Source organism: Rhea pennata, chromosome 6 (assembly GCF_028389875.1).
Source record: "Rhea pennata isolate bPtePen1 chromosome 6, bPtePen1.pri, whole genome shotgun sequence".
Classification (NCBI taxonomy): domain Eukaryota; kingdom Metazoa; phylum Chordata; class Aves; order Rheiformes; family Rheidae; genus Rhea; species Rhea pennata.
This window is the reverse complement of record NC_084668.1, coordinates 29,721,926-29,793,436: the sequence shown is the minus strand read 5'-3', so window position 1 is coordinate 29,793,436 and position 71,511 is coordinate 29,721,926. Positions and strand designations below refer to the sequence as shown.

The 71,511-nt window shown below is 41.0% G+C and overlaps 2 protein-coding genes across 3 annotated transcripts; one reads left to right on the top strand and one right to left on the bottom strand.

Annotated features, from left to right (window-relative positions):
- Positions 1 to 3,328: 3,328 nt before the first annotated feature.
- Positions 3,329 to 18,402, top strand: SLC40A1 (solute carrier family 40 member 1). The gene is made up of 8 exons (XM_062578638.1): positions 3,329 to 3,536; positions 3,629 to 3,696; positions 7,465 to 7,624; positions 8,456 to 8,571; positions 8,888 to 9,014; positions 12,177 to 12,419; positions 13,496 to 14,158; positions 15,206 to 18,402. The coding sequence occupies exons 1-8, from the start codon at positions 3,506 to 3,508 to the stop codon at positions 15,523 to 15,525; spliced, it is 1,728 nt and encodes a 575-aa protein (XP_062434622.1). The 5' UTR covers positions 3,329 to 3,505; the 3' UTR covers positions 15,526 to 18,402.
- A 23,808-nt stretch (positions 18,403 to 42,210) lies between these two features.
- On the bottom strand, positions 42,211 to 60,162 carry WDR75 (WD repeat domain 75). Of its 2 annotated transcripts, XM_062578403.1 has the most exons (21): positions 60,066 to 60,162; positions 59,851 to 59,980; positions 58,835 to 58,900; positions 58,043 to 58,136; positions 57,188 to 57,312; positions 56,169 to 56,239; positions 55,453 to 55,569; positions 54,757 to 54,845; positions 53,892 to 54,050; positions 53,423 to 53,482; positions 53,218 to 53,333; positions 52,570 to 52,742; positions 51,576 to 51,739; positions 50,209 to 50,392; positions 48,170 to 48,264; positions 47,648 to 47,743; positions 46,897 to 47,066; positions 46,363 to 46,422; positions 45,042 to 45,182; positions 44,872 to 44,963; positions 42,211 to 42,458 (listed from the first exon to the last, which is right to left on the bottom strand). In XM_062578403.1, the coding sequence occupies exons 1-21, from the start codon at positions 60,149 to 60,151 to the stop codon at positions 42,251 to 42,253; spliced, it is 2,496 nt and encodes an 831-aa protein (XP_062434387.1). In that variant the 5' UTR covers positions 60,152 to 60,162; the 3' UTR covers positions 42,211 to 42,250. The 2 variants fall into 2 exon arrangements, with proteins under 2 accessions (XP_062434387.1, XP_062434388.1); XM_062578404.1 differs by lacking the exon at positions 46,363 to 46,422.
- Between the last annotated feature and the right edge of the window lie 11,349 nt (positions 60,163 to 71,511).

Genomic DNA, 71,511 nt, shown 5'->3' with positions numbered 1-71,511 from the left:
TTTTTGTTGCTTACATCTTATAATTGAATTGTTGTCCTAGTTGCCAGACAGGTTAAATATATGGTAGCTTTTCAGTCACAGAAATCTGTCTTATTAGAAACGTTTTGAAGGAAATTTCTGTCTTTTGAATGAAATTAGTATCTTTTTAATCTATAGCTTATAAATTCTGAATTAGTCCAGTAACTATATTTGTCCACCGAAACAATGACTACAGAGAGAACTTTAACCATATATTTTTAATAAAGCATACGGAATTAGAGATTTATTTATCCAGTGAAAAAATTTGCCTAGGAAGACTATAACATAAATACAGGTCTTGTTAATTCCTGTGCATCTCCAGAGATAGGCTGTAAAGAATTGAGAGAACTCTATTCAAAATAAAAGGCTTTTGTGACAGCCCCAAAAGCAGTAAGGAGAATTTCTGAAAGGGCTTTCCTCACATGAGCAAACAAAACAAAGCTAAACTGTGGGATCTGTTTCATAATCTGGAACAGGTACTAATAGAAGAAATGATTAATCCTTCCCATAGGAAAAGTAGAGATTTAGGTAAGAACAGGAAACATCAAGTTGGTATGCAGGAGGCAAGGCCTGGAAGAGGCTCACAAACATCTATGTTGCAGTGGGTTGTGGAACACCAGTGTTATCTGCACGGCAATACTGTTATCTTATCCTTCTGGTCAACACTCATAAACACACCCCAGGCTTTCAGTACATACTGGTTGTCGTTGTTGAAAAGGAAGAGACAAATCCTATTGTTTTGAATCTTTGAAAACCCCAAAGCTATTGCTTGCAATCCGAAGTGGTCATGGAAACAGACTTTCTGAAGCTGAGGACATCTTGAAGCACTGGGGTTCAGAGGACAGAAAGGTGTGTGGGGGTCTCCCAAATTCCACTCTTGTGTCTCCCATTCCATGCTGCTAGTGACAATTAGTCAGGCCTGGGCCCAAATCCACGGCTGGCATGATATCCCATTACGCAAATTATTGCTGCAAGACTGCTGAGTCTGGGCTATACCCAGTAAAACAGGTAACACCTCTCATACAACTTACTGAACACCTCCCTATATGCATTTGAAATCTGCAAATACTGTAGTACAAAGACTCCAATGAGCTGGTTATCAAGATAAAAGATCTGCCTCTTTAAAAATATTCACAAGGGCTTCACAAAGCAATCTAGTAAATGCTGGATTTATTGGAGTATTAATATCTGAGACTTTTTAGCATCTTGTTACATCTAAAAATCAAAGTGCTTAAATCAATGCATTAGGTTTAATATCAATCTGATAAGGAATGTTATGTGGTTCCCTGTTTGACAGGGAAAGAAACCTAGGCATAGATGTATTTTAATAAACATCTGGCGAAAGATCATGTAGCAAATCACTGGCAAATTCTGGAGGACTGTGGATTTCCCATACCTGCCAACTTCACAGCTTTTGGAAGCAGACAGTGCTTCACAAATTGGCTGTGGCTGCCCTTTCAGCGGTATGTCTAGCACCTCTGGACAGTCGATGGGCAGAATGTTAGAGACAGGGCTCTCACTGGCCTCAGAAACGAAATGCCCCTCTGTATCACACGGGCAATGAATCCGGTATGTCTGGGACATACATGACCTACGGAACGTGAACTGCCCAGTTTATTGCACTATGCGAATCATATACCTCAGATGATTTGTGCATCCTGGACAGGCTGACTTTATTGTGTGTGGATCGACTCTGCACTGCATGCAATATTTCACTGACATCCAATAAATACAGTTTTTCATGGATACATCAGACTCAGTGTAAATGCATTGCAGAGAATATACATATTTCTGTCCAAGAATCTCAGGCAGAGATACAGGAACCACTGCTTGTTAAATCTCAGACAATGGTAGATATGTTTTCTTACCCTTATGTCTCACCCTAAATATCACAAAAGGGCCATTACCCTGTAGAAAAAATAAAGTGGATAATGTTTTCAGCTATATGAAAGTATCTTGAGCCTTCAGTCAGAAAAGATTATTTGAACATTAATATATACAGAGTGTTCTCTAAGTCTAAAAGGTCTAACCAGGAGTATTTTTTCTGATATGCTTTCCCAGTGTTACTGTATGAAGGGTAAATCTCTTTAGGGCCCAGTTCTGCTTCCCCTATTTTAAACATGGTACCTGACAAACTAAATCTGACCCCAGATCCGACTAGTACGGGAACCAAACTGTGACAATAGCCAGAAACCCCATGGGGGACAAGCCAAGTTCATTGACTGCATGGATCGCTACAGGCATCTCACACTGCTGTCAGAGATTCTCTACCACCCTATTCCACAAGGGCCGAGTAACTTAGACACCAAGCAGAGCTTAACTTCAGAGGAAGCCCAAGTTCATTCAGGGCATCAATTTGCACGGTACACCTAAATTGTGAGTAAAGGTGCAAGAACTGACAGTTAATAAATAGACTTAAATCCCAACTGAGTATCAGTGGATTTGGATTTATTGTAGACTATTTATTTAATGCAGATCAGTAATATTAAAGTCATTAAGTTTTAGAAAAAAAATATCTTTTTTATCTGTTAGTAAAGAAGAATACAGTTTAAGCAATTAGGCTTTATAACATCGGCCATGAGAAACTTCCTCTACTTTTGATGGTAGTCTGAGAAAAGATCAAATGGCAAACCAGAGCAGATTATTGGTCTACCATGTCTATCTTAAATATTTGCATAGTATCCTGGAAAAAAAACCCAGGCCACTGTACATCATGACTATTTTTTAAGTTCCATAGGAAAAGATGGGTCTCATGGAATGGAAAAAAAATAGTGAAATTTAGATTAGGAACTGGGAGGCAGTCAGCGTGAGCTGGCGTCCGACGCGTGGATTCTGCACCGCCGTCACCCGAAGAGGACGTTGTTTGGCTTGAACGGGCTCGTTTTGTCGGTAGCGCTGTGGCTTTGACAGCCGCGCCTCGGCGCGCCGTCCCCGAGAGGCGCCTGCCCAGCAGCCGCGCGGCGCCCCCGCGCTCGCCGCTCGGCTCCAGCCCCCGCCCCGCGCCCCCGCTCTCCGCCGTCCCCGCGCGGGGGAGGCGGCGGGAGGCCGGCGGCGCGGCAGAGCCGCCCCCAGCCCGCCGCCCGCGCCGCCCGCCGCCCCTTGCGGCCCGGCCCCGCCTCCGGCCCGGCCCCGGCCCCGGCCCCGGCCGCCGCCGCGGGGCCGCCACCAGCGGCGCCGGGGCGGGCCGGGCCGCGGCCGGGGCCGGGCCGGGCCGGGCCGGGCCGTACAAAGGGCGGCGCCGCGCGCCCCCCTCCGCAGTGCCTGCGCCGCGGCCGCGCCGAGCGCAGCGCAGCGCAGCGCAGCCGAGGAGCCGCGCCGGGCGCTGCGGCCGCCGCGCTCGGCCCTCCGCGGCGGAGCGGTCCCCGCCGGCAGCGGCGCATAAGGCCAGGGCCTCCCCACTTCAGCTACAGTGCTGGCTAAGTCGGGGAAGGCAAGCACGGAGCGGAGCCGCGGGCGCCGGGCCGGGGCGGCGGCGCAGCCGGCGGGCATGGCGCGGGCGGCGGAGCGGCGGCGCTGCGGTCAGTGCGCGGGGCGGCGCGGCGCGGCGGGCGGGCGGGCAGGGGGGCGGGCGCGGGCCGCCCTGAGCCCTCGCTTCTGGTTTCTCCTTTAGGGCCTTTGGTTGGTTATTTCACGTCCGCCAAGTTTCTGCTCTACCTTGGCCATGCGCTGTCCACCTGGGTGAGTAAAGCGGCGGCCGCGCTCCCCTGCGCGGCGTCGGTCCTTCTCGAGCAGTCGTTGCCCAACAGCAACCGCGCGGGATGCGTTTGCCTTGCAACACCTTGCCATTGAAAGCCCTCGTAATCTGTGCGTGCTGTGTTGCAGTATACCCAGTTCCGACTGGAAATAGAAGTGCAGTGCTCATAACTTCCCGAGGGCCTGATTCTGCTCTCTTATTCCTTAAATAACTGCAGAAGCCCTGAGACACCTCCCAGGGTGAGGTGAGGGAAGGAAATGGAGCAAGGCTTGAATCGAGTATCATGGGAAAGACTTGCATTGCATCGTGTATGTGCTGCCTTGCAAATAGGAAATAGTATTTGCAGTGGACCAATTCCTGCCACTCATTCTCAGACCTGTTGAGAGTGGCTCAGGTGTTTTTCCTCTGCAGAATGCTTGCCTTCTGGCATACTTGCATACTAAATAACTCTCTAGAGCACTTTTCACTCACTTGGGAGCATTATTCAGGACATAAAAAAAAAAAAAAAAAAAAAAAAAAAGCAAAGAATCTGGTTCTGTTCATTATAGTAAAGTGAAGAACAGGCCAATACTTAGCCAAGAGAGATACAATCATGTAATATAGTCCTGATTTACTACAAATGGCTAGGCTCAAAAAGGTGGAAAGTTTCTTTCCTGATAGCCCCTGTCTTGGATTTATTTAGTCCTGGGTTTGGACTGGTTCAATGTGTGCTTCATACAACACTGAGCATACTGCTGATATACAATTACAACAGTGCATGCCTAGCTCTGGCAATGCCTTGCTTTCACTAATTCAGAAGGTCATATTGATGCTTCTCTTAATGGAAGAAGGAAGGCTTAGAGGAGCATCAAACACTTGTTTAAACAAGTGTGATATTTTTAGCAATTATTAGTTTTATTCAGGCACTTGAATGTTTGGTTTGCTGCTCTTCAGAGTCCTGGGTTGTTAGCTGCAACCGGTTGCTCTGTCAATAAGGACAAACTGCTTACCTGGCTGTCCTGCCAGCCCAGCTCCCTGCTGTCAGGTGTTAAAGATCAGCAATAGGATAAGATATAAATGATTAAATGTTTCTCATCTATGCAAATGCTCAAATTCAAGCAGTCTAGACCATGTTGTAGACTCTTGTCTAATAAAAGCGCTTGTGTGTATTTGACCTCAGTGATCTGTAACAAGTAGGCTGAATTGCTCTGCAACAGCATGAGGTCTGAGGCTCTCTATGTGTATAACTTACTCCTGTCTCCCTCAACAACAGGGATGGAGCAGAGTGAAACTGTTCACCTAGTTGTTGTCTGGCCTAATACTTATAAGCATTGCAGCTTCCCAGTATTATCTATGGCACTTGGGACTCCCAGGAGGTCTTTCATCAAGTAGCAGCCTGGCTACGGCTACTGCTTGACTTGTTGGCTTCAGTTCTGAGCTGGAATTATATGCATTTAATTTGAGAGGCTGTAAAGATAGTTACAGTAACAGAGAAGGCAAGAACTGTTTTTTAAATGGATGGTTAAGCTAAATGGCTGTAGTTATTCATTAAAAGAGGCTTAAATATCCCTATTTGAGTCACCTTAAAGTATGATCAAGTATATATATAACCAAGGCTTTGCCCATTTGAGAGCTGTATTTACTGTTGATATCTCAGTGAACTTTAGTTTAAAATGTCATATCAGCTTCATAACCTATATTAATCTAATGTTGTTCTTCTGTGACACTAACTTATCTTTACTTGCTCTCTATGGCATTTAATTTCTGAAACTCATGCTTCCAGGCTGGAACAGCTTTGGTTATTCCAAAAGTTAGCGGTGTGGATTGGCCTGGTCAAAGTACTCTGGGTAAATAAATTGGATGAGGTTAAACAGAGTTCACGAGTTTCTTAAATGAATCCTGTAGCAAAATCGTAATCACACTGCAGTCAAGGGAATCTTCCCGTAAATTTCAAATGAGATTGGGTTTATGGCTCTAATGATGACTGTCACTGACTTTCACATGCTCAACTTCCTAAAATTATTTTATTTTTATCAGAATTTGATAAGTAAAACACTTCTGCATAAGGAAAAATTATTATGAAATTTACTAGTAAGAAATAAAATTTAGAACATTACTTTCAAACTTAAAAGGTTGCCCAAGCTAATCAAAGCTTAAATTAATTCACCTGCATACATTGTAAATTAAACTTAGTAAAGAAGTACCTCAAATCATATCAAGCTTAAGTGAATGCCAGGCTTGAGGAAATTCTCTGCTCTTTCATGGCTAGAATGCTTTCTGTGTACTCTTCTATTAACTGTGGAATGCAAGTGAAACATTTTAAAGGTGGTATGACGTGCTTTGGGAGATTTGCCATCTCATATAAATCAATCATGTTTGTGTTTGCATTCTTTTATTAGTTTTAGTTAAAATCATATGAGCTGTTTTTCTGAACTAGAAAAGTGAAGTTTTATTCATAAATGAGGCACAATCATTTCTGTGCCGGTGGTTAAGGAGACCAGTGTGGATATTTACACTTTGCAATGTTTGAAGAAACATCCTTCAGAGGACTTCAATACATGTTAAAAGTAAAGTTCTTTAAGCATGTATATTATTGCTACATTAAAAATTTTCATCAAACTTTGCAATTGCTTTAACTCTTAAAATAGAAATCAAAAGATACATAAAAATAATGCTGTTTTATTCAGTGTGTTGGATTTGATGGTCTTCACTCTCAAGTGCTTTTATGTTGACTGCTCCAGCCCTTCAGATACAGCATATTTCGAAGGTCTTTAAAGGTCCTTCTAGTCCTTAAATATTTGTTGTTGCTATATCACCCAGCAATTACTTAAGGTGACAGAAGAGAACAGTTTCCCGTTTGGTTTGGGGAAGACTAACATCAGGGACCCTTATTAAACATACTCTCTGCCCTAGAACAGTCTGAATGTGTTCTCTATCTGCTTTGTTATTGATTAAATAAAGCCTTTTTTCAGTAGTGCACTTCTTGCAACATGTTTAAAAATACAGTGAGATAATGACTCCAATCATGTGACAACATAAACTGGCATATTCATTAGCAAATCATAGCTCTCTTAACAAAGGAATGTCTTCAACAGTATGAAAGTTATTTCAATTAGGCGTTTTACATTTTGGACTTCTTCTGGCTGCTGTAGCTAGTATCAGAATATGAGAAACTACAGTCTAAGGTCCAGTACTGCTAAGTATAAACTAGCTCAGATATTCTGTTTTAGTAATACACCAGTGTTTACCATGGCTAAAAAGACTAAGTCCATTGACTTCAGAAGCTTAACCTAAAAAGGTGTAGGACAGCATCTTCCTTGATTGTCAGTTCTGACTTTTGACTGACTTCTGTATTTTAAAATTGCTGTAAGGTTTGCTTATCCAAGGACCAACCACTGTCTTAAAGTTTTTAATAGCGTTGATCAAAATCCTGTGGTAATATTTGGTGACCTGTCCTGGAGAATCTAAGTCCTCTCTGGATCTTGTTGGAAGTGGCTGGCAACAGACATTGTCCTGTATTATTATAAAAGAGAATATTTGGGATTTTGAGATGTAGTGTTAAACTGTAACATAGCACTTGATTGGAACAGATGATTGTAGTGATGCTTGGATAAACCTGATGGCACAATGTAGTTTATAGTTTAAAAAACTGCACATGCAACAAGCATACTTGGTTTTTAGATGTTTTTCATGGCATTAGTAAAATAGGAGAGGCAACCAGCATACTTGCAAAGTGCAAATAGTAATGCTATGTATGTACTCTATTTTTAAAGGGAGATCGTATGTGGCATTTTGCTGTGTCTGTGTTCCTGGTTGAGCTTTATGGAAACAGCCTACTCCTGACTGCAGTCTATGGACTGGTTGTGGCAGGATCAGTCCTTCTCCTGGGAGCCATTATTGGAGACTGGGTGGACAAGAACTCCAGGCTCAAAGGTTAGCATGTCTAGAGCAGGCTATTTACTTAAGGATGGATCAAATTAATGTCAGAAGACAAAGCTATTGGAGTTACTGCCTCAAGTCAAATAAGAGAACTGGGCTTGGTCAGGCTCTTAAGAATAATATTGTTTCAGAATGGTGATAATTGTGCAAGGACAGTATCAAAGAGGGAAAACAATTTACATCATGTGTTCATTACGCAGGCTAAACCCATATAATAAGTAGACACAAATGCATCAGGTAAAAAGCACAACTTTGAGAACTACAGGCTGTTCTTTACAAGCTAATTGTACAAATCTTAGTGTCATCTGCTATGTTCTGTCTGGCTACAGATATTTTTTGCTGAAGATGCACAAGCAAATACAGTGGTTGCATTATACCTATTTTTAATATATATACTCGTCTGTTATATTAAATCACATGGCATCAAGTTCTTCATATGCTTTTTTGCTGAGAGTTTACACAATAGCATCACTCAATGGTACCTTGAAAGTGAATTTCAGAGACTCAAGACAAGTTGTTTTTTTACCATTTAAAAAGTAATAATTGAAATGGATTGTCTTGATGACTAAGAAAATGCTTACTTGGGCATAAAACTTAAAAGCCACAAAGTTGCATTATACATTAATTTGACTCTTTGAGAAAGTAGATGATTCAAAACCAAATATAAAATAGCACTTTTTTTTGTGGCAGGGTGGGGGGAAGGAAACATTTAGGAAGCTAAAAATATTTATTGAATCTGTGCATTTTCTTTAACTGCACTTTCCTTAAGCTTATAGTTTGCTCATTCTTGCATTCATCACTGTTGTTCTCTTTGATTTAACACAGTGGCCCAGACATCCTTGGTTGTGCAGAATGCATCTGTCATCCTGTGTGGTGTTATCCTGATGATTGTCTTCTTGTTTAAGACACAGCTCTTGACCTTATACCATGGATGGCTTCTTGTGAGTGCTCAAACTTTATTTGTAATTAATTTATAAGGAAACTTTTGGGAATAAGGAGAAAGATGGAATTTTTGCTCTTCTCTAGTCTTTTTAGACATTTCTATGAGCTGAAACTGACAAAACTAAGCTAATTGGAAAAAGAGGAGTGATTGCTTTCTGCCAGGAGTGGCAAGGTAGACTTCTTGTCATGTCTGAAGAGTAGCACTTAAGTGAATGGGTTCAAATGTAATCTGTAGTTTCTGGTTGCACAAATAGCAGTGGAGGCTTCCCATCATCACTTTTCTCACTCCATAATTTTTTCCCCCCATTTCTCTAGACGATGTGCTATATCCTGGTTATCACGATAGCAAATATTGCCAATTTGGCCAGCACTGCCACAGCGATCACAATTCAGAGGGACTGGATTGTGGTGGTTGCAGGGGAAGACAGAAGCAAACTGGCAGGTGAAATATGTTGCCTTTTTAATTCCTTTAAATGTCTTACTTTTCAAGCTTGACTCTATATTAGAACTGTAGAGATCTGCACATTTCTGAGTTCTAGATACTGTTTAAATAAAGAGTTGCCTTTATTTTCTCCCCTTCTCTGTTCTTGACTATGCTTACTGAGATCAGGAATTACTATTGTGAATTTGTGATTACAATGCAGTTAGGTAACCCTGAACTTTCGTTCTTCACTTAATCCTACTGCAGCTTTGTTAACATGAAAAGCTACTTTGTTTTTGTCAACCAAATAAATGTATATGCTCTTAATAACCAGTTTAACTTTCAGGCACTTGAAGCCAAGTGTTGCAATACTTTATTTTTAGGTTACTGGGATGCAACCGAACTGTTGCCTAACTAGGCTCCATATATGGAGATCAAAGAAAGAAGTTGAATGAAGTCCAGAGCAGTAAAGTACACAGATCAGGAAGCTGCTAATATAAAATGCTTTGCATTTGAGGTTTTGCACTTCTCTAGCATTAGGTGCCTAACTCAAAGCTGTAAATGCTTTTCTTCACTTGGAACTGAAAACTTGAAATTCTCATCTGCCATCTGATACCTTTGGTATTAGACCACAGATGTAATATTCTCTTTGGCTTACTAAATCCCTTTCCTTCTCTCTCTTTTTTTTTTTTTTTTTTTTTTTTTTTTTCTTGCACAGTGGCATGGTGCCATTAGAATGAGTGAGTTTCCATTCAAATTCTGTAGCTTGGTGGTCATCACACTACTAGGTTCTAAAAGATGGTTTGAGATCTTCTACAGGCCAAGGACATGTTGAACCTGAGCCCTTCTTGCTGGGAGAGTACTCAAGGCTGTTCACACTGAGATGTAGGATTGATTTCTGGTTATGTTGCTGCTATGATTACAACACAAGAGTGTGGGAAACTTTCCCTTGGGATTAACTCGGACAGGGCTCTGAATAAGCCTGGAAGGGGACCGAAACCTTCTCAGAGGAACTGATACTGAAGTACAGACAAGGCACAGAGGAGCTTTATATTGCCAAGACATACCTAGCTCACTGAGGTAACTGTGGGTCTAAGAGTTTTAAGTCTAAAACACTTGTGGAGTTTAGGTGTCTCCAGGCTTAGACAACATTTCAGTTCCATGAAGTAATGTTGCATGAAACTGCCTAAATTGTCTATAAAGTTCAATATACATGCCTAAGCCCTCCTAGGATTTGGACCTGCATATTGTTCTTCTTGAGGGTTTATCTCCAGTAAATGGTCTGTATTCCTGTTGCTCAAGAGAACCCTTAACTAGATACAGAAGACAGTGTCTCAGATCTTTTTTTCCCAGGGTACAGATTTTCTCTGGTAGTCTTTTATTTTACCTTGTAATGCCTTTCAGACCATGTCTTTTGTAGAGCAGCAGTAGAGCTCAACTTCCTTTATGAATCACGAGTGGAAATACTTCTATCCCTACAAGCCTTAATGTCCTAATGGCTCTCATTAACCTTTCTTCTTGTGCTTAGATATTATTCAGCAAATAGTCCCCCAACCCCTGTACTTCTACACATGAGATAAGGTACAGACCACACCTGCAGAGATCTGCATGGCAGGCAATCCTATCTCTGCCACAATTTCAGACAGTATTACTTGGCCATTCTGTACTGAAAACCAGGCAAGAGGTTTCTGTAGACTCTGAGGCAACTTTACGTGAAAAAGCAAAACAGAACCTTTAATTCAGCAAATCTGAAAGCTCTGCTGGGCAGATTTTTTATGGTTAAGTGTTTAATCATAATGTAATTTTGGTACTTTTTAAATTAAGGTATCCTAAAAGCTACCATTGACTTTGCAGCAAGTAACTAGTTTCTATCTCTGTATTCTTATGCTTCCTCAAAGAAGGCTCTTTAGCTTGGTGGACTAAGCAGATAAAAGTTGCTGTGGCTTCTCCTTTCTAATCACTGATTATACTTTCCATTCACTGATTAATGTGTAGCTCAAATTTGGAAAAGTTAGCTTTACCCAAATGACTCAATGAACCCTAGTTGTTGGAACTTCTAAAGCAAAATATTAAGTCTAACTTATCTTAGTTATCAGTGAAATGGTTAGTAGTTGAGTTAAGTGTTTAGGTTATTCTGATTAGAATTCAATTTTATTTGAATGATGGGGGCAATTAGATTCTCTACAGATTCAGGAAGAGCAGATTCACGCTGGCTTAGTTTCACTCATCCTTTAAAAGCTATGTTTGCATAATAGGACTCATTAAAATGAGTATGAGAGGTACTTCTAAGCAGTGTGAGGCCCTGACGTATGAAAGTTTTGAGTGTCCGACAACTTTTACTGGCAGAAGAATAGTAGCATTAATCGGAAACCTACATCAACATAGAGGATGAAATGACTCTGAAGCTGATTACATGAGGGAATGGAAAAATTCTACGACTGGCAAAGAGAAGACCTGTCCACAGTAAGAAGGGGCTCCTTGCTTTGACCACAGATGTGTAAGTGTGGAACAGAAGGGAGTGAGGACTTTGCTCAGGGAGTTCTGAGAATGGCTAATGGTGCTTGTAGGCAATGTGACTCATAAGGAAACTTAAATCCATTTCAAAGGTCTGCCGCTATCGCTGTGAGTATTGTGTGGTCACCAGTTATTAGAAGTGAATGGAAGAGATTAAGAAATACATGGTCCAGTATTGGAGAGAGAACAGTTACTAATAGGAATCTTGTACAGCAGAACACATTTCTGTAAAGATAATTTTAGTATCTGGAGCTGTGCGTGCTGAGTTGGAGTGTTCCTGAAAGGTTTAGGAATCCATAAAGTCACTTGGATGCAAGAGTAGTGTGTGACTGCAGGTTAATAGTTTCACTTACTGGGTTTACAGTGGAAGTCTGTTCCTGCATGCTCAACCTGGAAGCTTTCATGAAGGCAAGACTTGGGAGGAGTGGGAATTCAACTTACAAACACTTAAATTGGTCCCAATAAACTTAGACTTTGGAGCGCATAAAAGCACTTCTAGTTAGCAGTCAGTAGTTGCTGCTCCAAGTGAAATCGCTTGTCAGGAGTCTTTCCTTGACTTCATATGTTCTGAAGCCTGGAGTGTGCATATATGCAGTTCTCAATTATGCTAATGAATATGTCCCTGTAAGTGTTAGGAAGCACTTCATATTATCAAATCATCTCTAACAGATATGAATGCCACAATACGAAGAATCGACCAGTTGACCAATATCCTGGCCCCAATGGCAGTTGGGCAGATAATGACGTTTGGCTCCCCAGTGATTGGCTGTGGATTCATTTCGGGTTGGAACCTGATGTCTATGTGCGTGGAGTATCTGCTGCTCTGGAAGGTCTATCAGAAAACCCCTACTCTTGCTCTCAAGTCTACAAAAGTTGAAGAATCAGAATTGAAACAGTTGAATGTAAAGAAAGGTATTGAAAACACTGAAGTAGCCATTCAAAACCACAGTATATTCACTGCACCAGTCAAAGCAAAACTTAACTGTTCACTTTTCTATATTGTATAGATGCTGTTGTGAGGCTATAGACTTCTACTTGCGACTTGAGGCTTTCTGTTTCTGGCTGTAGACACCAGAGACTAACAGTACTTGCTCTAGCTATTAGAGGTATCCCATAAAATACAGCCAAAGAATGAATCCTCTCCTCATAATTGATCCTTTAGAGTAAGTTGCTCACAGCTGGCTGATCTTGATGAATGCCTGTCTATCTATACCTGTATCTAACAGGCTGACAAAGCCCATTGTGTAGTGTCTATGAGCAAAACAATTTGTGTAGGACTCTTTCTTCCTAGCTGTTCTCTGCTTACACGCCAGCTTTTAGGAAGTTGTGGAATAGGTGGTTGTGTTTCTAGTCTAGCTAGAAAAGAGCAGATAGTTTTCTATTTTTTTTAATAGTTTCTATCTGTGCTACAAATCCAAGTACCACCCTGGTGTATGGATTTGCTTGTGAACAGTGGAAGTGTGGTGCTGTTCTCCTGTATTAAAGGAGTGAAAGTAGAATTTAGAAAAGTATTGTCTGATTCTTTTTTTTTTTTTTTTTTTTTTTGGGGGGGGGGGACTTTGGAAGGCCTCAGCGAGCTTCTCTGCTATAATGAGATAGTTCCAGTCCCTACTTCCAGTGGTTAGTGCATTCAAACATAAAAAGCTCTTTTAGAATACAAAGTAACATTAGTTAATTAATTCATTAATAGATAATTTATTTATGGAATTATTTAGAGCACTCAGTCTATCAAGATGAAAAGGCTTTTCTTCTCCCATCACAGTTTAAACTGCAGTTTGAACTGATATGGATAAGCTTTACTTGATCTTACTGTATAGAAGAGAACTAAGGGCACTTAAACATTCAACTGACTAGAGGAAAGCTGGTTGCAGAATCTAACTGATACAGTTCTGCAGCAGTGGACTACTAACTGCAAACACTTGTCGTGCAGTTTATAATCTGCCCTTTCCTGGCAGGAGAGTATCTAACAGTTACATTTCTGTTTGCAGAGAGTGACACACAACCTGCTGAAGGAGTGCAGTTAATTGTTGAGAAAGATGTAACTGGCTCTGAGCCTCAACAGGAGAAGAAAGTCAGCTGTGCTGCCCGGATTGCTGAACCTTTCATCACGTTTCGTGATGGATGGGTTGCATACTACAACCAGCCAGTGTTTCTTGCAGGCATGGGTCTTGCATTTCTTTATATGACTGTTCTGGGCTTTGATTGTATTACTACGGGCTACGCGTACACTCAGGGTTTGAGTGGCTCTGTGCTAAGCCTTCTGATGGGTGCCTCTGCAGTTACTGGCATCATGGGAACAGTAGCTTTCACCTGGCTTCGTCGCAAGTGTGGCTTGATTCGCACAGGCCTTATTTCTGGAGTAGCCCAGTTTGCTTGTCTGATCTTATGTGCCATTTCTGTTTTCATGCCTGGAAGTCCTCTGGATTTGACTGTTTCCCCATTTGCTGACATCGGTGCCAGGCTGTTTGAAAGTGAACCATTACCTACTATTGCATCTCCAGGAGATAAGTCTGAAATGGCTTTTGCAACTGGAATGCCCAACTTGTTAAACGGGTCTACTCCTGCTAATGGTGACCCAGAGATGAGTCCTGAGCCTGTGCCTTTAATCTCTGTTAGTCTCCTGTTTGCAGGAGTCATTGCTGCTAGAGTTGGTAAGTAGTATATGGCTATTAAAATCTAACTTTCTGACCGCGTTTAATTCTAGAATTTACAGAGTTTGTCAGCTAAATATAAATTCGAATTTAGAATTACTGGCTACATTTGAAGTGTTGCATCATGTTTCTAAGATTAATTCATTACACAATGTGGAAATGAAATGATCTTACAATACTACTTAAAATTAGAGTGCAACTCTAATTTCTTGAGTACCATACTGCTCAAATCGTGAAAACAGTTATCGCATTTGGAGATAAATGCAACTTGGTTTTTGGGAATGCTCATCTCTTAAATTTTCCTTTCTTTCCAACCAAATAAAACCAATCATTAATGAAAAACAAACTGAAACATTTGTGCTGCTATAACTTTCGCATTTAACATTTTAATGCATTCATTAAATTGTCTGATTTATTAATCTTTAAACTTGTGAGCAGCAGGGAAGTTCAGAAGTAGACTCCTTAATTTGGATGATGGCTTAATGTTTTGAGGAATTTCCAGACAGTCTAATATTAGACTATCTTCACCAAAAACAGTTGAATATGTAATGAAGTAATTCTTATAAAATGCAGAACCTTTGCCTAATGATTTCCTGCAGCTTTAGCTGAATTTTTGAGGAAGAAAATACTTAATGAGCAAACTTAATCATAGGAGTTAAGAATATTTGCAGAAAAAGAAGTCATGTACATCTTAAACTCGTAAGCAAAACAGCAATAGTAATTAGCATGAATACACTTTAAGGTGTAAAACAGATATTTAAATAAGGAACAGATAGTTGAGCAAAACACTTAACTTGATAGACATGTTGAAGCAAGAAATGACAGGTGAGTTAACATGTCAAGCAGTATGTATTAATTAAGGAAATAATAGTAAAGGGATAACATAGCTCTTGATAGTGCTAGTGTGAAATCCATTCTGGTCTGACAAGTAGTTAGTTTGTCCCTCATGTTTTAGGCAAATCTGAATGTTCACAGAAACTTGATTGCACCAATAATGAGAGCTGAGAAGTCCAGTTGTATGGATAACTATTTCTTTTCTCTCTGTAGGCCTTTGGTCTTTTGATTTGACTGTCACACAGTTGCTCCAAGAAAACGTGATGGAATCTGAAAGAGGCATCATAAATGGTGTCCAAAACTCCATGAATTATCTCCTTGATCTGCTCCACTTCATCATGGTCATCTTAGCCCCTAACCCTGAAGCTTTTGGCTTATTGGTGCTTATTTCTGTGTCTTTTGTTGCAATGGGTCACATAATGTACTTCAGATTTGCTCAAAAAAGCTTGGGAACGCAGCTTTTTGCTTGTTGCACTCCTGATCCCAAAGCAGTCTCTGACAGTTCACTACCTGGTAATACATCCACAGTCTGAAGGAATTTGCTGCACATGCATCATGGTTAGATGTGTAGAAATGGTCTTAAAAGGCAGTCTAAGGTGTTTCTCTAGAGTTGAATGCATAACTGACTATTTAAGGCAGCCTTCCCAGAAGAAATAGAAATCATCTCACAGTGAACCTACATGTTTCATTTTGGGCTAGGGACAACCTAGCTGGATCTTAACAGCTAGCATTTGGGAGGATCCCCAGATATTACACATGAAGTATTTGATCAGGAAAAAAAACTTTGAATTTCTGTCCAACTCCTACATCCTGATGATACTGTTTGGTAGTTACTTACTCACTTCATCCATGCTTGCTCATTGTGCAGAATAAGGTTTTTGCTTTAGAAAAGCTTGATTTACTATTTTTTGCTGTCCCCCCCCCCTTCTGTAAGCATGTTCTGTTCCACGTATTGCTCTTCTCTTCCCAAACTGGATAAAACTTCCTTCTTGGAGATCTGAAAGAGACTTAAGTTCTGGTATTTTCCCGAAATACATCTATTCTAGTTCAGCTTTACAGAAACACCTGTGCAGCTTTTCATGTTTCTTTATAATTAGATTAGTGCTAGGTGCAAAATATTGTATTATGCTTTTGCACTTTATAAAACATAACCTCATTTCAGTAGAAGCTATTGATATAATGCAATGTTATAAAGCATAGCTTTCTAACTCAAATGCCAGATATGCTCACACTTGTAACAGTGTGCTAAGGTCAGGAGTACTGGTACAGAAAGATAAGTCAAGGGCTGATTTAGCCTTTGCCTCAGAGTACAAGCAGCTTTGGTTTATTTTCAAATGCCATTGCTTTAAGAAATCTTACTAAAAGCTGATGTAGTAGCAAACGATTACTAGTCCAGGCAAAACATATCCAAAAGTGGATTATTTACACTTACCTGTTTTACACTTATGAATTTTATGACTTAAACTATTCCAAGATACTGCTAAAACAGTATCAGACACTGGACTGTGTGGCCCTCTAGCAACTTCAGAGAAATGGAGAATGATTTATCCCTTTGATTTCAAGAAGTTCTTGCATTATTTGACCCTGCATGTGTACTAACACAGTGCTTCTATCATCGTTAACTGTTTATGCACTTTTGTGGAAGCTACTCTAAGCACTTTGCTTTTCAGTGGAGTTGAATCTTGCAGTATTCTGTTTTCCTGCGGTGTGACAACATGATTTTTGAAGTTTTGTTTGCAAAATTAGAATGAAAAATAAGAAAAGATATTTTTTACATTTACTGACTTTTTAAAAAGGTTTTTTATTTTAGGTACTTTCTTTAATGTTAGACTTCGACCCTGGAATGCAAGTGTATCAACTCCATGGACATTAAAGGCGTTACATCAGGGCTGAATCTAGGCCAGTTATTTAAAAAAAAAAAAAAAAAAAAAAAGTACATATCCGTCTAAACAGAATGTAAAAAAATCTGTAGTAGCTTCTATCTCAGATATGGTATTTTGTAATAGGAAGGAAAGCAAATGAATCGGAATCCAGTGTACAACCCAGTTGTAGCCATCAGTATTCAATAACTGGATGTAGTAATTTTTTTCCTCTAATAGACCAAAAGTAATTATTACTGAAAGGCTCTCAGGGATGTTTTCATTAGATTTGTTAGTGTTTATACTTTGACCAATCTTCTGGGTTTTTTTTTTATTGTAATAGTGAAATATGTAGAGTATTTTTCAAATTTGACTCAATCCTGATTATAACTTCTCAAGAAAAGGGAATTTTGCTGAAAGCAAAGTTTAAGTCAGAAGAAAAATTAGAAGCTTTTCTAGATTTGCAGAATAAAGACCCAAAGGATAGCCTCTACAGTACACAATAGCAAGTAGGATCGAACCAGTAAGGAATCTTGAAGTACACTAGTAAATAAGATCTCTGATTTGCCAAATATGTTGCTTCCATACATCTATTAGCTAAGCGGGGACCACATTTTAATATTGCTGAGAACAAAGGAGGCCTTAATGTCAGTAAGTGCCTCTATACTGCAGTTTCAGGAACACCTGAATGCCATCGTGTATACGTGATTCCCTGTCTCTCAGAAACAAAGCTGGAAATGTTTTGTGTGGGCTCCGTAGCCTACGGAAATGCACTGTGCCTGAGGCCTAATGCTGCAGCGTTAGGCACCAGGCACCCCTGAGAGGCACGTTCTCCTGCTGCCTGTGATCCCCAAGAGGCCCCATGCTGGCGGGTAGATCTGGGAGCGTACCCTGTTTCCCTCTGCTCCCAACATGAGTGTTTTTTTTTTCTTTCCCCTTTTTTCCTCTGAAGAGCAATGTAGCCTTACTCTTATGTCAGTAGAGTAGCTCTTTGTTTCACAAACAATCCCAGTGCATATTGGCATCTGGATCTTAAGCCAAAAAAGTAGTATCAGGAGGGGGCTGGCCCTTCTTATTTTGCATACATACTGTCACTAGGAGTTTGTGTATGCAAAGAATATATTGCTGGATGCTAAGGCAATCCTAAAAGTTTGAAAGTAGCAAGATGGACTCTGACTTTAACAGGAATAAGGAGGTCTGTATTGGAAATCAGGTGTATTTTGGACCTAGTCAGAAAATGTCAAATATGCTGTGTGAGTACACACCCATGTGTGTATATACTTTAACATACACACAGACACCTGTTATGGTTAGTGCTTTGAAGCAATGTGGAGCCTGAAGTTTTACTTAGCAGGACTTTTGTTAAGTATGCATTTTTGGCCTACTATTTATTTATTTTTTTGGATGTCCTATCTGGATGAAAACTGCCCTTAAAATGTGCACACTAAAAATCAATCTTACCAGAATAGTGTATTTTGTTATACAACTTTATGCTGGACATAGTATTGATTGATATATTAATCTTGTTAATAAAGCTTTTGAATAAATTTGCTTAAAGATTTACTCGTCTTGCATTTTTCGGAGTGTGTGTGCATGTGCATTGTGGTATGCTGCCTCTAATACAGATGCTGAGGATGAAGGCTTTTGATGGTAAAGGGCTGGAAACAGCCAGGAAGCACAGACAAATGGAGTCGAGGCGGGGAGGGAAGGGGGTGAACTGTGAATGTCGTAGGAAGCTTGGTATGACTCTAACTCTCTTTAGTGAATTATTCCACAGAATGTAATCTGTGGAAACTTCAGACACAGTAGCTGAAGTTCAAGCTACAGTCTTACAACAGCAGCGCAGGATGGTATTCAGGATACAGTAATTTTGGCTATTGCACAACAGGAAGCAAATGATTTTATCTTTTCTTGAAAAATTGGGATTGGGATGGTGCCCTTTTGTAGCACAGACTGCAGGTGAGAGCACTGCCTAGCAACAGCTAGGCATAAAAGAGTGCTTGCAAACTATTTTAATTCTTTTTTGCAGAGGAGGAGGAGAACGTTTTATACAGAACTGCTTCTTGTTATAGAAAGTATGTGTGCTTGATTGATTAGTCCACAAACGCAAGACCAGTCAGAAAGGGTACTGGCTCAGTAGCACAGTAGGATTTCCCTGAACTGATTCCTCTTTGAACTAGAGTTTGCCCTAGAAAAAACATATTCACGAGTCCTCTTAAAAAGGGAAGAAGAAGAAAAGGATAGAGTGAACTTATTCCCTTTACCTTAAGCTTATTTTCTGTCTCCCTTGTGAGAAAGGTTTATCACTTAGAAATTCCAGAAGAGTAAATAGCCTCATATCTGGCAATTTTAAGGTTCTTTACTTAATACTGCCTTTGCCTCTACAAAGTATATGGTGTATATATCCCCAGTTAGCAGAGTTAACTCATTTCCGTACTAATTTGGCTCTGTGTTCCTTCCATATCACAGTCAAAGACCACATCATTTCATACTGTAGTTGTATTCTTTTCCCACTCAACAGTCGTCTTCTGAGCCTGCAACACAACTAGTGCTGCAGAACATAGTTTTGAACTCTCAATCTGCAAATGATGATAATTTGCAGCTAAAACTTCATAAAGAAACCAAGCATTCCATAAGAGAAGTAAACAGGCAATTCCAGTGTTTCGTTTCAAAGAATTTCTAGTGCTTTTTAGTAACAGAAACTGGCAGATAGTACTGATCAATCCCAAGTCATAGACTTTTCACGACTTTGAAACAATACTTTGGGATTATAAGCAAACACCAAATAATTCAGTGTAAAGAAGTTTATGTTTCTGCTAAAGAAGAGTGCAACTAATAAATCCAGCTTTTCTAAAATGCGGTTGTAGAGAGAGAATACTGCTTCCTTATGTATCTTAAATTGACCTGTTTTCAGGTCCTGCAGGAAAATGCAATGCTGTACTCTGCATTCCTGTCTTTCTCTAGTACCTCTTACCCTCTATACTCGCATTATTTTTTTTCCCTGCTCATGGTTGCTGTTATCAATGAGGTGTTATAATCATTGTAGGTTTAAGAGAGAGGAGTATTTTGCCCCTGGGAGTAAGACTATGCCTCCAGCTTCTGCTTGAAATATGAGAGACTATAGTTTGCAACTCCTAAGGGCAGAGTAAACTAGACAAGGGTGTTCGCTTGAAAACGGGCAAAGCACGTGGACAAAGTGCGAGTTGTTTGATAACGCTTTATCCAAATACTTCAGCTCATCTTCATGTAAGTCAGTATTTCTTTCTTGTTCAGCTTTTATTGAATTTGGACACAAGAAAAGCGTGTAACCCTTTGTTCTCCAAACAGAGTGATGAAGCAATCTGTTTTCATACATGCAGAATTAGAGCTCTTCTGCCTTTGCAAATGCAAGGAAAGCTACTTGACTGATTTGTAGACAGTCGGACTGTGCTCTTTTGGTGAACAAGGGGAAGAGAACGAATGCTGGACCTGGCTGTCAGGATATCAGTAGGTATCTAAGCACTGCTCCTTTTGACAGGAAAAAGAACCCAAACCTGATTTAACAGTTAGCAAGATGAACACTTGTAACGGCGATATGGATTGATTAAGCAAGCCCAGCTGTTTATCCCTGATAAGTCATTGTGCTTTCCGGCAGGGGAAAGCCAATCTGCAGAACATTGGTGTCACAGTGGCAGCATACTGGAGCCTCAAAATATGTTGTTCCTTGAGCAGCAAAACTAACAAAGCCTAGCTTTTTATAGCTGTGGGTCCTAGGTCCCTCATACCCATAACTGCAGTAGCTGTAGCTCACAGGCCTGCCTCATGCACCCCTAGTAGTCCCACCCCATCTCCTTGCATCACCTGCTCTCCCTGGTTTATCGGCTCTGCTGCTCCCCAGTGCCACGCGCAAGGGGATGCACGTCCCTGGGGCTACCAGCTGCACTCGTGCCAAAGGCTTGCCCTCTGAGAAGGGAAACCATTTTGATCTGCTCTTCTACTCAGCCACTGATTTTTGCAAAACTTCTAAAATGAAGTCTGAGACTTTTTCATCAAATTTAGATGGAATGAGACGGTTTGTTACAAGGCTATTTGGCAGGAAGCGAGGGTTGTGTGTGTGGGGGGGGGGCAGAGGACACTGTGATTGCGAAACTCCTCTGTCCTTAGGAAACGAGCATAAAAACGGAGGGCATGTGATAAGCCTGTAATCTGTACTGTAATCAACAGTATCACCTCAACAAATTTTAGAGTGGTCTGCAAAAAAGGAAGATGAGATCCAATGTAGACAAGTACAAGGCACTACATTTAGCAGGAAGAGTTGATCATGGAAATGCTGGATTGGGAACACCTAGCTGTTAATGCAGAAAGAAGCTGTGAGGCTGTAGCACAGCAAAGGCCAAACATTAGTCAACTCCATAATATGAAATGGGAAATGTAACCAGGACTGTAGCCTGTATAATTCATGAGTTAATGCTGCTGCCCTCCTTGGAAGTGGTACAACTGGAGTACTGCATGCAGCTTGCCTTCAGGGGCAGATTTAGCTCAGTTGGTTGGAGTATGGTGCTGCTGACGCCAGGGTCCCAGGTTCAGTCCCTGTATGGGTTACACTGAGGGTTGGACTAGATGTTCTCCAGGGGTCCCTTCCAACCTTACCATTCTATGATTCCTATCTTTCTTTAACAGTACCTGTGTAAAAGAGAATGGGAACAATGTGTAATCTTGCTTGAGAACCTAAACATTAAGGGCTCAAATGATGCACCTTAATTAATGTCCATATTATTCTAGTGGAGAACCTGCTTTAAGTAAACAAAGTCTTTCTTATTATTTTTTAACCTAACAGTTAGAAATGCTATTTTTTTTCTCAAGTTATTTTGGTCATAGAAACATGGTACTCATCTTATTTTCATTAAACAGACTTGCAGAAACTATTTTCCAAAATGCTTACATGCTACAATATTATTGTGTAGAGCCAGCCTATATTATACATCTTGTATAAAGTCTCTTTCTTGGATCTCCTTTAGCTGTCTGGAGCCTGCTGATTTAAATAAGAGCTATAGATCTTAACTTGGAGGACTTGCATAGCGTGCTTTCTGGGTCTACTTCTAGAAAGGCATTTTTGACTTAAAGCTACTGAAAGGGTACATGTAATATTTGGATTCCTTTACATCCCACAGCTTCCCTCCGTGAACTGACCACATTAGACATGGGAGTTATGAAAATATGTGGTCTTTCCAGCTGAGAAAAAGGGAGTATGAGTTGCTTGTGTTAGAAATATTTGTTCAGCTGTTACTGGAGTGGGGCCAGTCAAAGTTACTGTTTACAGTATAGTGTGCTGCGCTCCGTTTATCTTTGAAAGATAACAAAACAAGATAAAGAATCCGTTCTTTGGGGCAGCTTTGACAAGAATTTCAGAACAAAAATGAGTTAATCCAAACCGAGAGAACCATTTCAGATGCACTTTATGAGCACGCGTTTGTGCTCGCTCGTCGGTGCTCTGCGTACCCCATGGGCGCTCACCCTGCCGTGCGCGGAGGAATAACCCGTGACGCAGCTGGAGACCAAGGAAGCACGACAGCTCTTTCCGCACTGCAGCGCTTCCTCGGCCGGCGTCTGAGGGAATGAGCAATGTCGTTCGTGCAACGCTTTCTTTCAAGAGGTTTTCAATGGGCAAGCAAAGCAAATTTGCAGAAACTCACTCACATTTCAGCAGCATAATTTCAAGATACTAGTGGACCGAGTGGATGGCATCAGGAGCAAATTCCCCTACACAAAATACACACTACATTAGAGCAGAACCACTTTATGGAGAGGAGCACACAAAACACCACTTGAGGTAGCACATGCCCATGGCAGGAATGTAAAAGAAACGTAAATGTTTCTCCCAGGAGAAAAGCTTTGTAGAAGAAAGTCTCCCCAATATCTTTTGACAAGTTTTTTCCCCCACCTGAAATATCTGAAAAATGTAGATAGGTTAAGAGGCTTTTATTTGTTTTGAGGACATAACATTTTCTTCATTTTCTACAGGACAGAAATTCTAGAAATTGTCATATGACAAAGAAACAGTCATTTATGTAATGCACACTTCAGGACCTTGAACTTTACTGCCTTTTTCCTGTGTTTACTGTCCCAAGATAGCCTTTCCAGTGATTTTCACGTGTCAAAGAAGTCATGCTTTGGCTCTCTCTCTTTTTTCCAAAAATCTTGCATGCTTTAGTTGTTGCCTGAAGCTGGCCGATACCACTAGCCTCAATGCAAAAGCCACAATATCTGCAGAAGAATAAAGTGTGCCTCATCACCTTTAATTTCTTCCCCTGCCTGGGTTATTTGCCTCACAGTTAGCCAAAAGAGAGGGAAAAAAACCCTTGCTCTGCTATTGTTCAATTCCTCTCTTTTTTAAAATCTGTGGGACTCTGTGGACACAAAGGGGCATTGATTCAGCGAAGAGGGGAATTTGATGTGAGAATGTGTATTCTTTGGATTCAGAGCAGCTTGATTAGACAATAACGGCAAGGTTTCTTTTTTTCCAAGATAAATGTATTGGTATTTCCTCCCTCTACAAATAATAAGTTCTGAAGTTATCCAGTTCTGCTTTGCTAACTGAGACTAAGTTTTCAGTAAAGAAACGGTAGCTTGGCTTAAATTTGGTGTAAACTTAGGTTACCAGTTCAAGTTCAGGGCTGTAGAGGAAAGTAAGGTTTCATTTCATCGGCTTAGCTGAGGTGAAATCTAAATGTTTGTCTTATCTCAAAGGAACAGAAGAGACCGAGGCCCATAGCTGGATGGTCAATAGAAAGCTGTAATTTTAAACTGATTTCGTATTTCCTTCCGCTGTTGCCTCTGCTGTCCAGCTGGCATTCCCCCTTCAGGGACAGAGCTCAGGCAGGTATCAGAGCACTAGAGGAAAGGGAGGACCATCCTGAGAGCCTCAGCACTTTCTGGCATTTGTAAGTCCTCGCAGATGTGATAAAGACGGCTGAAGGACACCTCAGCACCCTTCTCGACCCTAGCCACGTACATCCACGGAGGCCCAAGCTGTGGAAGCAGCACCTGTGTACCAAGGAAGGTGCTGATCTCCAGGCTCACACGTCTCCAGCGCATCACCTATTCGCTGCGGAGAGCTTGGTCTTCACTGACAGACCTGACACCAGAAAAGAGGGATCTGGAGGAGCTTTGCGGAGCAGCAGACGAGAAGCAGCATTTCTCCTCGGCAGCGCTCCGTCCGCGTGGTGAGCGGTCTTGGGGGCTCACCGTCGGGGCGCCGGCCTCGCGCCTGACGAGGTGGCTGAGGAGCCTCAACTGCCATTCCTGGAGCAGCGAAAGAGACACGAATAGCTCGCTTCAGTACTTCACTTCATTTGCAGTTTTTACCGTGTGTTTTTATTCCGCGAACTTTGCTTACATATACGAATATGGGGAAAAAAACGGGAACCAACAGTTTTGCAAGACGGTTCTGAGGAAGTGATACAAGGCACTACTGGATGTGCTTGAGGGTGAGTCAGCAGTTATTATCTTCCCCTCATGCTAAGCAAAAACACCAGAAATTAGGCTGCAACCGCAAAGAGATGAGACGGGGGAAGTAAACAGGCTGTGGAAGTCTTGAGTGGGCATGCTGGCTGGAAACGGAGAACCGCCGCGACAGGAGGGGAGCTGCGAGGCGGCGTCTGAGATGGCGGGGTTAAGTGCGAGCGCGAGGTAACGGGAACGGCAGGGCTCAGCCGCCCGCTGCCCCCAGGCCTCCGCACAGCCGGGGCCTCGTCCGGGCCGAGGGCCGGCGCCCCGCGGGCGGCGCGGCGGGGCCGGGGCCTCGTCCGGGCCGAGGGCTGGCGCCCCGCGGGCGGCGCGGCCGGGCCTTGCCCAGGACTGCGCGGGGCACATGGAGCCCCAGGCCGAGGAGCGGCTGCGGGTCCCGCTCGGCCTCAGGCGCTCCGACGTTCCTGGCAAAAACAGCGAGAAAAAGTAACATCAGCGAAAGAAACCATGCTCCAAAATGTATTTTAGGAAAGCCAAAATATTGGGCTTATCCCCAAACAAAGAGACATTCTCCAAACCAAAGCCACTCGGTGGAGGAAGGGCGCCGCGGCCGGGCCCGGGGCAGCGGGACGGGCCGATCGGCCCTGCTGGCGGCGGGGCCGGCGGGAGCCGCGGGGCCGGCGGTGGCGGCGGCGGCGCGCGGGGCGCCCGGGCTTCTCACCTTACGGCGCCCTGCGCTGGGCGTGGAAATTAAAACGGACTGGATGTTGCTGCCGCGCTCATTCCTTAGGGAATTCTTTGTGCGTTGGAGCTTCACATCGGACGGAAATCTGTGGCTACCTAGAGCATTTGTAACGGTAACAAGATTTTACGGTACCTCGCATTTACCTTTTAGCTGAGCTCCTCCTGAAATTCCCAGGTGATGATGGTCCTTATGTGCCCCTCAAGTTTAGTAAGTTCCTCGCTAACACACACTGTGCATTCACATGGAGATACCACAGCTCTTACTTGCTTTTGTCTTCTCCTTCTAGCTAAAACATCATGTTAATCAAACTGGACAAGCAGGTTGTTTTCCATGCCTGGAAAAACAAATACTGTTTGAAAATAGGCTCTGAAACAACTTCACCTGGATAATACTGTTTAAATCAAAACAGAGCTAAAAGTGCACAGGACTATTGACCCTCCAGCATTTAAAAGATGAGACAACTTTCCCTTCACTACTTATTTTCTATTTCAGATTAGGAAAGTTTTTATTACTAAAAGGATTATTAGAAGGATATGAACATAAATGTTGGAATCTGCAAATCTGATAAGGCTACTGATTTGAGGCCTAAACCCTTATTGTCTTCATGTGAATTTTCTCTTCAGACCATGGATATGTGCAACAAGCACTTGACACAGTCCTGAATAGGTTCTCTGCGTGGACGGTTGCCCTTAGGAATTAGAAGGAAGAAGAAGCAAACATTGCTTGTCTTATTAATGAAGTATTATCAGTGACAAGTACAACTGATCAGAATAAAAATCCACTTTTCAGACTGCAGACTTCTGATTCTCTGCTGACATGAACAGAAGTTCTGCTCAGTGGGTCAGGAAATGAATATAGTCTACCATAAGACAAGTTTGTAATTTCTAATATGTATCTCAAATGTTATCAAATTGCAAACTTGTTTGACTGCTGAATGTTGTTGCATATGTAGTCGGGCTGAGCACTTGTGTGCGGAGTATGGACTAACGGCGTGCCTGTGAGGAGCCACGTAGCTGCTGGCAGCGGATGGTGTGAACATGCTGTGACCCCCGTTACTGATGGCAGTTTCCAGTGCTGTTAGCTGGCCACAGGCCACAGGGGCGAGGGGATGTGAGGGGAAACCCTCCCACATCTCTGCACCGTTCACAGCAGCCACCTCCCAGCCTCGCTCCTGGGCTTTCCCAGGAGCTGGATCCGAAGCCCAAGGGAGTCGGCAGAAAAAAAAGTACTTGTGTGGATTTCAATGGGCTTTGGGTCAAGTTTATGACCAAATTCAGCATAGCAGTCACTGAATGCTTAAAAGGATGCATTAGGAGCTAGTTTGGAGCTCCCTCCCCAAATATCACCGCGTTCCCCTCTATTTTCCTTGGAGCATGGTGTCCCCAAGCACAGTGTAACATGGGCTCAGTTTCTATGCCACAGTCTTGTCTTAGTGTATCTGCTACTAGAAACCCTTAGGCTAATCTTGGAAAATCAGTAATCTCTACTATATTTTGTTATGCTTCAAATGTTAATTTATTGATGAAATAGTGGAAATACTTCTGAGAAATGCAGGTTACAGCAAAAAAATTCTATGCACATTAAAAAGATATGAATGTGATGTCAGCAATGTAGCAAATGCCGCCTCTGCTGTAACAACTCTATGCTTATTTTAATGCGATGGCCTTCACCTCAGCCACGGAATACATACTACTGCCTTTCCCACAGCTGCTGATAGAGAAGTGTCGTGCCCGAGAGCAGAACGATCTGCTTGCGCAGGGGCTGTGAGTAGCAAGGATCCCCTCGTCATCGGGGAGCCCGCTCCACGGCATGTTCAACAGCAAGGGCATTTGCTATGATATTTAGTATGAGGATCTGCCAGCTCTAAAATATTATGTCTAAATGATCCAGACAATTCTAACAAGCGATCCTGAGGTAGCAGCTATCACAAGAATTTTGCTGCTATTTCTGGAGTTATAAATAAAGTAATGTTTGTCAGCGCAGATGCAGCAAATGTAGTAATGCTGACACTTGTAAGTAGGCAGTTTTGTTTCCCTGAAGCTACTCTTTCCTCTGTCCTTTTCGTGACATTGAGTGAAATTTTTCATTCAATTTATTTCCCGCAGCTTCAGAAATGCTAGTTTTCTAAAGCCTTGAAAACAGCTGAGCTTTTACAAATGGGGAGAGCAGATTTATTAACTTGCTTTTGTTGGTTCTCTCTGCTGGCAACTCCCCATTCAAAGGAGTAATTGGTGATGCCATATCAGCTTTTGCTATTTGGTTGAAGCAGTTGTCATGTGACCTGGGAAAAACTGCTGCCATGAACCTTTCTCAAGGTGTTTAAAAATTACCAGTATCAAAACCATAATATATGCACTAACAAGCTCCTTAAAAACAAAAGAACCCCCCAAAGCTCTAGAAAACTCAGAAAAATTTCAGAAGGGGAAGTTTCTTCAAAAGATTAGCTGTAAATAGTCCATTTTAATAGATCAAAATCTGAGTTTAGTGCATTGTGATTCTAGCAACAAGTATGCCCTGTGATTTACTTCTAGCAACCATAACTGTCATTGTACTCATGACATGTAAAAATATACAAGAAATAATACTTCTGAGGTTTCACATCCTTTCATAATGTAATCAGAAGACCCAGGAGTAGATGTCTGCGCAATGATAGGGGTGCTGTGGAGTCATATGTTTCCCATGGAAATCAATTGTGACTTCCCTCTCTTTACAGTCACACATCTTCAAAGCGCAAAAACAGCTTGTGATTTGGGCCACATAATTATTTGCTTTACATCAAAGTTTTAGGTGGTTCTCAATTCAAGCTAGGTTTCAAAGGAGTAAAACTAATGCAGGTTTGTGTAGCATGTGGGTGGTGATGCATTTTCCGCTCCTTCTTTCTATTGATAGATTTCAGTATATTTTATAATTTATATAGACAGAAGAGCTGTTTTGCTGTTTCGGAATAAGGACTGCTGCTAACCACTGCTATATCCCTTCTGCTTTGCAGAGAATTGGAGGTGCAGCCCCCTCCACACTCACCTGCTGCGTGGCTGTAGTGTGGTGCATCTCCTAATGCTTCGGTTTTAAGTGTCCAGGTGATCTAGTCCTGTGTTTTATATTATAGTTTGATCTTCAGGACCATGCCCTTGCCGCTGCTCTCAAAAAGCCTGTTATCCTGTGCTTAATGCATTAACTGCTAGCTACACAAGCTGTGTTGTTCAGTAAGCATCACACCTGGGATACATTTTAACACTTTAAAAAATGAATTAAAATGCAAATAGGATTATTCATGTTATAGGAATCCATGTGTATTACATAGACAACATTCTGTAATTATATATATTATATTCTGATCCAAGAATTGAGCAGTTTATTATATCTTCAAAAATGAAGTAATAGCTGAGTATTAACTAATAAAAAAGAAGACAGTAGCATTACTACCTTCTACCCTGGCGCTGACTGAACCGTAGACCAGCTGAAGGTTTTGGCCAGCATGGCTCGTGCGAGGGTGCAAGCGTCCCTGCTGGGCGCTGCGGCAGCCGTTCCCACATGGCCAGGTGAGGGGCTTTTCCTTCTGCCTCTGAAAGCTGCTGGTTCTGCAGGCTTTTTACAGAAAGCCAGTTGTGAACATTTGCTTTTGAAATTTACACTTGGTCCGAAACTTGTGTGAACTGAATACCGTTTCTGTTTCCAAAAGAGGTAGAAAAGACTACTATTTTATAATGCATTCACCTTAAACTATCCACTGAAGTTGTTGTATCTGTAGATAGCTCAACAAGCAGTATACCTCCATAGGGAATTAAATGAGAGTATAGTCACTTCCACCCCACCACTAATAATATCATATTTACCTCTAGAAATGTCAAAACTCTATTCTAGGCTTTTATTTAAAAAGCTCTTTAGATTGGAAGATTGGCTAATGAGGTGGGGAAACAAGTCCTGCATAGGTTCAAGGACAAAATTAAGACAAAAATTAATTCCTTTCATACTTGCTTGCTCCCTGTGCTAAGGAGCTGGGGTGGCAGCAGTGTTTGGCTTCCCAGGCAGTCCTTTCAGTGGTGACAACAGCAGTAGCAGATGTGTCCTGTATTGCAGATAAGTGACTTTCCTCCTGACGGAGCATGTTAGGCTTGGGTGGGCAAAAGCTCCCCTCAAAACAGGGCAACCTCAACCCCCCTGCCCAAACCACTGAGTCCTAGTTAAAAAAAATACACCATCTTAGCATCTAACCGACCATTACATAGTGCCATTAAGATTTCAGATTTCCATTCTTTCTTTAAATCTTTTTTTTTTTTTTTTTTTTTTTCCTGTTTATGAGCTCTCTTGTTCTCCAGGCTGCCTTCCTCTCTGGGCCAGCCCAAGTAGGGAGCCTCTGGAAACAGGAACACAAATGAAATGTCTCAGGAGTCTGAGTTTGATGCTTGGGCTTTCTTCTTATCTCTCTAGCTGAGCTTAGACATTTTTCCCTGCTTCCAGACTCTCCTCTCTGCGTTGAGACTGCCAGGCGCAGGGTCAGGTCCCAGGGGAATGCCCTGAACGCCCTCAGCCCTGAGCATGGTCCAGCCCCCCATGCCGAGCCCTTGGTGGCTTCGTCCCAACCCTGCCCGTGGCTGGTGGCCTGGGCTAGCTGGTTTGGTCAGAGGGCAGCAAAGCCTGAAAGTTCAAGTTGTTCCTCACTATTTGATCCTAAGGGTTTTTGTTGCTCCTTTGCTCTCCCTTAGGCAGTGGATGGGATGGACTTGCATTTCCTAGGGTTTTTTTCCCTTCTGTCTTCCTCTGTGTTTTGTATGGCTGCACGGTGTAGCCGATTGCAGGAGAGCTGCTCACATTCCCAATTGTATGGAAGATATTTCATTCCATGAAGGGAAGCCAACTCTTGGGAACACAAGGAAGGAAATACTTTTCCTGTTTCATATTAGCTCCAAAGACTCTTAAGCCACGTTTTTGTCAGTCTAATCAGGCTGCAGTTTGTCAATATGAAGAGATGTGTGTGTTCTCTGAATGTCCTTCCTGTTTGGAATTGAAATCCTCTTGGATATAAAATCCTTGGTATATTATTATGTTTTTTTCTTTAGCAGTGTATTTAGCTATATATCACAGATAAAAGCACCTACAAAGTGAGAGACGTGCTTCGTGCTTTCTCCAGCTAAGATACTTTATAGCTCTTTATCTCTTCTAAAAAGAAGAATTTTATTTAGACCACAAACTGCACTTTGAGACAGCCCAAAAGATGCTTCAGCTGCATGAGGCCACACATTGCAAGGTATACTCTGTGGGAAGTAAAACATGAAGGATTGTTTGTGTTTCTTGTTTTGGCCATTTCTGTGGTCCTGGAGGCTTCTGTGGGAATATATTCCGCTGAAACTACAAAACCAGCTCCCCTACTTAATCTGCTGGGTGGTTCATTCTTTGGCAGGATATTTAAAATAAAATAAATAAACACTGTATGAACAGTTAAAGAAAAAACTGAAAAATATGTTAAAAAACTGGACACAGTCCGAACACTAAATTGAAGACAGTGCATTACTCAATAGCTATTTTGCTTTGTGGTTAGTAAAGCTGTCCTTTCTCTGCGAAACTGCAAAGGCCACTAAGCATGAAAGATCCCCTTTTGTCAGCGATCCAAGCCGCAACGTATTTGCTCTGTCAGCTTTCTCCTGAGTTTAGGTACTGGTATCAGGAGAAAAGTGCTGTGACTTGTGACGGGTTCAATGACTACATGTGTCTGAAGCGTCGTTCAGAGCAACGCTGAACAATTTATTTTATCACAAAATATGATATAAATGTTGACATCTGCTATTAAGATCTGTTCATACTCATGTTGGATATATCACTAGATTTGTAGGATGAGGAGTAATGGAGTAATAGTGAGAGACAACTGTCAGGTTATTTCTACAATAATTTTTCCTCAGTTTTCTCTTTGAAGAGAAAAAGTGCCACTGAAATACATCAGCTGGAAACTTGATGATGAAGGTATATTTATTATGAAAAAACTTTTCAAGCATTCAGCTCACTGTCCCTTTCTTATTTTAGTCCATTATACTTAAATGAATAAATGAGCTGAGTCAAACAATTCCTTCCACTCCTCATTTCTAGATATTATTGCAATGAAAGACTACATAGATGATTAAATTAGTTAAATACAAATCATCTACAAATATTTGAAGGACATGATGAACTTTCTAAGCTCTTCCTGATCAGCTCTTCTGATCAATGTTATTAATCAATAACACTGATTAATGTTTGTTTAAATGCAAACACAGCTGTTTCATGTTTATTTGCTTCGTTTCCTGATGTACTCATGAAATGAGCAAGTAACACAGATGAAATGCATTGGCTTAACAAGCCTAATTTCTTCAAAACTCCATCTCAACTGAGAAGTAGTCTTGCTCCCCAAATTGCAGGGGATTTTTTTGTTTGTTGCCTTCTGGCTCGCAATTTACCCTTGAAGCCATGAACATTGATAGAACTGAACTTCCAGTAATTGCCTTTAAGACGGCCTTGGTCTCCGTCAGTGAGACCGTGAGCGCGTCCCCAGTGCTGGGTCCGTGCCCAAGGCGGGCTCCGCGTCGGGTCCTGCAGGGCTGGGCGTCCCGGCCGCCCCCGGAGCTTGCTCCCTGGCCCAGCTTCCACCAGCACGGTGTTTCCCCCGGCCTTCCGGCCTCGCTGACCTGAAACGCGGGCAGCACAGCTCGAAAGCGCTATCGCTTTCGGCACCAGCAATGCCTGCTTCCTTCCTCAAAGGTTTCCGAGCAATGCCTTCCTCCGGACCGCTGCTGCCCTTCCCCTACGCTCGCTCCTCGGGTTTCTCCAAAGAGCGCTGGTATTCTTACCTTTCCTTCTCTAAATACCTATTTGTTTATTTTATTCTAATTTTTCTGCTTACAAACATGAAATGTTTAACTCTCTGTGTAAGCAAGCAGGCAATACAGGATTAGCAAATGTGCGTGATGGGTTGGTTCCCATTTCTTTCTATGCAGTGTGATCTTATTAATGGATAGTCAAACTCAATCTGGCAAATGAACGCAGGATTAAAAGACCCACTTGCTTTGTACCTCTTGGATTCTGTGTGAGAAATAATTAACATTGACTGGATTTAATAAAAAATAGACTTTTCAATTTACCCCTTAAATGCATTGATTACTGTGAAATTCTTTATTCCTCCAGTTTCTTGAAAATTAATAATGCCTGGAGACTCTGTGGTAATTTCTGTGGAACCCCGCTGCTTTCCTTGTTCTTAAATTCTATAAGGTTGAGACTGCAGCTACTCTGAAACTTAAATGAAAACAATTAAAATGATTATTTCAGTAAAGTGTTAAGGAAATAAACCTAATCCCTATTATTAAGTAGACATTTTTTCCTATGGAGAAAAAAGTTACGCCAAATGACTCATTAAAAGCTCAGGTTTTCTGAGATCTATCAAGCTGTTCGTATTTTAAACTTCATTTAGATAACAGCCATGTTTACATCAATCTAGATGTGGTTTCTTAGCAACTCTTGGATCTTTTTTTAAAAAAGGTACGGTTTAGATTTGCAAAGGGAAGCAGCCACATCTTTGGCTCAGCTCTATTTGCTTGTTGATGACAATAATACTTGGCACGTTAACGAGAGCGCGACGGCTTGTTCCACGGCTCATGCTGGAGGTCCAGTACCAAGCACGCTTGGGAATGCTCCGTCTCGCTCGCATTTTGTTTTGTTGGCAAACACTTGTGAATGGGAAAAGTTTGCACACCCTGAAAACAACAGAAGTTCACTACCTCTGACGGGACTCTGCTTGTGCAGAAGCAGATTGAAGTAAGCATACTACAGAAGTGATGGCCAGAACTTGATTAAATATTAAATGGGGTAATTAAAACGAAAACAGGTACAACAGTTCTCAGATGCTATCAGTTGATATCTTCCTTTAGAGACTTTTTACTTCTCCAGAAAGCTCTTCCTATTCTGAAGAGCAGCATTTTATTTAGTTCTTGTTCCTGTGATTGTCAACTGAAGGTTTATAGATCTGGTATTTAGTTCCTGCACTTTTGTAAGTCTCATAGGTGTCCTCCAGCAGAGCGCTCTTTCTTTGGTAGCAACTGCTGGTGGTCTTGGCTGGATCCTCCTGCCTGTTTTGATCTTATACCAATAGAACTTTTCCTTTTTTAAAAAAGAGTAGTTGCTCTCCACAGCCAAACCTAAGTCTTTATGTAATACTGCTCTGTGTTGTTCATAGTCTGCTGTATCACCCCCAGGAAGAACTGCACTGTGGGAGAAGCGTCCTCTAGACACACAATCAGTATAATGATCCACTTGTAAAGTTTTGGGGACCTCTCTGGTTGAATATCTTTCTGCTAGTCTGAATTAGCGCAGTAAAATGTTTACAAAATTTTATTAGCGTTACAAGTCCATTCAATGTGGGTTAAGAAAGTCTCCTTTCCACTTCTCCTAATTATTCTTATTTAGAAATTATAACCTGGACTGTATCGATTAGATTTCCTTTTGTTCAATATTTTTAAAATGCCTAGATCAGCAAGACCTTGATCTGGGGTGCTGGTCCTTGAGCATTAGCATGTGGTCGTTGCCTGTTTCGGTCGCTAAGCATGTGGGAAAAGTATGACAGCTGCTCCTTCGACTTGGCATCAAGGACTAGCAGAGGGTTACACAAAAGGAGAGAAAATGGATTTCTAGGTTGCTTATGTTTTTTACAAACACCTTCCTGCAATTCTTCTGTGTGTCTCTTACTTTCCAAATAACTTTTGAACCCTTTGGACAGTTTTAGCCTTGTTTGAGCAAGAGGTTACACTACCAAAGGTTAATTGGAAAAAAAGCAGCAGGTAAAGTAGGTGAGAGGAGAGAGTTGCCATGAGCTGATGCAGAGTCTGTAGCTTAATGCCAGAGGGGCCATATGGACGAGAAACATGGATACTGAAGGTAGAAAAGAAGCATTTGGTGGAGACGAAGAGAAGCTGGAGAATCCAAAGCCCGCAAACCAGGGGAAAACTGGCATCGCCTTCTGCCGTGCACAGAACAACTTCTTCTTCCTAAAGCTTTTTGGCACATTTCTCTTTGACCAGTTTCCCTTTGCTGTTTCTTCTCTTGCTGAACATTTGACACTACTCTTGCAATCTGAGCAGGTATCTGTGAGTCTGTGCAGATTTGTTCTTGCTTGATTCACAAAGTTATGCATGTAAGATCTTTAAAATTTTGCTCTCAGAGTACCGCATTTGCGTATCACACATGATGCAGTTGTATGTAGTCTGAAAAACTGTTCAGAATACTTTTTCTTGTAAATGGGCTTTTTTTTTTTTTTTTTTTTTTTTTTAAAAAAAAAAAGCTCCATATTTAAACTGTTATCCATCTTTAAGTCTAGGTCAAGCATGGTTGTGTTATACACATAGTAAAGCAGGGTCTACTGGACTGTTTTGTGTTAAATGTGTAAGTGGCTGGATTTATTATTGAGCTGAGAAAGGGAGAAAGCAACCACCAATGTTTGTATGTATGAGCCCATCTTTATTTGTTTTGCAAGTAGTTCCACTTACAGTGCATTATTCAAAGTTGAGATGTTTTTGGAACGCTCTCTCTGCTGGGTAAGTGGAAAGCTATATATTGCTTCCAGGTGATTTTTTCACTGATGTATGTTCACAGTGGTTTTCTGGCTTCATCTGAAATAGTTGATTTAGAAATGTTTTTTTATTTTGCAAGTGATGTGAGTTTTTCCTTCTGTTTGATCCTTGAGATTAGCTAGTGGATTTTGCATAGAAGTAGGAAGATCAACTGTCGCTGTATCCCAAGTCTACATACAGAGTAGGTAGTCCAGAAATAATGTACTGTATTGATTGATGAGGGAAGTACTATGAAAATTTTCCTTTTCTAGCATATGTGGTAGTTCTCAGTTCTCAGAAATCCAAGTTTTTTCTACTACACTGAGTGAAAAGGGCTCTTTTCAGCATGGAGTATTTCAGGTTTTAAATAGCCTTTTTGTACTATGAGTATATACACTCCTTTTTACATTTACTTAGGCTTTTCATGCTTTACTGTGTATGGATTTTGAAGCGACATGGGAAATAAAGCTGCCTGCAATCTCTGTTAGTGCATGTGAAGAAAAAGGAGAAAGACTAAAGCAGTTTGGGACACTTTGACAGTCTTGACTGCAACTGCATTTGCTCCTGATCCATCACAATATACGCACTAGAAGGTGACAAACCCATTCCTACTTTTCTCTTTAAAGCTCTTGAATAAAACGGAGCCCCCCGATCTTTAGTCTCAAGATAGAGTGTGAGAATTAAGGCAGCATTTTGAAACTAAAATGAGGTTCCTTACCCTTAGATTTCTGGATTTTTTTCCATATTCTCACGTCAAAGCAAATGACAGCAGCAAATTCTGGTGGAACTGCTCTTTAGCTGTAGCAAAAGCCTGTAACCACTTAAAATATCCCTTCTGCTGGGGGAATTAATGGCAGAGTGCCCCGGCACTGCAGCGTTTTACTTGGTGTTCTGTGCCCTTGGGCCGTGGGACCCAGCTCATCCTGGCCCAAAATAAAGCTCTGCAGGCGCCGTGCGCTGCGGACGCTGGCTTCTCGGCACCGGCGCCCTACGCCTGCACCTGTGCGGCTGCGGTTCGCCAAGGGAAGTGCAAGAGATGCAGAGATTTTGGAGAGGGTTTAGGTTTGCCTAGGGCTGGTTTTTCATTTTTTCCCCCTTCTTCTTCCCAGGCAGGTCTCTGATCTTTTAATTGTCTTTTGAACTGGGAAGTCATACATAGATTATAATGAATCTCACGGATTTATTTCTACATCAAGCTTAATTTTCAAACTGGAAAAGAAAGAGGACTGTAAAAGATCTCTCCACTTTACCCCATGTTTCTTCCTTAGGAGAACTAGCACTCAAAGCAGGCAAGCAGCCGCGAGCCTAGGGAAATCGTAAATGCAAAGAAAACTTCAAAAAAATGAAAGAGATGCCATCTCGGATAACGTTGGCTTTGTTTGTTGCTAGCTTGTTTTATCACCTTGGGGAAGAAGTCGGTCACCAAAGGAAGTAAAATAACCGAGATCAAAATCTGAAGCTTTGATTACAGTGTCAAATCTAAAAATGCAGTAAACTAAGTAGCATTGCAAACAAACGTTAAGTTGAGGAAATGAGAACAAACTGATAACCAGTTTTATGGTTAAGATAACTTAGATTCCTTGATACTTTAAAATAAAGGCAATAAATGCAGTATGAGAAAGCCGTTTGAAAAACCTTGCTTTTTTTGGGTAGTACCGTCTTTCTTGACACCTATTCTTTCATTGTTCTCGTGAAGAAATTAGGCAAGCTGGTGGCTGTGGTGTCTGTTCTTGACAGATGAGCCTAATTCCTAGCAACTCACATGTATCTATGAAGGTCAACAGGGGATGAAGGTCATGGATGCAACAGTAATACTTCATTACATGTCTAAAAACTCATAGTTCTTTAACTTATTTCATTTTAGAAGCTAAGAAAAGATATTTTCCCCCCACCCCTTCCAAGGAGATTAATGCTGTGGTAGCATCAAGCTAAAAGTCCGTTTTTTAACTGCAGGCCAGTACCTCATCTGAAGCTTAGCCATCCCGTGTGCCAGCCTGGGAGAGGAGAGCGGGGGTGAGGTGGCCACCTTGGCCTGGAGGTGGCTGCGAAGTCCCAGCGCTGTCAGGAGCGTGCTGGGTGTGGGAGAGACTTGGGCAGCCTGGCCAGGGACTCTGCTTCTGCCAGAAGAAAGTGGGGTTTGGGATCTGTAACCAAATTGTCATCTACTGAGCGTATAAAAAGTTCTTAAAGAAAAGCTGTTTGCTGCTCTCCGTGCAGCTTGGCTGTGGTTCAGTGAACATCTCGAAACTAACCTAAACATACACAGAAAGTTTAAGCCAGATGTTTCCCACAGTCCAGCCCCGGAGAGCCGGTGCTGGGCTGGCGCGCAGGGTGCAGGGACGGTGCTTTGGTTAGGCAAGAGCCAAGCACTGAACAGGCTGCGTAGGTCGCGATCGCATCTATCAGAGGCTTCCCGATTTACAGAAATCTCTGTCAGGGACAAGTATACCTTTGTAATTCTGCTGCAGGGACAGGAGGTGGGCTAGGTGATCTCCTGGCATCTCTCTGAGTTATATTTCAAGTTGTTTTCCTCTGTCTTAGCCTCTGCTGATTCTAATTCCGGCTGTTACCACATGCTTTAACAGACTCGTTGCACACTGGGATCTGGCAGATGGAGATATGTGAAGGAGGCTCCCCAAGGTCAAACGATTGCTGCGCCGAAATGCATGTGAAATACAAAGGTACAGGTGGTGGGGAGAGGGCCTCGGCACAAATTGCACCGCTGATTTTTCCCCTATCTAGAAGCAACTGAAAATAAAGCTGCCTCTCTTTAGTAATACCTATTGAATTACCTTCTATGAAAAGCACGCATAAAGCTCCAGAAGGAAAATGGCAATCATAAATAGTATTATCTAATATCCCTTAATGAAGGCAAGAGGGGAAAGGAAGATGTGCACATAGGTGGACCTGCTTAAATACATCTGGGGACTGCATGGTCTCAAAAGCAGATGTATTGCATGTTGTCCTGCCCTGAATATATTCATCTGGTCTGTGTGCAGCTGGTGCTGAAAAATGCCCGTTCTGAAGTTTTGGGTTAGGAATTGGTTTGTTGCAATCCTCAGCAAAGGCTGTGTAAAGAATCCATATTTGGTGAATCCTGGTATCTCGCTCTTACATGCCTGAATGTGAAACCAAACAAGTTTCAGGAATTTAAGGACTGTGCTGTGGAAATACTTTTCTTTATCTGCAGCAGCCTTTTGTTCGTCTACTGTATTTTTAAGACTCTTGATGGCAGGAGCAACAACCAGTTGGGAAGCGATTGCAACTCTAAATGCATTTATGAGTGAGGAGCCCCCTGGCCAGCATCCTGCCCGGGGGCCGCACGCTTCCCGGGCCAGCGGCTCGGGCACGGCTCCGGCGCCGGCTCCTGCCCCGCGCGGTGTCGGGGCCGCCGCTCCCGGGGAGGCAGCCGGCACCACGGCATGCCCACGTGCGACCCGGGTGAAGCTCGGCTGCTCTTGGGGACCGCTGCCCTCCAAGGAGGTACCCCGGCAGGTTCCCCCGGAACAGCAGAAAACAGTTTTAAAAATAAAATATTCCCAAATGGGGAATATTTTGGGTGCAACTCAGCGGACAGGCGCGCGCTGGCTCTCCCCGTGAATGCCGCCGTCGCGGCTTCCTTCAGAAACGCCTTCAGAGAGGCAGGTCAGCGCGTGGCTGCTCCGGGCAGCGCAGCTCTGCACGGAAACGGGCTTCCTGCTTACCCCCAAAACAGCCAGAGAGCAAACTGCAGAGCTGAGCACTCTGCTATCCCAGCACCTTCGAGCCGGAGTGCAAAGGAAAGCAAACTGAGCACGGACAAAGGTTAGACGACGTGATTGTGACCGCTACAGATTTTCTCGATGAAAACTCCTAATACGCTGTTCTGAGCCTGTTCTCCCCAGGACAAAGCAAAATTTTAGCTTTGTGGATGTCTACCATGAAAGGTGCAAAGGGAAGCTCAGTATTTGTGCGGGATATTTTAGGTTGCTCGCAAGCGTTGTTGACACAGTAGTACAACACCGGGCTTCGATGGAGCCCGAGCTTGTGTGACAGTAACGCGCGCAGGTCTCCCCGCTCAGCTCGCACTTGTTTTCCGCAGCGCAGAATTCTGACGTCGGTAAAGACAAAAACCTGGGAATGTCGTTTCTAGCATGCTGTACATTTGAGGAAAAACGTCTTTATTTATGAATTGCTTTCTCTTCTCCTGGACTTCCTATCGCTGGAAACCTCGGAGGTTTCAAAGCCGTCACCTGCGGCAGCAACCCAAGGCGTTTTCACTATTTGTTCTGTTGCAACTTCTAATCCAGGGATCATTCCAGTGGGTCCAAGGCTCTGAAAAGGCCGTATCAGTTCTAGGTCTTTTAGATAAACAGGCTGGAAGTAAAAATTGCATAATATTTGAGGAGCTGGGATCTTTCTCCCCTTAGCTATATATACCTGAAGGTTGGCTAAGCTGCTGTTACGAAGAGTGAGAAAAACACAGAAGTGGAAAACTGGCCTCGGTTGTGTGGTGTGTAACACAGCATTCTTGTGTCTCACTTGCGGAAGTCTGTGAGGTAGAACCTAAAAACAGGTTAACTTTCACACAAACAATTTTTACAAAACATTTACAGGCTTTAAAATGTATTTTTTGTCATACCAAAGCCTATAGACAACAAACCAACACGCCTAAGATACGAGCGAGTTTCCTTAATATGAGATTAAAATTCGTAGTAATATTAGTCCTGCTGTAAATTGTCTAAGATAGAAGAATATGCTTTCTCTCTTCTCTCTCACAAGCACAAGGAATAAATAGTCCGAAGAGCTGCGGGACGTAACTTTGATGGTGTGAGAGAAGCTGCCCTTTGCTGCCAAGCAGTGAAGTCAGCCCTACCCAGCTGCCTGAAGCAACAGTAATACATTATGCGTTTGTCACATTAACGTCTGGTTAGAAAGCAATATAAGCAGTGTGTAATGCACTGTCGTTGGCCACTTCGCTCCCCATATGAGAAAGTTACGTGAAGCAACTTGTAAACGCCCTTTCTGCAAAGGCAGCTCTCGCAGTGGCTTATCCCTGTGTTCATCCGCCTGATTGCAAACTTCAAACTTAGTTTCCCTGTTTGTCTATAATAATGAGTTTTAAAGTAATTTTTGGCTTGTTTGGATTCAGTCAGCGCTTGCAGACTTACTGGTAGAGCTATTTGTAACAGCGCTCGCAAGGGTGGCGGACGTTCTCGAGCAGCGGTTACCCCGGTCTCCAGTTCGTGGGTTTTGCCTCGGGCCGCTTTGCAACGCGCCCGGTATCGCGGCTGAGCGGATCCGAGTTTTCATTTGGTAGGAGTAAGTCATTTACTGCGCGTACGTGCGCGCACAGGGCATTTTATGCCTGAAGTGCTCCCCGTGGCAAGCGCAGCTGGGATGGGGCCGTCTTGCTCGGGGCGCTGCGCTCCCCCGGGCCGAGGTGCCCCGGGCTGCAGGGGAGGCGCGGGCCCCTCCGCCGGCCCCGGGGCAGGGGGAGCCTCTCCCCGATTCCCGCGGGGCAGGGCGAGAAGCGGCTGGCCGCGAGGCACCGGCCCGCTCCTGCTGCTCCGCCGGGCCGGCCCGCGGAGGAGGCCGCGAGGGTCCGAGCGGGGCATCGCGTGTTCTTTGACCCGGTGGCTGCTGCTGTGCTTCAGCGGGCACGAGAGCGGGCCAGCGCTTCCCGCTGCTGCTTGCGGCCACTCTGTGCTCTCTTGCACGCAAATTCTCTTGCAAGAGCAAGACAGCAGCTCAGCTGGAAGCACAGTGCCTGTGCAAGCCTCTGCGCTTCTCACCGGGAGGAAGGGCGCGAGCACCAGCAGGGCGCAGCCCGCGGCCCGCACCCACCACCCTCGGGCCTGCCTGGCCTCCGCTAAGGCGAAGCGGCGGCGGGTCCCGGGGCGCGGGTGCGCTGGCGTCCTGCCACGACAAGCACGAAGATAGCGGAATCGCGAACGAGACCGCTAGAGCAGTCCGGCCTGACTGTCGGTGGCAGTGTTTCCGCTAGCTTTTCTGTGCAATCACAGTGTTTTCGATCACTGCTCATCATTAAAGAAAAACTTAATTACCTGCATGCTAAAAAGCTGCTTTTAAAATCTATTTGTCCTCTTGCTAGCACTGAAAAGTTTAGTACTAGAGTCCTCAGCCCCCCTCCCCCTGCCCTGGTAGTTCCAAAATACAAAGTACATCATTGCTAAATTTACAGATGAAGTCACTGCTGTGTCGCATTCCACACGCTAGATAATGCTGAAACATTTGTCTCTCTGGCTTTTAATCTTTGAACTGCTTAAAACAGAGGTGAATGATGGCCTACTTGTCAATATTTCAAAGGTCAACAATATTCACTATAAAACAAACAGTTGCATTTTTGCTAAAATGTGGCAAGTAAATCTTCCAGCAAAATAGCTTGAAAGTCTTTTCCTGGATGCTTAAGGAAGACTTTCAACAGCTTCTACACGTGTGAAAGTAAGATTTTGCATTTAGTAGGACACTAAGAAAAGGGGGTTGCCACAAATTACCTTCCATGACAATATACTGTTTTCAGAAAAGAGAATAAAAACAGGTTCCTCCAATTTACAGAAGGGCAAAACAAAGCTCCCTGGGTGGGTGGGTTAAAGGGGAAAGAAAATCCAGAGGCCCTTTGTCTAATTCTAGGATTATTTCTTAAAAATATGCCAACCGCTCTTGTTAGGCAGTTTTATGGAAGGCAATAGCAAATTAGGGAGTGTATGGTTTTCACTGGCAAATAATAGAATATTCTAAGTGTGTCATTTCAGATCCCAACATTTCTAATCTGAATATTTTTTAGTAGAATATGGTTTCCTCAGAGCCTGTAGCTGAGCTTTTAAGTGACCTACTTTACCTTCATGAGCTTGTCTTAATATTGCAAAGAGCAGTTACTTCTAGGCCAATTCTAATTTTGTTACTAACCTCAGAACTCAAGAGTAGCTGAGTGTATAGTAAGTTCAGATGATGCACATAAATCACAGCTTCTGTGTGAGACGCCCATTAATGTCAGGAAAACAGATGCTGCATCCCTCGCACATAGTGCAGTTTACTTGATTATTGGAATTTAAATGTATACCACTGAAGTTCCCCATGCTTAATCTCTCTGCACGCTGCAACTACTGGCAAATGTGAATTTCATGAAACATTCAGTAGCCGGATTCTAGAACGTGATGCTGTCTCAGCAGCCAGAGAGCAAGTATTGAGGAGGAGAGTTGTTACTTACCGGTACACAGCACTATTTAGAAATGCTGTGATTGCCCCCTCCCCAGATCTTGAAGGACTATAAGGCAAAGCTGTTAGCTGCTGTTGCGTTGGTCTTCTGTAGCCCAGCCTCAGCTGGGGAGATTTTCAGGGGCTTGCCTTTGACTTTGGTAGCTGGTCATGAGTCAGATGATGAACTCAGTTCTGCTATTAGCCTTAAGTGCACTTGTGAGGGAAAAACTACAGCTTAAACATTTTCTGAAGTGGCAGACAATCCATGATAAAGGAAGGAACAGAACTAGATTTTCATAACTTTGATCCCTCCCCCTACAATTCTCTTTTCTTATGGAAACAGAAATTGCTAAAGTTCATAGCCAAATGACTTGAAGAATTTTTAGAAGAAGATTTAATCCACAAGACTTCAGCTTACAATGTAAAAAACAAAAAATGTCTCTGATTAGAAACTGGATATCCAACTGTAGTCCATTTTTCTTATTTTTCGTAGCTCTTTTTCCTGAGATTTAGACAGTTTGCATATTGTTTCCCCCAATAAATCCATAGGTCTTAGGCTCTCTTCTTCCATTTCAGTAATATCTCTTTCCTCATCTGAATCATCTTCTGCTTCTTCACTTTCCATTTCTACTTCATCAGCAACTTCTTCAGCACTATTAAGAGGAAGATGATTAGAAACAAGCCAATTAGTGAAAAGTAAATAGTATTGAATACATACTATGGTACAAAGGTAAATTGTCATTTAAGTTACTTCAAATAAACATTAGGCTTCCCCCAATCTCAGGCTACTTAAAAGCAAGTACACTTCTCTTGGCAGCTAAAATTCAAACCATTTTCTAACAACTGTCTTTTCTGTTTTAAGTAAACTTGCTGAAGTATTTTCTCCAAATACATAGTGCCAGAATAGGCAGATCAGCACTATGTAAGAAAGCAGTCTCATGCTACAGGATTAGAAATAGACTACAGTGGCAGATGAGAATGTTCAAGAATGCCATTCTTTTCTTTCAGACCTGAAAATGTCATTTTGTGTTAAATTCCCATAATACCCAGAGTGTTCCTAGAAGGAAAGAACACTTACCTTCCCCACCTCAAAAACAACCCCCACACCAACCCAACAACAAAAAAACAAAACACAAAAAACCTTGAAGTGGCTGCTAACTTCCATCTCCAACAGTTAAACTCACGTTAAAGTAGAAGGCATACTTCGAAAGAACTATATTTAACAGATAAAACTTAAAATGTGGTAATTCTGTGCTATACATACAAATATCTGTTGTAGAAATTTTTTTGAATCTCATTGGGAATGACCTGCATAATGAGTCTCCTAAAAATCCTTTATTTTAATAAGGACTGTTGTAACTGAAGATATAAAATACATCAATATTATACTGACAACATCAATAAGAAAATGAATCTTTACAGTAGTATATGCTTGGCTCTTTTTACGGAGCCTAATCCTACAACCCTTTACATGTAACTTTAAATGCACTTACTAAATGTCTTACTAATTACTGCTGTTAAAGTACAAGCCCTACCTGTGCAAATATTTAAACAGCCAGGCCACTAAATTCCTAAATTCTTCAGTACTGTGACTAGATTCAAATGTCTATATATTGCTTGTATTGGGCTTTTGCCAATGTTTTGTTGACATCACAAAAAGGCTTTTATTTCTATAGTCCAACAAAAAAAAAGCTAGCAGCACCAGCTAACACAATGTAGTACAATCGACTATACTTCTGTCATGGCAGAAGAAAGTCACACACATGTAAAAACACTACTCCAACTAGTGTTTCTTTTCAGGTAACTTCTGTGAGTGTAAAGTATGCCTTTATTAGTCTGTACAAATTCATTAGAGCAGCTGATATCAATGATATTTTCATCTTTGGCTTGAGATGTGAGAAATACTTTAAAGAATAGATTGTTTAAAAAAAAGGAGGGCATTAATTGGCTTGAGTATAAGTGACAATATATTAAGCTAAATACAATATTACAGCTATAAACCCTGTGCCTGCATTAATTTTCTAGAAATGTATGTGATCTCAGAGGAGCAAGCTATCTTACATCTTAAGTATGTATCAAACTGTTCCATAAAACCGGGATTAATGCACTGTAGAGCAAGTTTAGCTAACTTTGTAGCATAGACTAGTATGTTGTAGCTTCATTAAGAACGAACCTCAAATTCTAAGAACTAAAACTGTTAGGATTAAACATAATGGCAGCAAGGCTTTTGACACTGTCTCCCATAACATCCTCCTAGAGAAGCTCAGGAAGTGGGGGTTAGATGAGTGGACAGTGAGGTGGATTGAGAACTGGCTGGAAGGCAGAGCTCAGAGCGTCGTCATCAGTGGTGCAGAGTCTAGTTGGAGGCCTGTGGCTGGTGGCGTCCCCCAGGGCTCAGTAGTGGGTCCCATCCTGTTCAACTTACTCATCAACGACCTGGACGAGGGGGCAGAGTGCCTCCTCAGCAAGTCTGATGATGATACCAAGCTGGGAGGAGTGGCTGACACACCTGAGGGCTGTGCTGCCATCCACAGAGACCTGGACAGGCTGGAGAGCTGGGAGGAGAGGAACCTCATGAGGTTCACCAAGGGCAAGTGCAGAGTCCTGCCCCTACGGAAAACTAACCCTAGGCACCAGTACAAGCTGGGGGCTGACCTGCTGGAGAGCAGCTCTGCAGAGAAGGACCTGGGAGTGCTGGTGCACAAGAAGTTTACCATGAGCCAGCAATGTGCCCTTGTGGCCAAGGCCAATGGTCTCCTGGGGAGCATTAGGAAGAGTGTTGCCAGCAGGTGGAGGGAGGTGATCCTGCCCCTCTACTCAGCTCTGGTGAGACCTCATTTCAAGTACTGTGTCCAGTTCTGGGCTCCTCAGTACAAGAGAGACAGGGAGCTACTGGAGCTACAGGGAGCTACTGGAGAGAGTCCAGCAGAGGGCTACAAAGATGCTCAGAGGGCTGGAGCACCTGCCCTATGAGGAACGGCTCGGTTTTCCAACACTTTACACTTTAAAAGAAAGAAGTACTTAGTATTTCAATAACTAAGGATAGTTCTTTGCTATTTTTCTTACCTTTTGTTCTCTTTGGAGGTCAGCAATGAATTAATAAATATAGGACACAGGAAGGAAGCAGACGGCAAAACATGTGCTGGAGTGTGCAGAAGCTGAAGAGATAAGACAGAAGCTTTATGAAAGCTTGTTTGTCACAGTTTTGTTTGTACACTTACTATAATTATCCCTACCTCTTTGACAGCAGGTGAATCTTGGTTGTGGCGATTACGAACTACTTTTCCAAGGTCTACATCCTCTTGTGATTGTTGATGTCTGTGCTTTCCCAAAAGCAAGCTAAAGGGGGTCATCGGGAGAGTTTCTTCTACTGCCAGCTTGAATTAAAAAAAACAAAAAAAACCCACAGCCCATAATTGACAACGGAGAAAGTTTTAAATAGAACTTCAGTATTAGAAATCTACATTCTATCTCATTTTAAGTCACCAAATTCATCTAGAATAATTTAGAATAGACCAAGGTGACAAACTACAGCGTAGTGTGTTGGTTCTTTTAACTCAACTGAGCCATTGACATGGCTCCTGCTAAAAAGGGTATCAGAAAGAATCAGCACGAAGTCCTACATAGAGGTAACAGAGGAATCCATGATGTGAATCTGCATTTTTGTGCTTCTGGGGAGAAAAAAAAAAGTAGATCCAGATTTTAGTTGGCTAATATGCCAAATTCTAAATTTGCTATACTACTTTTTAGGGAACTTGCTCATGCACAAACTAAAAAAGCTCAGTATGGTGTTCAGATTCTCTTTATGGCTAAAATAAAATGTACCCCAGCATCATCTATTGAGTGATCCAGTTCGTTACTGGATGCAAAACGTGTTAGCTTGCATTCCAGCTTTTTCCTAGATCAATTTCATTTATATCACTATCCCTCAATCTGTGTACTGAATTACTTTTTTTCATAACTGAAAGACAAATTAATTGCTTAAAACACATTCAAATATGATTTTATATTGGAAAGATACTAGCTACTATTCCAACCTATTTTATCCAACAACCAAATCAAGTGCTAATATTTTATTCTGTTCAGTAGTGTGGAACACTTCAAGAGACTGAATTTCCCAGGCTATTTCTGTACAGAAGTACATACTAAAATAATTCTGAAATCCCTTCTGACAGATAAATCAAAACTGACTGACAACTGTTCTTCCTCACCAGAAAGCTCCGTTCAGGTCACACTCAGGGTTCCTTAAAAAAATAAGAACTTATTTTATCCAAACACTGAATAGTTTTGCTTCATGCATGTAGTGTAAGTCATTTTAGAGGATGGGAGAAGGGAGGAATAGGTTACAACTACTTCATCTTTTAAAGTTTTCTGTGAAAAGCAATTCTACTGAAAAAGTAAGCAAGTATTCACTACTGCCCCTTCATGTAAATGCCTGCGATTCCATGTCAGGATCTGCTGAGCATCTTCATGGCAAAAGGGGGTTTAATCTGACAAGCTGAACATTAACTGAATTTTGATTTTGTACAGTTCTTTCAGAACTGCTATAAGAAGTACCTGTTTGCTTGATGGTGTAAGCCTTTCTTCTGGAGACTTCGTGCTAACGGTCATTAGCTCCTAAAATACAGAATGATGTAGCAAAGACAGTACATAAAACTGCTTTCCAAATTTCAGTAAACGGCCTACAGAAACTTCTGATAGGCCTGAATTTTAGATTTTAGGTGGAAGAAAAAAAAATATAGAGGAAATTTATACATACTCTGAAAAACTTGCATAATTAGCAATAATATGGCTTCCATATAGTTGTCTGACTAAGTTTGGGGACTTTGTAAAGAAAATTGCCTACTGAACTACCTAGTTTCTTGTCTGAGGCAACAAAAGCTGTTTAAAAAGCACTAAAAGAAATCAATTTGGAACTTACGCTGTTTTGGCAGTTGAAACCTTTAATAAAGATCAATGCAGCTTATGCCGCTTTGAAATCACGAAGGGAAACTATTGCACTGAACAGCAGAACTCTGAATTTCTATTAATCCACATTAAAAAAAACATTTTTTGCAGGAACCACTGTCCTTGACAATCATTATTTCTTACTTGCGTGTTAGTCAGAAAATATAGTTGGGATCTTCTTAGCCAAAGGTATTTTCCTGAGCCAGCTGTTTCAGGGATGTCTCTTGGAACGAAGGCAGCAAACTGGATCTTTTCTTTACAAAGGTTTCTCTGGATACAGACTGGCCGTGGCTCATTTGGTTTAAACACAAACACTGCAAAAACAAACGCCTTTCCTTTAAAGCATGAAATTTTTATCTTGCTGGACAGTTGTCACAGCTCTATGTATAGCGGGTAAGACTGGACAGGATTGCCATTAAGCACTAGCTTACAGTAACTATAATTGAATAACCATTACTGAATAATACAAGGTGTCTTTCATGGTATTCCAAGAAAGAGAATATAGTTGGAAATTAACTTTTCTTGTAATGGCAACTCTAGGAAAGTAACTGTAATTTACATCAAGATCACAAAAATAGGTGCATAGTTCATCTGAAGTTTTGCAGTTATAGGAGAAGGTCAACAGCACGTAAGGCACTCACCCTCAGAACACCCACACCCCTGTGCTATATTTGGCATTGAAGACTAACTTTTGGAAGAAGAGATGGGGAGCCGACATGCTCTACTTGACTGCTGCTGTCTGACACAGCATACTTCTTCAGATGGGCAAAATGCAGACTCGTTTATTTTATGGCCTTTATGGAACTGAATTCTAAGAAAACCCTTTCTAGAAATTATGCTTTTGCAATTGTAAGTTCCATCAACTTTTACTTGTCAAAGAAGCCTTTGTACTTACAGCTGGAATCTTTGGAGAGCCATGAGACAGCAGCAATGTGTTCTGAAAGGGGATCAGGTTGCAGCACTAAGACATTGAGCTGGGCACTCCATTCCACTGGAAAGCAAACACAGCAACAGGCAGACATGAAAAGAAGGCATTCAGTTCCATCCAGGTGCTTTGCTGAATAAAAGGTCAAATGGGAAAACACACAGAGCTTCACCTCTGTTTGGAAAAGGCATACAACTTCATTTATTCCCAGCGGAATCAGAACACACAAATATTATCAGCTTCCTCTACAAACACAGGAAATACGAGATATTGTATTACTAATCACTTACTGAATTTACTGTGCATGTGCACACTGAGCACATGAACACTAGGCAGAATACTGTCACAACAGACATGAAAAACATTATACTTTCACTGGGTGTTTTGTAGTGGGTCCACTGGGAATCAAACTAGAATTATTTTAGGTACTACAGGAAATGTCAGCATTAAGTATTATCACTGTCACTCCAGCAGAGAATTAATTGATCTTACATGCACAACTGAGCAGATTCCAGCAGCACAGGAAGCCATGATCAGTAGCACCAATCAGGTACTTTGAACATGTTAGTCTCCCAAAGCAGATATTCCTACAGAAGTAAAACATCAGAACAAATTAACAACCTTCAGGTTTTATCTTTGTTTGTCTCTATAGTAATGATTTTCAAATAACATAAATATTCAGTTAAGATTTAATTCTGCTATTAGATCAGGAGAAATCTGTATTTCGCATTCACCTAGGGTGGAAGGGAACAAACCTCTTCCCCTTCTCCCCAACTGAGGGTTTTATATATATACACACTTTCAAATCTCCTAGACTTGAAACAATTGTAGGTTATTTGAAACTGTTCTTATGACACTGATTTCAAGCAGTGATTGTGAGCTCTTAAGTGAATAACAAACCTATAATTAACTATTAAGTTACTACTAGAGACCGAGGAAAAACAATACATACTTAAATGGATTACTCTAAGCAACAGGAAGAGGGGAATAGTAAAATAATACTATTTTTATTCTTAGAGGAAGTTCAGGCTGAAGAAAAATGAGTGCAACTTGTTTTCATTCACTTTAATTTCTCATTTTCTTGCTTGAGAAATGTAAAACAGTTTTGATTTTTAATGCTACAGGAGAGTGTTTTCAAAAAGCTAATAAGGGACAGTGTTTCTATATTAAAACATAGCCCTCTAAAGTTACATAATTAATAGTAATTTAATATAGGCCTAGAATTGTTTATATGCTTTTAATACAGCATTTAGTGAAGGCTTCTAAGTAAGCCAGTGGCCTAGGAAAAGCTTGCCACTGTACCCAAACTGTCAAAAGAAGTCTTCTCCATAGATACAGTAAAGCCGCAGCTAACCTGCCTCCCTCAATTGTCCTGTATGCTAATTTTAGAATCATATTTCTCAATTTCTAATGTTAGAAGACCAATATAAGCAAAATGGACCTGATTACACACAGGAAAAGCTTACACATACATGCACAAAAATAAGGAAGCAAACCGCTGCCTTATTTTTTTTTTTTTTTTTTTTTTTTAAGACGGACAAGGAAGGCATATCTAAGCTCACATATCAGTTCAAGGTGGCTGCATGATGTTTTGCTTTCAGTTTTATATTAGAGTTTGCAGAAAACATCTGAAGTAGGCATCTCTAACATTACTACTGTACCAACTTTTAGAAGCAAGTTTTTGAGAAGCAGTAAGGTAAAACTCCAAAACTTAATGCTCAAAAAGAATGCTACAGTAGGTTTGTAGCATCTTCCTCTTTCAGGAGTTACTTAGATACAAAGATCTGGCACAGATTGACTAGATAAACAAGTGAGATCACCTATTTAAGATTATTATAAGAAAAATAATTTCCTTGGATTAGAAATTGCTTTATATCTGCCTAGGAAGCTCAATACTTAGTCTGGTCTATTAAGTCTTTTATCACTACTATCAGCCTATGCCATTCCTCTCACATTATCCTTACACATCAGAACAGCATCTCAACATTCACGATGTCTTTTATTATGAGAGCATACAATAAAAGATACAGGGATAGTCTGCCAGACAAATACATATTTCCAACAAAAATGAGCATAGACCAAGATATTTTCTGTAATTTAAAATACATATATAATGTCAACATAGCTTTATGGCTTAGCAGTATTACTTCTACTTCAATGCATACACAGAAGAGTAAAACAGGAGCTTCTTCTGCTTATGTTTACAGTCCCTTCATTCATCCGTAGATTAATTGGGAAGAAAAGAAAGGCTATTAACATATCACTGTGTATCCAGTGACGCATATATGAGTACTGCAGGTATAGCAGTAACAAGCAAGAAAAAAATATGAAACTGCTCAGTCTGATTTACTTATTTTTAAGACCAAATTATCAACCACCTAAAAATCACTATAATTAACAGTCTCTTCTGCATACGAACTTAAAACTTAAATGCAGTATTTTTGTACAAGAGCTTAGTGTGCTATAAATTGAGTATCTTTAGGTCTGAGAGTTCAAGTGAAAGGAAAAAAAAAACAGAGGGGAAAATATACCTTATTTTTCCAGGTGGATGGCAAAATGTACACTTAAGATCCCATGTAACTGAGTCCCATACAGTGACAATTCCTTCAAAGCTAACAGCAAGCAAAGATCCATCTTCTGAGAAACAGCAGTTAGTAGCTTGGTAGCCGTGGTAGCTGCCTACGAAGTCACAGCTCCAACTCACACTTTGCTGTGCTGCATTAAATAAACAAACTAGTTAAGTTGGTTCAAGTCTAAACATGAAGAAAGCAGGAATTCAACTATTATAGCTGCAAAATAAGCTCAAAAGCAAGAGTTTTCATTCTGAAGGTTTACAAGTTTAAGCACAGGGAATCTTTCCTATTCTATAACAAGAAATATGTAGTAAGCTTTCTATTTATCCTCAGTTTTGCAATTGAACGGTGACTCCTAGATTGGCATGGTACAATATTCACGTTTAATTTGCAAACTGTGGCAACTGTGCTGTCTGAAAGCAAGTGTTACATTAGAAACAAACAAACCCCCATCAACCCCCCAACACTCCAGAAGTAGATTCAGCATTTAGAGTATTCGGAGTATTCCAAAAAAATATAAACTCACTTTGCACTTGATTCCAACAGTACTTGTTTCTGTATGTAAAAATGAGGATCACATAGTGACCTGTCAGCATGCTTTCATGTCTTGATTAACCTGCCAGCATGTTAAACTGAGATACCTCATGGTAATTACCAATAATGAGAAAGTTAATCAGGAGCAAAGAGATGTTCTTACCATTTAACATACATTTTCTCAATAAAAGTAAGTTTGTACACCATGATTTTGAAAAACAGAAATCAGATGAGGAAAGAGAAAAAATTAGTTCACCCTATACTACATTATCCTTTATATAAAGGACTAACTGTATTAAAGCCACAAAATAATTGTTTCTTTAAAATAGCACCACCTAGAGGCACAATGAGAAATTTGCTGTAAATAGAAACTTGCCAGGGTATCATCTTCCTGCATCCTACTCCCTTAAGCAGTTCTGAATAAAAAGACTATACCTACAGGAATAACAAAAAAGCACTTTCTCAGCATAGGAAAAGTCACGATCATAAGCAATCCTTTAAATAACGAGTGTAGGCTGCCGCTCTTTTCTGCGACAGGTTTGGGAAGCTTTTTGCTGTTTAAAAAAATATATATCTATCCATAACAAAAAAAAAAAAAAAAAAACAAAAAAAACCAAAAAACACACTATGCTAGAACTTCATCACTAGGAATCCTCAGTAGAGTGGACTACTCTGTGCAACAGCAGAAGTATATAAATGCATGGGACTAGAGGGACTAGTTATGAAAGAATCAAATAAAGAGGTGGAATTTCTACAGCACGGCGAGTAAGCTGTATTTTGACCACAATTACCCTCAGGATCAGTGTCTTCTACTGTCACCCAGGCCTTAAACAGACAATCTTTGCCAGCTGTCACCAACATTGGAGAGTCATCTTCCAATTCATCTGTGTCACGGAAGCACATGGCGGTTATGTGGTCCTCATGAGGCATATTTATTCTAGTATTCAGTTTAAAGCTACAGGGAAAGAAAAAAGAAGTTTGCTGTTTAATTTCTTTGGAACTTGAGAAAGATTTCAGTTCAGGATCATTCTAGAAGGGGCAGAAGGAATCAAAATTTCAGTCTAATCAGATATATGGCATCTCATTTACAGATCAGTGTTACCATTTCACTTCCATGTATCAAGAGAGATTGTAGCCCAGCACTGAGAAAAGACTACTACTAAATAAGCATCACTCTCAGAAATATTCAGCCTGAACTCTAGGCGAACTTTGCAGTATTTAGATAACCAATCACATAGCTACTGCACCATTTTTTTTCTTTTTTGCTTTGTTTCTTCTTTAAGAATATAACCAAAACCTAACCGTTCCAGTTAATAAGAAATCAGCAAAAATGGTGGCTAGCCATAACAGAGGCATATGCTAGCAAAAGAAGAGACAATAAAGTCATAATTTTCTGTGCCCTAGAAAGACTAGTTGATCAGCAATAAGTTGGAGAGCTGGGAAAACTGAACATGGTATAAAAACACCCCGTCAAGTCTGATTTTTAACATCAAATAAATACATGAATTCAAACTACAAAGTTCAAATACCCTTATCTGCTTAGCAAAGGAAATAATACAGATTAAATTCACAGCAATTTTTTCCAAAGTTTGTAGGGTTTGTTTCAGACCTGAAAAAATGGTATTGTAAACCCCTCCAACGGTCTTCCCTCAACCTTATTAGTTGATTTTGAAAACAAACAAACAAACAACTATCTTTGCAAGACAAAGCTTATGTAGATACTTGCACAACATTTAAGAAATAGATTTTGAAATCTAGAGGCCAGCTCTAAAGTTGTATCATTACCTTTGTGTTTCTTCATCATAGACCCACAGCTTCAACTGTAATTCAAGGTCAGCTGCTGCTTCTCTCTCTTCTACTGTTGCTAACCACTTTCCTTGTGCACTAAATGCAACTTTTACTAAGTCAAGCTGGTTTAGACCTGCCTGATGGATGTATTCTTGTTGCACAATATCTAACTGCAAAATAACAAGACCAAAAATAAATTTCAAAATTCAAGTGTAGACGTAGAGACGTATATCATCCATAAAACACTGCAGAAAGGATATTCTGAAAGCACTGATGAAAACTAACTGGGAAAGAAACTCAGGAAAAGCTGAATTATGGCCTGAAAATTCCACAATAAGGCAAGCATGGAAAAAAAATAAGGTAAAGAGGTATTTTACGTAGAGACACTGACATTTAACTTGCAATAACTGACATTTAAAGGAACAGGACATTGTTTTTAAGGATTTATTCAACTGTTAACATTTAGGTATGCTTATAAGTAACAGAAATCTGTGATAAAGCTGGAAACTCCTCAGCTTGGATTCCAGTCTAATGTATAGATGCTGCCTTTTTCCCTGCTTGCTATAAAATTCTTCAAAGAAATTCTGTTGCATAAGTTATTTGCCTGAAAAAGTCAGAATTTTGGCACCAGCCCATCCAACTTACACTGTAGAGCTGTTTGTCGCTTTGGAGACAATAGAACTGCAAGTGGCCAGGCTCCCCATTCAGGACCAGAGCTTTAGTTCTGGGATCGACCACCAGACCAGTCTTGACATGCCTACCTGGAAATAAAATGAGATGACAAATGGCCTAAGATGGAAACCGACATACTCTGCACATTAACTGGGAAGAGAGATTTTATTGCATTTACCTTTGATTAGTCCTTGAATACTTTTGGAAAATCTTAGATTGCTGTTTATTATTGTAATTCCTGAAGGGGAAAAAACAGATAGTCTTACAAGACCAGATAAAGGCTTCCACAACGCAACTGCATCCCATGGGAGAAGGAAGAAATCTCAATCACCTATCCTTAATACTATAAATACAAATCAAATATACACGCTGAAATAAAAAACTTGAAAAGCCAACTCCTTATTTCCATCCTTTTATAATTTTAAGACCCTTCTTAAATTGAGAAAAAAAGCTAAATTACAGCAGTCCTCAGGCTAATTCACAGAACTGATTAAAGAGCAAAAAATTGCTTCGAGCATCTGTTATTACGTACAAATTCAGTGTTGACTGGAAATATCTAGTTAATTCATCTGAAAATACCAAAAAGAGCTTATACAGATTCATACTCTGTCTTGCATTATGTGTTACTTAAATATGTTTGGGCTTACTGTTGTCTGTGTGTGAGGTGCAATATGAAGTGCCATCAGATGAAACAGAGATGTATTCAATAGCAGATCCCAAGCGAGGAAGGAAATCCTTCTTACAGTCTGATCCATTGTGCCACTGAACCAGAACAGATTCAATTCCTCCACTCAGCAGGCTGGTTCCTTTTCAGGCAATAAATGTGTAGTTAGAGTTTATATTATAAAAATATCACCAGCATATCTGTTACAATGATAGACATATAACTTCTGTTTCAAAAGTTTTCCTCAACTGTGTCATAAACGAAACTGTTATTCCTCATATCTAGCCTGGGAAATATCTCTATGCGTGTTTCTCATTTTCCTGTGTTAAATTGCTGGAGAAATTTGATTAAATAACAAAAGCTTGTGCCCACAATAGGATTTAAACATTGATTTGGGAGTAATAAATCCCATTAATTCTGAGTCAGTTGAGCATTTGTGTTAGAACATAGTTGAATTAGAGTAAGAAGGTCATAAGGAATAAGTTCACACGAAAGTTAACTGGATTTTTGCCACTAGATTTCAGCTGAGGTAGGACTGGCTTGTTTTATTTGGATTCAAACAGATTTTGGCAAGAACTCCTAAGTGCTGGTAAGGGGGAGGGAGGGAGGAAAAAAAGAAACAAAAAAAAAAGAGCAGGTTTAGATTTTACATTCTATCGCAGAAGACAGATGTTTGATGTTATGCCTGCCGATCAAAATAGTATCAAAAAAGCCACAACTGTTTCCATCTTCACTTCAAATCCTTCCTGAACATGTTTAAATTCTAGAAATTAAAGTGGACAAACCCAAACTTGTACTGATTGTTGTGTTTTCCCAACTCTTCGGCTCTGAAAGACTTCTGTACTAACCTTCTACAGAAAAAGCTAGATCCATAACTGTATCATGATGCCAGTGCAGTGTGGAGAACGTATACTCTTTATTGTGGCAGAAATTCCTCCTATGGGTGAGAGAATGCAGTTTAGAACAACACTTAAAGGCATAGGATCATTGACAACAGAGCAAAAGAGGGGGAATATCAAACTGAATCAAGTATATTATCCTCCCTTGTAACTTCTAGGCTACAATTTCTTATATCCTTGAATGATGCAAAAGGGAGCAAAGACAACATGTTAGAAGATTTCTGGAGGAGTGGCATGTCTTTCTTACGCACATTGTACATCTTAGATGTTCAGTGCAACTTAGAGCTGCAGAACAGCTTGGCAAGCTGATCCTCAACTGTGCAATTCTGGTAGTATGCTCTCACTACAACTCCACTTACCTGTCAGAGAGATACTTTAACTGCCCCTGTGCAACCTTTTCCAAGTACAATTTAGATTTGTGGAGCATGGTTTAATAGGAATATTTTCCCATTTGACATTAAACTGAAGCTGTACCCTGAAGTCAACTTCAATAGCGCAAACCCACAGCGCTTGCCATTCTTTGCTTGTAATGGCTTCTGACAGCAGCAACGGTAAGGACTAATTGGACTGCTTTGTTCACATTTCTCTTAATTCTTATGGTCTTGTTTGTTTATAGGGTACACAACTGAACCAAAATGAGCATACCAGAGACGAATCTTTCCATCACCATGGCCAGTTGCAATACAGTCCTCCTTAGGATGGCAGGCCACACAAGTGAAGCGATTATTTCCACCCTTTGTGTTTGTTGCACTTAAAGAAAACCTTCAAAAAATTCAGGGAAGTAACTCTAATTAGCTGAATGAAAATTATTTTTAAAAAGCTTCAAAGATATCAGCTTTTGCCAAAATGCACGTAAAAATACTTCTGACTAGCAAAACCAAATAAATCTCTAAAGTTAATATTTCTAAGTTGTTATATATGCCCTCCAAAAATAATGACAGACTTCCTTTCCTCTCTTATTTTGTTTTATCTTTGCCTTCAATCAAGTTGCAGGACCTCTCTCTCTCTCTCTCTCTGCCTCTCCCTTCCTCCCCATTTCTCCCTGTCCTGATTTGGTCCTGACCAAAAAGGCTGAGCTTTCCGCCTATTTAAAGGAAGCTTCTTATATGCTGACTGCAGAAACCTGTCTCTATTCTGTGTGATCTTAAAAAGAAAGCTTGCTAACAAATGAGTGAGCAAAATAAATATAAAGCTAATTCTAATTATTCTGCATTATTTGGCAGGATCTCAGATAGAAGAATGGAACCATCCCTCCAGCATAAAATCAAAACATTACTGACTAATATAAAATAATGCATGCATGCATCATCAGTTAATAGAAACACATATATTTAAGCAATACTTAACATACTCATTCTTACCTGTTCATCTGTTTCCTTTTAAAAAAATAAACTTGGAGATTAACCTCTTTTACAGATGCCACATATTCACCCTGTTATAGCAAAACAACAATTTAGGGCATATAGATTGTGTTATTATGAAAGGGGCATGGGTAGAAATCAAACAAAGCTCCTACAAAGTATTTAACAGAGATAAGATATAAACGGATGTTAAACACACACATTCCTTTCAAATTTTCATTTTTTAAAGCATACGTCTTTTGGCATAAAGATTCATTTAACTTCATTTGTGTCAGTCAGTGGGGTAAGAGGTCTGGGCAGAAATCAGATGAACACGTACACCAGAAGGAAGTACTGAGACTTACGTCCAGCCTTAGCCCTACTATCATCCAGTCCTATATCTTAAATGCATTTTTTCCACTGGAAAAAGGAGACGTATGCAACTAAAGACTAAAAATTTATTTTTTCCCTTCTCACTTGCTATTGTAAATAGGACAGAATCAATTCCTGTAAACAAAGAAAGACTTTAATTTGAAATCTGAGCAAAACAAAGATAAACATGTACTTTTAAAGTATGATTTACCACCAGCACACAAGGTTTTTATTTAAGACCTTCAATATCAAAAGGTATTTTAAGATCTGCATAGAAGTTATGATTATCATCTTTTGAAGGGAAATAGGCATATCTTACTAGATTGATTTTCTGGCACTTCTTACTTTTCCACACTGTTTACTGGATGTTTTGAGTTTTTTTTTTTGGTGATTCAATAAATTTAGTTCTTACTGTATTGTTCTACCAAATATCATGGCTGTTTCCAAGTGCTGTTGTAGTTAAGTCTATTGAGGTAGCCTTTCTAAAATCAATAATTTAGAAGTTAGTTAAAAGCTAGTATTCATACTAGACTTACGCTAGAAAGATTCATATTTTTTAATGTTTTATTTAACAGGTCTAAATGTTGCTGTATTTGTATAAAAGAAATAAACAGTATCTAGCCCATTTGTGAGAAAGAAAAACCCAACAATTGAAAATGTGAATATACTTCTCTTCCAAATGCAGTATGCTTGGGTGACTCATCCACACCATCCAAAATCACAGACAATTCCTTGGCTTCCACTTCTTGGCCTGCTGTTTTTGTCAGCTTAACTGACACCAGTTGGAATGAATCTGACCGAAGAAAAACACGTTACCAAAAGTCCTTTATAATCAGGTTTATATATGCCTCTTACAAAGGAAATTTGCATCGATTCTACTGTAAACAAAATGTATGTTTGTATCTTTCAATATTTTTGATACATAATGAAAAATTTCATAACACATTTTATAAAAATTGTTTTAGATGTTTTGAATATTCAAGGTTGAGGGCTAGGTAGCAGTTTTCCAGTGTAAATGTAAAGCAGAAACCAAGCAAAATAATGTAATATTTGCTCTTGCTCTGAAATGACATTAGCAGAAATATAGCAAGAGTAGGTCTAGTTATATGTATGTTTTTCTCAGATAAAATTGTAGGGAAAAAAAACAGGCATGTAGTTAAATTGGACAAGTCTACCTATGTTAATATCTTAAGATGGGAAAGCAGTCTCAAATACTGCAGTGCACCCTACTTTAAAGTAAGCCCTGCTTAAAGATTTGTTGCATCTACAGTATCAGATACATACAGTGAAGTTCCAAAGTGAAGTTAAGCACTCTTCTAGTCAAATATAAAAATAGATCTCATTTAGAATGAAAACAGTTTCAAGAAACAAAATGCAATAGTACGAACACCTATCAAGACTTTAATATATTATCTTTAAAATATCCCTTAAGAATCTCTTTGCACATACTGTTTACTGACATGAGAGTAGCTTAAATGTAAAAAACATTTAAATTATAAAGAAAGATGTTAATAGTACTATACCTCTTTCACCACTCTTTGGAATTATAGCAAATACTGAGTCCTCAAAATCAGCAAGTGCATACAATGCAAGAAGTTTGTATCCTACAATGAAAGTCTGATGGAAAAACAAAGACATAAACCCAACAATTACTATATTTGAACATATGACTTTCAACAGAATCAGTAATGCTCCATTTTTACAGTTAGGGAAACATTTACGTTCATAAATTATTTTAAGCATAAACCATGCTGTATTAATTATAATTCTCAATTCTAGGACACAAAGGAGGAATTCTATTCTATCAAGAAGTAATACAAATAAGATTAAACAGTACAAAGTATGAGACATCAGATGTAGTGAAAACTCTAAAGGTACTTTACTCTTAATTCAAAGTAGAACAGCTGTCCATAGCTTAGTGCCTCTCTAGCAGAGAACAGGAACAACAGGATACAGTTAGCAGCTCACATTTTCAACCCATCATGTCAACTTCTATTGGCATAACTCAAAACTGCAGTGTATTCCCTAAGAGCTACATTGGACTCTGTACTATAGCAAGAAGCTTAAAGTGGCAGCGCATATCCTGTCTTTCCTCCCAAACGATTTTGCATCACCACAAATTTCTGTAGTGATGCACATATCATTCATTGCAGCCTTCTCTTATTCCATGAAGACATGGTTTTCAGACTGTGTTAAAGGTAGAACAACAGCTCTCAGATGATCTGTGACCATACAGACCAACAGTTGCAGAAATCTTGCTTTGATATCACTGAGTCAAGAACAATTTTGAAATGTACAAAACAGGAATAACATACTTTAATGAGAATCCCATCCATGAAGTCCCACAGCTTAATGGTGCCATCAAGAGAAGAAGAGTAAAGCTGAGAAAGGGGGAAAACAAACAAACCAACCAACCATAAATTAAAACAAATCAATACATCATGGCCAAATTTGACATAAAATCAGAACTTAAATTCGAAGAACTGATCAATGGATTGGATGATGTGAATGAAACTTCAAAAATACAGGGCACAGAAAGGCTACAAACTGCCTCCTGTGAAGAAAACTGTAAAGTAAATACAACACTATTACTCTAGTTTGAAATACATGTTTTCAAAAAATATGAAAGAAACCATAGGTATTTCTGTTTAGCCACTTGAAACTAATGGAGTACGCACACATACCTAGTACGTGAGTGTTTATTTACATTTGCTTCAGATTTTGTTTATATGATGTACATAACCTGTGCACTAGATGCAGTCTGCCCCTGCATGTAGTTCTTGTTTATATATAAACAAAAAGAGCAGAAAACCTGAGAACCAGAACAGGAGCAGCAATGAACAGGAAAGGCAGGCTGCCAGTAGCCAAAAGGCAACTGGGAAATAGCAGGAGCTAGTCAAATCTGTATCTGTTTCTGACATGACTCTAGCATGTGTCCACCCCTTAGCTGTTTTTGTGCTTCTCTAAGTTTTTTTCCTGCCTCACATCTACAGTTCTCAAAGAAAAGCCCCGGCACATGGTGAAACTGGGCCTCATACATCTTAGCACGGACCTAGCAAATGGAGGGAGATGCCAACACGTACGTGTTATTGATTTCTCCCAATGCCTTTTTTGTTGGTTCCGTTACGGAAACCACAAAAATCTGGCGCTTTCCCAGCTAGAAAATCATCCCTTTCAACAACTGCAGTTCACGCGAGGCTTCTCGCATTCGCTGAGCAGACGCGTGTTTACCCCTCCAAACAGATCTGGGAGAAACACGCGCCTCCGCCACGTTTTCAGACCGCGAGCCACCCCCGGCCCGCCGCGACAGCGCACGGCGCCCCCCGAGAACCTGCAGGCGGTTCCGGGGGTTGAGCTGGATGCCCGTGACCAGGTCGCCGTGGCCCTGCAGCACGCAGACCGGCTCCTCGGTGGCCACGCTGTACAGCTTCACGAAGTCGCCCGAGGTGCACAGCAGGTACCTGCGGGCGGAAGAAAAGCGTCAGGGCGCTCGGGCGCACCCGCGCCGGCCCGGCCGCCCGCTCCTCGCCCCGTGCCCCCGCTCGCCTGGCGTCGCCGGAGAAGACGGCCCTGGCGCCGCGCAGCTGGCTGCCGCCGCAGCGCACCACGCGGAGCGCCGCCGCCGCCACCATCTTCCCTCGGCGGAACCTCCGACCTTTCACCCCCGGCCCGGCGACTCGATGGTAGGCGGGCTCATGGCGGCGCCCCGCGGCCGCCGCGCTGGTAAGCGAAGGCGGGGCGCGGGGCGCTTCCGCCCGCAGCCAGCATGGCGGCGCCGCGCCGAGCCCTGGGGGGCCGCGGTGGCTCCGGGCGCCTGAGCGGAGGCTCCGAGCGCGGGCTCCGCGCCTGCCTGGCGCGAAGGTGGCGGCTGCGCCGCCCGCTGCGCCTCGCGGGCGCTGCCAGCTGCTGAGGCTTGAGGGAAAAGCGATGGATTTAGGTTCCGGGGTCTGGAGGCTAATACACTAAGTGGCATTAACCATAATAAGCTAGGGGAAAAAAAAAAGAAAAAAACCAAACGACCCTAGTGTCTGCGCGGCCCCCGAGCCCTGCGCTGGCCCTCTGATGCGCTGGGGACGCCTCGGCCCGCGCCTCGGGCTGCGCCCGGCCCTCTGCACGCCTTTGGCGCGCTCGGCGCCTCGCGGCGCGCCGCCACCGCCGCTGCTCAGCTTCCTCCCGTCGCCGCGCTGTCTGGGCGCTTCGGCGTGCCCCAGCGCCCTCCCTTTGCCTGCTCGCGCCCCCAGAGTCACTGTTTGCTCTGTCGTTGCCCGGTAATTTGTTTTATGCCTGTTGCACCCAGAGCTGTCGGTTTGTTCTCTTGTGCCCTCAAAGCTCCTATTTCCTCTCCCCTGAGCTTTCAGCCAGCACCTCTCGGGAGCTGGGCAGCCTCTGCCTGCGGCCCGCTGGGGCTGACGGCCGTTCCCGCTCCCCGCCTCCCGCCGGGCCGCAGCCGCGGGGGCCGCGGAGAGCCCCGGGCCGGCGGGCGGCGTGGGACGCGGGGCGCTGAGCCTCGCGGCGCGGCGGCACGGTTGTGCCGGGGCTGCGGCTGGCCCTCTGGGCAGAGCGGGAGGCGAGGGGCTGCGCGGGCCGCGGCGGGCCGCAGCTGTGGGGGTGGCGGTGCCGGGAGGGCCCGGAGCAGAGCCGTCCTGTTAGGCAGCACGAGGGAAAGTCCTTGGGGGACGCGACCAGCGCTGTTTCTGTCAAAGGGCCCTAGAACAGCTTCTGAACTCGGTCTGGTCTCTGTAGGTGACTTACGTTCACCTAACTTATGTATAGGTGGCTGAAAAATGACATGCGGTGCTACTGACTGCCATATTCTGGTAATATGATGAAGGAGAATTTAAATGTCAACTAAAACAATCATTCTTAATGGCCGAGTGAAGCCACTCTATTTTCAGTTACTTGAGCAAGTATCTCAGGAAAACCTAACACAGGACTTCTGTTTTGTGTCTAAAACTTAAGTGTCTTTTTAAAAATGCTATATTTTCAGAAGACAAGCATAGAGGATTAGAAGAAAATATCTCACTACTGACTAAGATCACATGGAAGCAAGAATGCAAAGATCTTTACAAAGGGTCTTTTCCTAGAAGAGAACCCAAACCCGTCTACAAAAAGTAAGACGTTTGGTGCTCATGCATGGAGTCTGTGAACGGTCATGGTTATCTAAATAGCTTAATGAGGAGCACTGCAGCTCGAAGAAAAGCAACCTCGTAAGGTAGGTTGCTTCTCTATACTGTGCAGTATACTGTGTTGCTTCTTATGAAAATTCTATTATTTTTATCTTTTCTATATTTGCAAACAAACATACCCTATAAAATACTCTCCACATCTGATCTAGTGTAAAATTTGCATTTTGCAAATTGTTGTGATCTTATGTTTGTCTTCAGCACTACACTTACTCCCTCATTACCTATGTTATTTTGCAGATCCAAAGTCAGTTTAGGGGCTTAATGCCCATCTCCACCTTTTATGGCATCCTCTATTAACAAGCCCCAGTTCTACATGACAATTTACATTACTAATCGCTGCCAAGTTGCAGTGAAGTCAGAAGAGCTACGTATCAACAGGATATCAGGGATATGATATCAGCAGGACATCGTGTCGGGGAACAGCAGTACGTATGAGTATCAAACTCCTATACCAAAGCTTTTAAGTAAATAATTAAGAGTTGACATTTATATCCATATTTAGAATCTTAAACCAAAGTTTTAGAACCTTGTTTTCTGAAGAAGTCGGTAATATATGTCTCCCAGTGAAGACAGAGAGTTTTGAGCAAACTCAGTACTGAGAAAAAAAATGTCGCATTATATAAGTACTTGAAAAATGTTGGCTTTGTCTTATTCAATACAGGAAGTTATTGTTATGTGTCTGGATTATGTGAAATAAGCAGAAATCTGTTTTCTAAAAACATTCCTATGTTTACACTGATTTCAAATATGACCTCAGAAAAAGATAACAGAATCCTCAAATTTTACCGTACTGTTACCTGTTATCCACTAATACAAGTAACTATTTATAACTATTTTGTGTTACAGCTAGAACGTCTGGACACCTTCGTTAGTTGTAATCAAACTTTTCTTTTTCCTGCTAAAAAAAAAAAAATATTTTGATTAATAACATGTCACAGATTTGCTTGGCTGGTCATTCCACATGATGGAATGCTTTTTCCACTATGTAACTAGGCAAGAAAAAATTATTCCTGTTCAGTAGATGAATTATGACTTTGCTTTCCTCTAAAGAATGTGTTTTGAAATAGGCTTAGGTATCACCTTAAAAATAGCGAAGGCTGGATACTTCTTCTGCTCACTGGGATGTTCAGTTCCGTTAGTCGATGATTCCAGTAAATACTGGAAGCAGAATTAGGATAATCAAAGCTAAAATGTTAATGAATAGTTTATATGCCTAATTAATTTATATATGTGGAATACTGGCAAATAGCAAATTTCACTCAGAAAAGGTGGGATATGTATGACTGATGGATATATGAAATCTGTTTTACAGAATACATAGTGTTAAAGTATACACATACTCTAGGTTCTCGATATATGTTCATTTCAAAATTTTACCTGCAGATTAAAAAGAGGAAAGTTTGATGGATCTTTCCTCACCCACAAGTTAGATGTTCTCATTTACAAAATAACAAAAAGAATGCAACAGATGCATAGCTAGAGAACTGTGAATGACTGAACACCTTCTTGTTAACGGCTACTGTAACACTTTCACCTCAGAAGAGATGAAAACATCTCTTCAATGTAGAAAATATTCAGCATAATGCACCTACAAGCCTCTAGTTTTTCTAGGATGACATATATTAGACTTTGCCCTTCTCCTTCCTAAACACCGTCAACTTAAATTTAGAGCATTTTGGCACTTACACCTCAGCACAGAAGAAGAAGTGATATACCTTTACTTCTCCAAGTAAGATGTTTTCTTTGGGTGAGTAATCTTTCTAAGTCTCTACTTAACTGCCCTCCTCTTCAAGTCAGAATGGAGACATGCGTAATTCAGACTTCTCTGTAAGTTTTGTCTGGAGCGTCAAACTAATAAAGATAAACTAATAACTAACTGAGTATTAGGCTTTGACCTGTAGACAGTACATGCATCTTAGGAATCTTAGCTAAAATATTAAATAAATTTGAATGAAATACTTGACAGACAAAAAGCTATTTTTCAGCTTAAAGTTCTGAAACAAAATTATTATTATTACATATCCATCCATACAGAGGAAAAGAAATTAAAGATTTAGTGAATCTTGTGAAGATTATTCCATTTTAGTTGCAGATGACTGTTTTTGAGGTCTGCACATTCTGAGTCAAAGTTAGCTCTGTGCTTGAAGTTGGTGTGGTCCAAAGTGTGACTAAGTAAGTATAAATCCTGTTTATTTCCTTTGGACTTCCAATACAGCAACAACCTACCTTGCAGTTGAAATGTGCATAGTGAGTTTGAGAGATAAATAATTTTGTTTGTTTAAACCATTTCAAATAGAGGGAGTTTGATACTGAATTTTCATATTGATTTCATTTTATTTTGGTTTATCTTTCTGAATCTCACACATGCACACCTAGGGATCAAGCAGTACATTTGTGACAATAGACGGCTAGTCCTCCAAAACACACTGATAACAAACGTCACCCTCATGAGGTGTGGGGTAGAAGAGGGTGAGCAATCTTCCTCATTGCATCCACGTAAGTACCCAAAAAAGGGAATGAGAAGGAAAAGTCACCAACTAACCAGTTGGTGCTAGCTACTTGCCTATCAGTCGCAACTATCAAAGACAGCTGGTGCGATGGAAACTTAAATGCTTCTTGCTACATCATTATAAAAAAATGACCATTTAGAAACTACCTTTCATCAGTTAACATGCAGTCGGTTTAAAGTAAGAGAAGATAAGAAGAACTTGCAGCATTGCCCAGGGAAATATAATTTATCAATACAGTAGTACTACACTGCTTTTGCTTGTAGGCTCTTAGCAATGTTATGTGGAGTGTGGAAAACTAGCAGTAGCCAACTAATCTGTATGAAATTTCAGATATCAAATCCTTTAACACAGGACTCTCTCAAGCTGTTTTCTTTTAATCTAAAATGAAAATTCACAATCCACAAAGATAACAATTGATTACTTCCATCAGCCTGAAGTACACTCGTTCAAACAAAATGTGGATGTAAGCAAATTTTAGTGTTTGCCATATGGCCAACTGAAGCCTGGCTTCCTAGATTTATATAGAAAACCTTTGTATGTGGCAGCACTTATCTTTTAAAGCTATTTTGGGTTTTTTTTTGGGGGGGCGGGGGGGAGGTGGGGGTTATTGTCCTGCCTGAAGATCACCAAGCTGTTGATAGGGCCCGTTGCTGTCACCATGGGGCTCACCTACCTCTGGTGCTGTGGGACTGTGCCCTGTCGCTGAGGCGGTTGCCTCGCCTGTGCTGAGGTTGCCCGCAGCCGTCGCTTACCCTCCTGTTGCTGCTCCCTAACAGTTGCCCAGTAGAGGAAGAATGCTTATAAAAAAAAATTCAGTTACAGATACCTTAGCTATTTTAATTTGGATTATTTTGGATATTCCAAAAGCTATGCATCTTCAAAGAGAATGTTATTTAACACTTCTAATTATCCTTTGGTCCTGCTCCTCTGACCTTGTAGTTGCTTAAAAGCACAGATTCTTCGGAATTCCTTTTTTACTCTCCATGCAGAAGCGACTGGAAGTACTGCAGTAACAGTGTACTTAGCCCCTAGGGGAAAGGAGGGCCTCAAATTGCTCAACAGCTAGTCTACTGGCTGACTGAAAAGAAGGCTTTAATGGCTTTGGCAGGAGCGCTGTCTGGCCTTTCATAGCCGGTAACATGAGTTCTCCTAAATGATGAAGGCTGCAAGGCTTAGGGAGGAGTGGAAGTAAAATATGTATTCATAAATGCTGTTCTCAAATATAATTTTATTTAATCATCTTAGAAATAGGAAATATTAGTTAATAATATTCATAACGTCATTACAGGCAAAACAAGACACACGATCCATTAGTTTATGGATTGCATTAGTGATCTTTTAATTAAAAGATGGAGAAAATTGCTAGGGACTGTCAGTTTCTTTATCTCAAGATAAAGATCAAGAAACTATGCAAGACATTTGAAATTAGAAAATAATTTTGGAAATGAAATTATAGAAGTTCAGTATTCTAAGCAAGAAGGGCGCAAGAGCAGCACAGGCAATGGATTTCAGAAAAAAATGTTTAACAATTAACTGCAGATCTGCATTACAGAAGTCTACAAGCAGAATAGCCTGAAGACAATGCAAAGATCACCTTATAGATCTTAAGGTGAAACTACACAAAACTATTACAAGAAGTTAGATGAATTACTTCCAAACTCAGAATAGAATAAAAGTTGAAGTATTAAATTCAAACCAAAGTCTCTTGTGTGAACTAAAATAGCTTGAGGATGTATTCGTTTATCTAGAGCAAACCATGAATTAAATACATAATCAACCTTGGAGAATGCATTGAAATTAAAGGAAAAAAGAAATGGAATTGGCACAAATAGGCAAAACATTCCTATTTATAATTAAAAAATATGGAGAGAAAGAAGCTCAGAGATCTCAGAAAGATAGCCTTTTGCAGGAATACCGTGTATGAAAAAACAGGTAAGTCAGATTAACATTGATTTTATCATAATGACTAGAGAATTTTACCTGGCATAAACTGCCCCTAAATGTGCTGAAACAGTACAATCTGCAGTGATTATTGATAGAAACTAGACATTTTAGTCTAGCAGAGACAGAGTAAAACTGGGCTGAACATAACTTGGAACAGGAGGCTGACTTAGTGTTCGTTAACCTCAAGGTACTCCAAATACCATGTTTTCTTTCCACAGTAGGGCTTAACTTCTCTCACCTCCTTTTAATTTAATTATAAATTGTAACAAATAGCTGGTAGATTTCACCAGCTTCTGCAATTCCCAATAGCAGGTTTCTTTTGCATTATTCCATGGCAGATGGATGGGAAGCACGGCTTGTACCAACCCCAGATTCTTTCTTTCAAGACTGTCTTGAAATAAACCAGAAGTTCATGCAAATACTCATGCTGGGATCCTTCAGATAGACCTACCATCATCTGAAGACAGCACAGATGTTGCTAATTCTGTCTGCAAAATAAGACAATATCAGATTAGTTTACTGAAACAATACCTTCCTCTAAATCATGAAATCTGTTTGAGTTTGCTGCTATTAACTCTTATTCTGTTGGTGCTCTGCAGTACCTGGCATGCTTCAGGAGCCTACTATGCCAGTATAACATGCAACACCGGGCTTATGCACGTATCTGTGAAATGACTGTAGTCCTTAACATCCTTTGCAGAAGGTGACCGCTTTCTGTAACTTTACTGTTTACAGAGCTGCTTCTGTGAATATTCCTCAGACACCGCAGCGCAAAGACTCGTGCCTTAGTGCAGAAGGTTGCAGCGGGCAGCCTGACTTGAGCCACGCGCCTCTGCTCTAAAGAGAACTCAGGGGTTCTCTTCCACCACTGCTGGGACTGGCAGAAAAAAACAGGTCAATGAAAATCGTTTGGAAAATGAATTTTACTTCAACATAAATGTACCTATAAACTAGAATTCTGTTGTCTTTGCTTGACTCAGAAGAGACATGTAGTTTGGAAAGGATAAATAGGCTTCAGACAGGCATCAGAATACATGTGTCATTGGACAAATGCCGAAACATGAAAAACTTATCAGCATAAAATGCAGGAAGAAAGCAGATAATATGTTTCTCATGAGAACCAGATGTGCAAAAGGAAAAGTGGATGAGCCTTACTTGTTGTGAAAACGGAAGAGGGGAAGCGGGTCACACTCAGACCCAGTACATACCAACCTAGGACAAAATATCCCACCGATTCTGAAGAGTCACTCCCACTGCTTCTATGGATCTTTGAGGTCCCTCTCACCATTTTCTGTCCCGGTCAAGGTGACTATTATCACTATCTCCCTTCTGAAAAGTTTTGGAAAAAAAGGCATTAATGAAAATACTGAAAAAAATAGAAGGTCTATGCTTGCTTTCTGAATTGCTATTCTAAAAAGCAATGGAAACAGTTAATTAATAAGTACCATTTTTTTCTCCATGAGTTCCAACTTTGTTAAGGTCAGCCTTTTTATGAAGACTCTAAAAGCTGCCCCAAGAGCATGATAGCTCTGTCCTGCTTGCTCACATTCACTGTATACATAATTTTATTCTTGCTTACTTCAACATGAACAGAATGGGATTTAAAAAAACAGTCATTATAAGGACTTATAAGGAAGTAACACAAATCAGTCACACTAAAAGAGAGTAGTAAAGCTTATGATCTGTTGCTTTGTGCTTGGAAATGCTAAGAACTGGGAAACACTATTTATATGCAGTGTTGCATAGCTAAAGCTGGTTTGTATCAGAGAAAAGGCCAAGAACATTTGTTAGACTATAAGCACGGAGCTTCTAAAAGCCTGAGAATTTATTTTCTTCATCCAGAATTTTACTGTAAACATTATAGTACTCACCTTCCCTAACTGGACAAAGCTTGGCATCCTTCACTGGTGGTGAGAAAAAAAAAATTCAAAGATATTACGGAGCAGGATTGAGCAGCTACATGAGGTAAATATCCTCATGAGACTCATTGGCTCCCACTCCTCTCACACTGTAGCTTGCTCACTAACAGCCACTATTCAAAGAGAACAAAACCCTGAAGCAACATCTTCACACAAAGTAACATAAGCCCAAAGTATGTCAGTCTCCTCTTGCAGTAGTCTCTGTACAGAACTGTTTTAGTTTAAAAAGAACTAAAAGATGCAAGCTCGATTTTTCTTAGTTGGGTCCCTTTGGAATACTCAACATCTATTCAGAAAGTAAGAGTTGCTCTGCTTTCATTTTTGTGGAAAAAAACATCCAGCAGAAGTCAATGTGTTATCAGCATGGTAACTTATAATCATTTAGCGCCATGGTTGGTTTGACTATGAAGGACTTACTCTCATTTACTTCAGAGCTTCTTTTCATTGCTGGCATGGTGGAGAGGTGCCAGAGCACAAAACCTGCTTTGCATCTCTGCATCTGCCTGGTTAGTAGTAAGCAAGCTGAAGTTCGCAAGCTGAAGACTTTCCAGTAGCAATTCTGTGTTCATTATGATTATTTAAATTTAGGCAGCTACCCCCAGACTATGTGTCAGGAGATAATTCTGTAGTATTTTCTTGGAAATGGTTCTCAGCTGAATATGCAGAGCCTGGTGGTCATTACATAGCTGTGTAGTAGAAAAGTAAAAATTCCAACACTGCCTATTTTTGTCCAGCAAAATTTGTTATACAAAGAGTAATGTATCCTAATTCGTACATTCTAATAAAATCATACCATCTTCCAGAACTGAAGCAGGGTTCACTTAAGGTGGAGTCTGGTACAATGTGGGCAAATGACAGAAAGTGTATCCCTTCAGAGTGCATGCTTCATGTGAAGATATTCACACAATTATTGCCTGTTAATGCAAATTGTTAGTGAGCTCAATAATTTGAAGTGAATAGTAACAAGTGAGTGAGAGAGAGAGACCTGCTACTTTGGGGACCTTTTACTCCATGGCAGTAAGATACTTGTGATTTTCCTGGAGCTGAGATAAAATTGCTGATGCATTGTGGGAAAATTTATTACTTATACAGCTTTTTGTCTTAAGAATCTGCATATATATTTCACTGAGGCTTCTCACATTATTACTGAGATAAACTCATAGTCCCTTGAATCTCTCTTGCATAAACACAAACTTTGATATTAAACAGAAACTTCTTTAATTCTGTTACTTGTATATTTTTGGATGATTCTTTTTGTAAATTTGCTTCAAGGAAGTTATTCAATATTAATATCTTTCATTTTCTGTTCTGGTGGTCCTAAGTATTCTTTAAAATTTCAAGTACATTTTCATTATCTTTTTGGCAAAATCTGGTTTGCCTTTGAGACAGAAACACCCCTTATTTTATTTTCTGTCTGTCTGTCCTTCTCTAGAGTAGTATATGGCAAGAGTGCTTTTTAGGCTAGATTAGAAAAGGCTTGCTGGGTTTTGTTGTTACTGATTCGGATTCTTCCAATAAGGTAACATGTAACAGAAGTTCTTGGTATTGCTAGTAGTCTTAATGGTTTTAGTGAACAAATCTCAGTGGGTTTGATAGAGAAGAGTCATGTCATTATTCTCATTTTAGAGTAGGAGATGGGAGGGTATATCTTAGATATATCTTAGTTGAACCAGGAAAAACTCAAGTGTGTCATCACTGTACTCTCTCTGTTTGAAAGCACTGCCTCCATATATCTCAGTAGCACTAGCCAGCTCCTATTTCTTCATAAAATGAAGGGAATAAGGGCAGCCTGACCTGAAAGTCATCAGACTGGTGAGTTTTAACAGACCCATGAAGCAAGTTATGAAGCTAAATTTTACAACTTGCTGATTTTGAAGCCAGTTCTTCACTGCTTCCTGCATCTGGAAATGGTGATCTGTGATTTTTATGGGAAAACAAAGTGAAGGAATGTTTACGAATTTGATTTATGTTGGTTTTTAGTAAACCAAACACATATTCTCTCTTTCTTTTTTTGAGCATCTTGTTATTTATGGCATATAATGGACAACTTTGCAATCCTTAAAGTTTTTAGGATATTTTAGAATACTATAAATCTCTCTAATCTGCCTGATCAGCACTTGTCCCTCAACTAAAGATAACAGTTCAGTAGGGTTTTCACTGTATTATTTGGTGAATGGAAAGGGATGGGGGCAGATCTACTACTTCTCTACTTCTACATTAGAAGTAACAACAGAACTTATCAAGAGGGGAAAAGCAAGATAAATATGAATCTTCTCATGTGATCTTTCCTCATTCTTGTTATTTGACACTTTGCTAGAAGTGTCTATCAGCACTCATTTTCCTTTGTGTTCCTCAAAATCTTGTATGTTCCCTGATTAACAGCATTAAGGATGGGATGTGTCATGTCATGTACTGCACATTAAAATTTCAACTCAAACTGTGCCCTAACGTTCAGTGATATCCAGAATCCCCACTTCAGAAGATTTCACAGAGTATTAAAATGTGCAGTACCCTTACAGAGACAACTGGAAAGATCAGGAGATGTTATCTGTCAGTGATATGCTCTATTTGTTACTGGCTGTTGTCAGCTATGTAGTAAATCTCTTAATTGGGATGCTGAAGTTTCCTCTTGATCATTTTATTGATTCTTCATAGTTTTTTTCCGTAATATGCAGGGACAACTTAAGATGACTTACTAAAGACTAATCAAGAAACTTTTAGAGAGGTCTCTAATTTAACACCAAGACACCATGGTATCTGAACTACAGACGTTTAGTTATTCCTGCCAAAGTAAAAAGCACAAGGAATTCTCGTAAGAATCATACAGTGATGTTGAAACAATCATCACTGCTTTAGTATACCCTTGCTCAAAAGCCACATGAGTTCGATGTTGATTTTCCTGGTTGTTTTAGTAGTTTTCTTCAGGAAGTGAGCAAAGCATGGAAAATGATTGACTTCAACCCTAAGCAGCTTAAGCATGCTTAAGTGAGTGTCTCCCAATTGTTCTGGAAGGCAGAAGAGAGTGAAAAGGAGAGAGGAGACTGCAAGGAAGCAAAGCGGCACGTTGTGTGGTTTGCACTGTGGCGTTGGAATGTTCTCCCAGTTTAACGCACTTCCAGGCACTGTAAGTGCACTGTAACAGAAAACTTAGCCCATTAATTTAAACAGGTCTCCGAATCCAAAGCTATTTCTCCCTCCGTTATGGATGTCAGTGCCATTTAATGGTGAGGACTTGTCAGCCAGGCCAAAAGTCTTCCCTAATGCTATATGAAAGGTGTGTATATTTAGCACTTGCAGCAGAGAGCAGACTCACCAAATCACAGAATAGTTGAGGTTGTAAGGGACCATGTAGTCCAACCTCACTTCTCAGGCAGGGTCACCTACAACAGGCTGCTGGACTGTGTCAAAGCTTTTGAACAATACTTTCTCAAAC

What these genes read in the sequence shown, in the direction of transcription:
- SLC40A1 (XM_062578638.1), top strand. Translation starts at nt 3,506, where the DNA reads ATGGCGCGGGCGGCGGAGCGGCGGCGCTGCG. An exon ending in ACAGTTGAATGTAAAGAAAG is followed by an intron (nt 12,420 to 13,495) that starts GTATTGAAAACA and finishes TTCTGTTTGCAG; the next exon opens with AGAGTGACACACAACCTGCT. An exon ending in AGTCATTGCTGCTAGAGTTG is followed by an intron (nt 14,159 to 15,205) that starts GTAAGTAGTATA and finishes TTCTCTCTGTAG; the next exon opens with GCCTTTGGTCTTTTGATTTG.
- WDR75 (XM_062578403.1), bottom strand. Translation starts at nt 60,151, where the DNA reads ATGGTGGCGGCGGCGGCGCTCCGCGTGGTGCGCTGCGGCGGCAGCCAG. An exon ending in GATGGAAAGATTCGTCTCTG is followed by an intron (nt 54,846 to 55,452) that starts GTATGCTCATTT and finishes TCTCACCCATAG; the next exon opens with GAGGAATTTCTGCCACAATA. An exon ending in TATTCAAGGACTAATCAAAG is followed by an intron (nt 53,334 to 53,422) that starts GTAAATGCAATA and finishes TTTTATTTCCAG; the next exon opens with GTAGGCATGTCAAGACTGGT.